Source organism: Cricetulus griseus, chromosome 6 (genome assembly GCF_003668045.3).
Source record: "Cricetulus griseus strain 17A/GY chromosome 6, alternate assembly CriGri-PICRH-1.0, whole genome shotgun sequence".
Classification (NCBI taxonomy): Eukaryota; Metazoa; Chordata; class Mammalia; order Rodentia; family Cricetidae; genus Cricetulus; species Cricetulus griseus.
This window is the reverse complement of record NC_048599.1, coordinates 41,879,010-41,951,098: the sequence shown is the minus strand read 5'-3', so window position 1 is coordinate 41,951,098 and position 72,089 is coordinate 41,879,010. Positions and strand designations below refer to the sequence as shown.

At 40.8% G+C, this 72,089-nt stretch overlaps 1 protein-coding gene across 3 annotated transcripts; it reads left to right on the top strand.

Annotated features, from left to right (window-relative positions):
- The first annotated feature begins 43,568 nt into the window (after positions 1-43,568).
- Snap25 (synaptosome associated protein 25) lies at positions 43,569-71,504 on the top strand. 3 transcript variants are annotated; one of them, XM_035446970.1, is made up of 7 exons: positions 43,569-43,640; positions 45,622-45,663; positions 51,773-51,821; positions 58,778-58,895; positions 62,465-62,578; positions 65,993-66,137; positions 71,436-71,504. In XM_035446970.1, exons 1-7 carry the CDS (start codon positions 43,569-43,571, stop codon positions 71,502-71,504), a joined length of 609 nt encoding a protein of 202 aa, XP_035302861.1. The 3 variants fall into 3 exon arrangements, with proteins under 3 accessions (XP_035302861.1, XP_035302859.1, XP_035302860.1); XM_035446968.1 differs by having other exon boundaries at positions 62,453-62,578; XM_035446969.1 differs by lacking the exon at positions 58,778-58,895 and adding an exon at positions 58,481-58,598 and having other exon boundaries at positions 62,453-62,578.
- The last annotated feature ends 585 nt before the right edge of the window (positions 71,505-72,089 follow it).

Below are 72,089 nucleotides of genomic sequence, written 5' to 3'. Positions count from 1 at the left end.
TTTGTGAGGCCCTGGGTTCTAGCCCCATCACACGGAAACTTACTTATCTCAGAAAAGACTGCTCTTTGTCTTTATAATCGACTGCAGATTTCAGTGTTGTTCCATCCAGGTGAAGTGTTACAGACAAGAAGAGATCAAAGGGATTGTTGTTTGTTTGTTTATTGTTGACTCACAAACATTAGCCATATCAGCAATTAAACTGTTGTTGTCAACAAATCTGTATCCCCAAAAGAGGGAGGGGAAGCTATTTAAATATTAGTGTCTCCTTTTCAGTCTAGAGAAAGTGAATTTCGATGCCTGCTTCAAGTTGATGCTAAATGACTGCTCGGCTAAATTTACAGATTGTTGTTTGATCAGCAAGAAAGATGTGTCTGATCTTTCTGCTGTTGTTGTTTTGGCTTGATAATCCCAAGATGGATGGATCTGTACTATCTGCTGACTCACTTCTTGTCTTCCAAGGTGATGGGTCCATTTTTATACTTCAAGGGTAAAGCAAGTTTCTTCCAAAGTGACAAGTTCTACAAACTGACCAGCCAGTCTCAGCTTCCATTTCACTTCTTTTATTCATACACCAGTTCCAGATTTTTGAACTTGGAAGGCAAGGTCTCATGCCTGCAGGCTTGAGTCAGTGGTTTCTGCCCTGTGCTGGGGAGCATGGGAGGAAATGAAAGCCTCTCTGATGCCCCCCTGAGGCCAGAGTTCAGCCCTGCACTCCTGCCTCATTTTTGTTTTAGAGAATTCTCTCAGAGGAGACCAGAGCCCAGCAAGCTGGACTGTATTCCCTTTCTATGGAGAGTGTGGGCTAAGCTGTTGGTCTTCTTTATTTATATTTCTCTCTTGTGCAGCATCAGAGAATACTGACTGGAAGATGCAAAGGAGTGAATTTCTCAAATTCCCCTGCAGTTAGAGGTTGGTCTGGCCATAGATAAGTCACACTGTGACTTCTTTATTGAGAAATGGAAAGTAGAGGGAGGGAAACGCCAGAAAGTCTGCTGGGAACATCACTAGTAAACTGCTTCCATATCAGGTAGCCCTATCTAATATTTTTTATTTTAAAAGAAAGTCCATTATAACTTCTTCATGAAAAGATTTTTACTAGAAATCAAAATCATATTCCTGGTTTATGTTTAAGAAATTGCTGAACATTTAGTCATTTCTAACTTGACTGTCTATTAATTCCTCAAACATCATCAGTGGTTGCTATGAGACTTTCATTCACTCATTCAGCAAATATTTTCTGAACAAGTTGTCATTAACCAAGAAAATTCTGTACTGGTTCCGTAGATACAGCAGTAAATAAGTATGTTTCTGCTGTCAATACGACATGGTGAGCATACCCTATCCAGACAGTGGTATTTTAGGAGGCATGTTTCTAACGAGATCTTTTAAAACACAACTTAGAAAAGAACATGGGAGACTATAAAGATGGCTCAGTTAATAAATTGCTTGCCTTGCAAGCACAAAGTCCTAAATTCAATCACCAGAACCCACTTGAAGAACATGGAATGGTGACGCATGCTTGCAATCTCGGTGCTCTGCTCAGGAGACAGAGACAGGAGGACTGAGACTCATTGGCCAGCTGGTCTATCCTAGTTGGTGAGCTCCAGGCCAGTGAGGGACCCTGTCTCAAAGGAGGCAGATGACATTCCTGAATTCCTGGCAGTACTGAGGTTATCCTCTGGCCTCCACACATATGAGCACCTAAATCCACAAACACCCATGCATGCCCAGACACAGGCACACACATGTGTATGCACACACACACACACACACACACACACACACACACACACACACACCACATTTAAAAAAAATTTAGCAGGTGCAATTGATCTGAATGAAGGTTTCTTGCACTGGTTAGTACCCACAGCAAGATTACTATATCATGAATGAATATATTAAGAAACATACTTCATCACCTAGACTAAACAAATAAGTAAGATATGAGTCTTATAAATTTGTCTTCATTTACATGGCAATCACTAGATGATATATATCCCTTAATATAGTTTTGTATTTCAGCATCCATCTTCATAGGGATGTCTAAACCACTTCTTAACAGGAAGAAAGAATAAAGCATCAAAAAACATGACATCTCCTAGGCTAGAAAACTTACTCTTCAATCTGAAATTCATGGAACAATGCAAAAACAAGGTGGCCAGGAAAGAAAATGCCATATTTTTGTACCTTGGTCCCCCGGAAGCTCCCCCATTATGGGCCATCACTCAGAGATTCAGAATAAAGTACAATATAGGTTGGCTTCCCAGCCCCCACATTTAGAATTTGACTTCTGTTTATTATTTAACAGTGTTCCCACCTTCCTTGAAGGTTTATGGCATGGCTTTATAATTACCTACCTATGCATTTCTCTTCTTTAGTAGAAAATGGAATCCTAGAGATCAGAGACAAAAGCTCTTGATTTCTTAGTGCCCTACATGCACCAGGAATGCAGGACTGAGTGGCTGAGGATATTCCCACTTCTTTATAGAGAAGCAAATCCCACTCATTTAAGTAGTTATGTCTTTTACAGACCAAACATTTCAATCAAGAAAAGTGCAGTAATTGTTCTGTAGCCTTGCAAGTAGATTCACCCTACATATTGGAATAAAATTGTATATGAAAGTGGTGCTTTGGCTCACCCCCAACTATCTACCAAACTATAGCAAATAATTTAATATCCTACTATGCTGTTTTATCTTCTATGATATGGAGGTTAAAATGCTAATGAGGAATAGAGAATTCTCAAGAAAAGTATTGCTAAAGGCAGAATTATATTCAGAGATTAAAAGCCATTACCTAAGAGTGATTTAAGTCATTTTCCTATAATGAAACTGAGCTGTTTAGCATACAAAATGCATACATTTAAAGCTTTCTATCTTTCATTATCATCAAATGATTTTTTAATCATTGCCCATATGTACGCCAAGTCATTGATTTGTGCCTTTGCCCAGCCCTTGTCTTCAGAACCACACACTGCTTTTTTAGGATGGGCATGGCATATACGTCCTGTCCATGTTGATTTTGGCTTTCTGTAAAATGACCTCTAACTTGCAGCAGCTAGCATCTTCTTTCTTCAAAGAGGAAATGTAGATTTTAGCATGGTGTGGCATATCAGCCTCATTTATTTATCCTAGGGAACCCGAAGTATACCACCAACTGAACATGAATTACATACAACTTTTCCTCCACACTTCCTCATGAAATACTAGTTTAGAAAACCAGCAGACAGTAACTCTACACTCTGTTTTCTGCAGAATGTATAGACAATGTCACTGAATGACCACAAAGATAATAACAAATAATTGGCTAAATGCATGCCAGATAGTACTCTCAACCCTTGGCTTAGATTATTTCATATAATCTCTCTGAACACATTTAAACTGCTTGGAGCTCTTGTCTCTCTGAATGTAAAGTCCACGTTTTATGTCCTTCCTCTCTACCCATGAGTTTTCCACATTTATAGATAATCCATTGAGACTCTCTAACATAGTGGTTCTCAAACTTCCTAACTCTGTGACTCTTTAATACAGCTCTTCATGCTATGGTGACCCCCATCCATAAAATTATTTTCATTACTAATGACTAATTTTGCTACTGTTATGAATCATATTGTAAATATCTGGTATAGAAGATATCTGATATGTGATCTCCATAAAAGTGTTGTTTGACTCCCCAAAGGGGTCACAACCCATAGCTTTAGAACCATGGCTCTAACAGAAAGCATGTTTCCCTTGAATCAGAAAAACTCAAACAGGACTGATGAGCAAAGGGGTCCATACCAGGCTGGTGAAACCCACAGAAACAGCTGACCTGAACAAGGGAAAATTCTTGGTCCCCAGACTGATAACTGGGAAACCAGCATGGGACTGATCCAGACCCCCTGAATGTGGGTGTCAGTGAGGAGACCTTGAAAAGTCTATGGGGTCTCTTATAGTGGATCAGTACTTCTCACTACCATAGGAATGGACTTTAGGAGCCCATCCCACATGGAGGGATATTCCCTGAGCCTAGACACAAGGGGGTTGGCCTAGGCCCTATCCCAAAGAATATGACAGACTTTGAAGACCCCCTATCTATAGGCCTCATCCTTCCTAGGGAGAAGAAAGGGTATGGGATGGGTAGGGTGTTAGTTGGGTGCGGGGAGGGAAAGGGACCTTAGATTGACATGTAAAATAATTTTCTTTCTAATTAAAAAAGAAAGGAAGAAAGAAAGAAAGAAAGAAAGAAAGAAAGAAAGAAAGAAAGAAAGAAAGAAAGACTCAAACAGTACAGTTTTCTGGATTAAGTCAGGTGCATATGATGGTGTGAGTAACCAGAAGAAAAGAGAAAGTTTCAGTGAGTTCACTGAGCACTGGACAAATCGTCAGAGGCTGCAGATCAGCCCAACCAATAGCTGTACAACCTTGGACAACTCACCTGAACTGAACTGAGCCTTGGTGTCCACACATGTTAAAAGAAAGTGAGGCCTTCTATGAATGCCAAGTCGCCCCAAGGAACTCCTGCTGTGAGTACAGTTATCTCTAGCACTCTGAAGGGGGAAAGGAGAACCCTGTGTTCCATTAGCCAATGTTTGCCACAGTGTCTTTCTAGTGTTCGTAATTGCAGGTCATATGAAGAGGATATGCCTCTTTTCTTCTTTATTGTGTTGTTTTTGTAGAGAACCAACAGGTCATCATATCACATTACTTTTAGCTTTAACAGCAAGCCTGATAAGTTGGAAAGATGTAGCAGGAGTGTTTGATTTTTCTATTTAGGGGCAGATTTTAAGATGCCTTTGATAGCATCTCTGCCTTGGGAATGGCCTCATGATTCTTAGAATGATGTTTAGATACCCAAAAGGCTGTTTTCACTTAACCAAACACTAATCCCCCTCTTGCCTTATGTATTGGATTTTTAAGGACTCTTGAGGAGGGAAAAAGAGAATACAAGAAAAAGTTTTCCTGTGTAAAAGAAATGTACTGCAAGCTCTTCAGTGAGCAGTTATCAAAGGCACATCTGTTGGTACTGTTTTGTACTCAGCTCTCTGCTGAAGGGTGTGGGGTGGGGTTAGGATTCTTATCAAATATCATGTGTGTATGTGTGTGTGCGTGCACATGCGCATATGATATACAAGCAAAGACTTGTAAATAAAGGGTATTTCTTAGCCAAACTTGATACCTGATTTTTGCATATATTCAAAACATTAGTTTCATTGATAAACCAATGAACATAAAATGCGCATAGGCAAATCTTATTAAGAGCAAAATATCCCAAGGTTGCCTGCATAGCAAGATTTCCTGTCAAACATCGAGAAGGTATCCCAAGATACCATATGTGACAGTGACCTCCAGTCTGCTATGGGGAGAAGCTCAGCAAATTGAAGCCTATCAGGCAGATGATTCTGTAAAGTCTTGAAGCCCTTATTATGTTCACATTTCATATCTGCTGTGTGGTAGTTATAGTCCTAACTATTGTAGCTAGTTTTAGATTTAATCTCTCTAGCGGCATACTGAGTGCTAGATTGTATTTTCCACTCTTACATAGGATAGTATTTGGTCATGAAATTTAAGGATCTTAAAGTGCTAATTGTACACTCTACTTTGCATAAAGTAGCTTATACCTAGATAAGGGGTAGTGACTAAAACACCTGGCATTTTGTCCAAGCTAGATTTTGGAGGCAGATAGTAGTTACAGCCAGAGTTGAGTTACCAGATTTCATCCTCTTTTCCAGTATTGAAACCCATGAGAACCGAGGTCTGCAGAAGTATGTGCAGTCAGAGCAGCTAGGAAATCGTAGGTCGTACCCTTCTGAGTAACCTGCCTCAGGGAGCTTGAAGTGACACAGAAAATTCAACTTGACTGTGGACGTGCAGATCTTAGAGAAAAAGTCAAGTGCTCGATGCCTGTTCCCTATCTCAAAGAGCACTATAATAATGGTCAAAGGGGCAATTAAGGGGTGGAGGGAGTATTGAAAGCCATCTCCTACTTTGTGAAACAAGATGAGAATTGATGAACCCTTATTAAGGAGAAAACTATATCCTCCAACTTCTACTTTGGAGTTAGCCCTAAAGATGCTGTTGTTGGGCAGAATGAATTTAAAGGATAAGGAAGGTATCTGTCTACAGGATGAGGACAAGGGTCAGGGGTGTGGGGGAGGGGAGGGGTACTAGACTCCCTTTCATGTTTTGTTTCTTGTAATAGTGGCTCAATTTAGGAGTTCAGAATCTGCTCCTTAAAGCTGGTCAAAATTTAGAATCTCAGGAATCCTGTTCCTTCACCTATAGTCTTGCTTGCAGCCTCTATAAGATACAAGAAAGCAAGATGTTCCAGGTATGAAAGCTAAACTGCCCCTCTTACCTCCACAATAAGTGGCCTGCTCCCATTTAGGATCTGTTAATTTTGTTTTCCACCATGGGCTAGAACATCAGTGGCCCTTGGGAAAAGGATCCTCATATCTCCTCTTCCTCCTCCTCCTTCTCCTCCTCCTCCTCCTTCTCTTCCTCCTCCTCCTCCTCCTCCTCCTCCTCCTCCTCCTCCTCCTCCTCCTTCTTTTGCCTCCTTCTTCTTTTGCCTTTTCTTCGTTAGACTCATAGACTTGAGCATCTGGCTTAGACCTATAAAATTGTGTTTTTAGACAGGAAGAAATCCCATAGCCCAGACATGTCTCTTCACCATGATGGCTAGTGAGTCCTGAAGCCAGTGATGCTACTGGCTCACACCTCAGTGCTTCTTGACTCCTGGTCACTTTGCCTCATCTTGTCCAGATTTTTCTTGGGCATGGTCTTTCTTCTGAAGGACATCTCCCCACCTGTTCTTACTCTCAGAGGTCTTTGGTCGCAGATAGTAAACAACCTCAAAACCTGATAGAAAATCTACTATGGTTTTAACTGTCAAGCAAAGCTTCATGAATAGTTTTTTTTTTTTTTTTTGTTAATAGCTACTTGAGTTTTAAAAACAAACGTAAATTGTCTGATAAAAGAAAGATTTATTGGTTTAAATTTTTTTAAAAAATTGTTGATCAAACCGCATGAAGAAGTAAAGAGAAGACAAGTCAAACACCCAAATGAATATTCAAACACTCCCCCAAATAAATGAACTCTCCTCCCCACTCCTTCCACCTCCTCCCTGCTTTTTCTCTAATTCTCCCCTACATGTCTCTACTACTTTTTGTACATTGAATTCACTTTCTTTTGTTGAAACCATTTCCTGCCTCCACATAGTGCAAGCATGGCATGATTAAGTACTCCCTGTGGACCTATTATGGACAGGGAATTGCCTTTGTTGCTTCAACTCTATATTCCAGATTCTCTTAGAATTCCTATGATTGGCCCAACTTGGACCAGGTGTCCAATCAAATTAAGGTATAAAGTGTCATGGAAATGTATTACAAGCTAGAGCTACACAGTTTAATTGAGGGATGGAGCCAGTTTCAAGTCAGACTCTATGGAGCTGGTAGGTGTGGTTGCTCAAACCTATAACCCCAGTACACACAGAATATTCCTGACTTTCAGTGATAAATAATAGAATCCTGTATTTTTTAAAGCACAGACACATAAATGCCACCCACCCCCAAAATAAAATTAGGGTTGGATATAACATTTTCTGCTTTAGAGGAAAGAAGTTGTGTTAGGAAACTTATCAAAATCAGAGACAAACACCTTTTACATCTTCTTGAATTCATGCTTTCAAGGCTCTACAGGATATTCCTTCCTTCCTTGTAACATTCATTGAAACTTGTTGCTCCTCCACTACATTTCAGACACTGGTTCAATAAACAGAGAACACAGCATCATGATAAAACCTACTTTCTAGTGGAGAATAATTGACAATACTGTGAACAAAATAGTACAGGACAGGGGACAGTCCCATAGCACTACAGGGTAGAATGATGGTTTATAAAGGGTAAAGACAGGATTCTCTGAGAAGTGACACTTGACACTTAAGCAAACACCAAATCATCTTGGGGCTCAGTGATGAAGCAGTCTCTTCAGCATCTGATTCTATCACTAATCACCAACAAAACCAAACTAGACTGTGATCTGAACAATATGGGTTCATTTTCCCATTGTCATCTCTTTTTCCTCCCCAATTCCAATACCAATGATACCTATTACTACAGGTACAGAAAAAAATTATAAAATCTCTATGGCCCACAGAAGCAGGAGAAAAAGATAATCTGGCCCCTGGTTGCAGTTTTTCTTCCTCAGGCTCATTTTGTTTCTTACTGTGAGCAGATTTTAGGCTCAGATATACTTACAGATGTGTTGGGACAAGTATGGCCTCTATAAGCTGAAGGACTCTAACTAATACCAAACTTAATAGTTTTGCATTGGAGATTAAACTAAGTGGCAAATTTTCTGTTAAGCCTAACTTCACACTTATAGTTCTTATAGCTATTAATATATAGACATCAGGAAGGCATACTTAACCCAAATACTAGTATGTGCCCCAACCAGCCATAATATTTAGTTATATCAAAATGTCCTTATACACAAAAGGGCAGAGATAAAGAAGTAACTTCCTACCTCTGCATCCACTAATTAGGACTCCTATCTCAGTCACCAAAGGGGACCAAGGTAAAGTTGAGTCATCTCTAGCCCAGTGGAAAGGTAAACATTAAGAATTAGCATCTAATTGGATGATGGAATGCAGGAACGTACACAGTCCATAAATGAGAAAAAAAACTGGGTCTAAATGTGCTCTTAGACTACCACATGGTACCACTGTACCCACAAGCTGAGCTTCAATCTCATGTCCTCATTTCACTTCCTCTAGTCTCCTTTTGCTCTGATGTTCTAGGAGTCTAATCTGTACTTCCTTCCTTCCTTCTTTCTTTCAATCCTTCCTTTCTTCTCTTTTTTAACTTAACATTAGCCTCATTCTTTTTTAAAATTAACATTAGTCTCAATGTTTGTTTCCTTAATGAATTTTTTATATATTATTAAAATGGAAGTTAGCTGTTCAGCTCAAGGCTTGAGATTCAACTGAGTAGACCTTTTGCAAGCTATATCCTCCAAATCTACTAAAATCTCCGACCCAGTAAATCAGAAATGGCCTCTTGGTGAACTGGATAAGCCTCCACCCCTTTTTTAAATCACTGCTGACACTTCTTTTGGATTTGATGGACTGGTGACTTGCAATTTATCAGTTCACTTACCAAACAATTGTACCAGTTCAACATGCACCCATTTAATGGCAATTGCCTCTTTTAACTAGCATGTTTCCTCACTGCAATCTATTTTTTTAACTTTGTGTAAGCTCTGTAAAGATAATAGAGACTCATAGCTACCTTACAAGTATACATGGTACATAAGAAATTTGATTTCACTGAAAAAGATCACCTATGTAATCAACACCAGAGCCTATTTGTGGATGCAGGTTGACCAGATGTCCAATATGTCTATCTTATTCCTATTCTGTAAATAAAAAGAATTGTTTTATCAGCTTGATAAATATACACACTTATTTTATTTGGCCAATAATAGGTTTGCAAACTCTTTAATCTGAGTATCTGAAAGTAGTGTATTTCCTTTCTAATTAATACTATTCATATTCTATTTTTGTCTAGTATACATAGTCTTAATATCTTCTCAGTCCTGTAGATGTGAATTTGCTTCCATTGCTTACCAAAATTATGAAATTCTGTGTGCTTGCATAAAGTTCCCAAATCAGGAATGGCTAGGATTTTTGGGTTTCACTTTTCTTGTGAATGTTTTCATAAGTTATGGTACTATTTTGAAGAACAAGGTTGAGCAAGTAACCTACACTAAATAGACCACCATGGTTTTATCTGAAAAGAATGAAAGGATTTAGCTTTTTGTTCTTTTCCAATGGCAGTGCGGTGAGGTCTATGGGTCCCTTTTCAGAGTTATATGTTTTAATATATAAGGAAAAACACAGAAGGTTTCTGTCTTGGGGTTTTTATTTCTTTGAAGAGACACCATGATCACAGCAACTCATAAATGAAAATGTTTAATTGGGATGACTCAGTTTCCATTATCATCATAGTGGAGACCATGGCAGCATACAGGCAGGCAGAGTACTAAAAAAGTAGCTTAGAGTCCTACATCTTGCAGTCAACAGGAAGTCTAATAAGACACTGGGAAGTATCTTGATCATAGGACACCTCAACACGCCCCCCCCCCCAGTGACACACTTCCTCCAACAAGGTCATGCTCACTCCGACAAAGCCACACTTCCTAATAGTGCCTCTCCCTATTAGATTATGGGGACCAATTACATTAAAAGTATCACAGATACCTACAAAATCAATTATGTTGAATATAATTACCAAAATACTCTTCAAGACAAATTTGTGATAGTGATATGTTATTTCTTTAAAATTATAGCACCAAAAAGTGATAAGTCTAATAATTACACTAAGTTTAAAGTATTGATAAGAGTGTAATACAGCTAAAATTTATACACCAACTATGAAATGATATAAAGCCATCTGAGGTGACTGGTGACAGATCTTACTAAGCCCTCTGTGTGGCAGGGTAGGAAAAAGTCATCTGTGCAGAAGAAGACCCACATATTATTCAGGCATTAATGATAACATGGAGACCATGAACAAATGTTTTATTTCGGGACAAGCCATCCTAACACATAAAACCTTGAAACCTCACACTTGAAAACTCAACCATCTCTTATTGAGTATGTTCATTAAGTATATGGTTTTCAGGAAGCTGCTTGAGTGGCTGAAGCATGTGTTCACATCCATGTGGTTGTTGCTGGCGTTAGGGTATCATTGGTGCCAGAACCTTTTGTCTCTCATGCAAAAGGCTTGCCCTACTGTTTCATATGGACATAGTGGCTGTTGTAGAGTTCTTCAAAACAATGAGAGAAGGTTGGCAGGAGTAGGGAAGCATGACCAATATTAAAAAAAATCACTGTCTATTTAGGCTACATGAGTCAATCTATTGAGCCAAAGAAGTCCCATAACTAAGCACAGAGCACATGTGGAAGGAGGAATTATAGATACTGGAAAGAGAACGATCATAGTCAATTTTCACAGCACACACACACATATATATATACATATACATATACATACATACATACATACATACATGTGCACCAGTCTTGAAAGCATGAGTCAGAGAAAGTTTTGTATTGGCCACAGGCTAGACATGGAGCTTTGCCTGTCCATCCTAAGACTACACATTTTCTACTCAGTTACATAAATCAGGAAATTTAGCCAAGGATCATTCTTAAGTTACCACCACAGACTTTCTGATGTCTTTCCAGTCAAAATTGGAACCCTCAGTGAAAGAATTGGATTGACTCAAAAGGCATCTGGAACATGAAAACCTTGTCTTTCCAAGGAAGCTGGGCCATCACAGACCCAAATACCATGTAAATTCAGGAGGCAAAAATGAAAAAAAGGAAGATCTTTTGTTCTCAGAACATTGAACATTAAGGATGATTATGCCTCTCTGGTTCTGAGCTAGAAATATAAATGCAAACATTTTACTGTTTTGTGATGTTTCTCTATCTGGTGAAATTTTATTCAGACCTGTCTTGGTAAAGGCAATTGTAGTTGCATCTTTTTCTCTGTCTCTCCAGACATGTCTCATATTCAAGCAAGAAAACCCTGGCTTCTCCTCTAGTCGTAAGAACCACTTTACTGCTAGAAACAACTCTCAGCCAGTCCTCTTCCCAGGGAGCACCAACAAAGGAAACCCAAGGGAGGAGGCACAGGAAAATAACCCTGAAGGCTTTGCAACTGTGACACTGCATCATGGAAAACAAGCCAGGCAACGGATTGAAAGCCCTCAGAGCCCTCACCTTTACCAGTCCATTGAGTAGCACAGAGCAGCTGACTCACAGGGCTACCTGGCCAGGCATATTCCAAGAGTGCTCTGATTTAGGGCTGCATGCTTTTTAGACTCAGTTCTGACATCAGATGGTAGACCCCTGAAGATCAACCTCCATGTAGTTGACCTGATTACTTTTTCAGGTCCTGTACCAGTCCAAAGTCAAAACATACAGTCTTCTCAATGATTTAGTTAGAATGCTGTGTTACTCTGGGTCCATCCAGAGGCAGAGCCTGCTTGAGGACTGTGAATACCTGCAATTAAATCTGGGGCATCAGTTTTAGGGAGTGCTGGCAGGTGAGAAAAGAATTTAGATGAGACTTTGAAGGAAGTAATGAGGGGCTCATTAGTGAGCAGGGTGATAATTGCTGAGGTCCATGCTAGCTGGAACCCCATCTGGGAGAGAGTGCATAAGATGTGCAAATACCTTACCTGAAGGGCAGCAAAGTTAGAGTTCTGTGTGGCAGCCGTGGCTAAGGGATGTTCCCTGGGGTGTGCCCTGCACTCTGCCTTGTGATAACGCAGGCTTCTCCTAAAACTAAGAAAACCCTAAAGCTTGTGCCTTTTGCAAGAGGCAAATAGCAGCAGAGGCTCTCCAAATGTACCAGAATGGTGGTGAGGGATGAGAGACATAGGTGACTATCAACAAACTGCTACAAATTTACAAATGGTCATGGCCAGATACCCCAAGTGTCCCCGAAGCTAACTATCTTCAGCTTTGGGCTATCGGCACCTCAGCTCTTCACTTATTTACCATGCAGTCATTTGGACTCCTAGTGTGTGTCACTTACCAAGCATCTATGCACCGAAATGCAGTGAGGTTAAGTAAGTTACCATATGTCCCTCACCTTTAAAATGGCAGAGTTGAGATTCCTTATAGGAGCTGATGTCAAGCCCCAGGTCCAGTCACTGTAAGCCCTGTCACAGTTAGGTGGGGATTCAACCTTGCTGACCCCTGGCGACACCACCATGTCTCCTGGCTCTTTCCCCTTTCCCTTCTTTATCTCTCCCATTACTTTTTCTCTTGTTGAGTTGGCACCGAGGAATTAACTCCTGTCTCTTGAGTATGTCAAGCTCTCTCCAGCACTGGCTGGTCCTTCTTCTTCTCCAGACTCTCTTACCCTGGGCATTTGTCCACTATCTCCAGGCTGAGAACATCATTGAATTTCTGAGTTCTTAAACACTCTCAAACACCTCTCTTCTCCCCTCCCCTCATCTGTGTTTCTCTCCTCCACTGGCTGTCATGTTTCAGACGCTGAGGCAGGAACTGCTGCATCTGACATGTGAATAACGAGGAGTCAGAAAAACATTTTTTCACAGCAACTTTCAGTTAGAAGTCTGATTTTAATCTGTGACTCCAAAGCAAATCAAGTCAAATGGTGATGATGGAAATTTCTGTCCAGCCAGGTCCCACCATCACCTTTCAGTCCCAAATCAACACACTGAGACTTACATTAATTATAAATTGTTTAGCCGACAGCCTAGGCTTCTTATTGGCTAGCTCTCTATTAATTATTAAGCTATATCTATTAATCTATGTATCTTCACATGGTCTTGGTTTACCGGAGAAAGCCTAGACATCTTCCTGGTAGCTACATGGAATCTCCTCTGGCGACTCTCTGCCTTTTCTCTTCCCAGAATTTGCCTAGTCTGGTAGCCCTGCCTATACTTCCTGCCTGGATACTGGCCAATCAGCATTTATTCATCAACCAGTAAGAGAAACATATATTTTCAGCATACAGAAGGACATCCCTCATCAAAAAAATAAAAATTAAGTATCAGGCCAATGTGTAAGTCCAAGATTACTGTTGTTTATATTGTAAGATGGTTTTGGGCACAGGGATGGAATAATTAATTCTAGCCTGCCAACAAAAGAGAAAGAAAGAGAGGCACTGCCCTCTGGGTCTTGAAGAGGACACTGAAGCTACCAGCCAAGATGGCTCTCCCTAGTTGCCAAAACCCATAAAGGGGATGGGCAGGCATGCAGGATGCTGGAAGACTCTGTTGCACATCCCATGTAGCCAGCGCCAGCCAGCCTCAGGAAGTGGCTGAGGTACTCTACCCTTCACAGGTCCCAAACAGAAAATAAAGTTAGTACTCAAACAACTGGGATATGGCTCAGTGGTAGAGCACTTTTATAGCATACAGAGACCCGGGTTTGATTCCCTGGCACAACAAAATTAAGAAAAGAAAACCTAAGCAAGTGGGACAGAAGTCATTGACGTCTATACACTGGTATAGGTCAAGGAGTGGCAAATATGTACTGTGAAAACTGGTAAACCATTTAAATGACCCCCCAAAAAAATTCAGAGTATTTAGTATTCTGAAGGAAACCCAAACAAGAACAGAATGAATTAGTTTTGGAGATCAAGTCTTGCTGTATTGCCCAGGCAGTTCTCAAACTAGTGGGCTCAGGCAGTCCACCTGAGCCTCCGTGCTGCCTGGAAGTACAAGCAGATGCCCCCATGCCTAGCATTGTCCACTCTTTGAATTTACAAACTGGACTAAATTAGGTGGCTGTAGAAGCTGGTACATGCATTAGAGAATTACTTTAAAAGAATTACTTTAAAAGAATTACTTTAAAAGGAAATGGCAATTTTCAAGTGTTACCAGAACCTAAGCCAAGTTCGTTAAGTATACAGTCATTTCCCCCACTCACCAGGCTCAAGTCCATTGGAATCTTGAGTTTTCATTTAGTGACAAGAAAACTGAGATTTCGAGGAGCGATGAGGAATTTCTCAGAGATCTGATTTCTATCCCTCAGTGGTCCTTTAGAGAGGCTTTCCTAGACAGTGCATGCTGCTACCTTAGAGCAGCCTCGGTGCACATGGCACAGTGAGAGGGCTCCCAAAGACTTTTCAGCAGCCAGCCTCCTCAAATGTGTGATTTGGATGTTCGCAGGCCAGCTCCACCTGACCGCCAGAGTTGGGGCCTGCGACTATTTTTCTGACTTTGATTGTTCAATCTGCAATCATGATCCAAGGGCCAGTGAGGCCTACTGAGCCCTAGAAGAGCAGGCAGGGGGGCTCTGGAGCGGTCCTCTTTCTGTGTTTGCTATTAGCAACCTGGGGAGTGATGCAAGTGGCTTCAGAGCTCAGTGGAGCCAGCAATCTCAGCGGGGTGGTGTGGTGGCCCTGAGCTAGAGAAACATGTCACTGAAACTGTGGATAGAAAAGTGGGAATGCCCAGCCACCATGCTGAGCCTTCAGAGGGCTAAGATTGGGGCCTAGGGATGAGGCCCTGCTCAAGAGAGACACAACACCAACTAGCTGGTTTCTCAGAGTGGCCTTTCTGGCCAAGGCTGCTGCTGCTCTTTTCTAAGGCAGCCCAGCTTTGGGATAGGATTGGGACAGACCTCAGTGGGGTAGGCTAGCAAGGTAAGTGCAATAGGGAAGCTTCAACAGCATCTTAATTTTGTGATCCATGGGTAGTTTGGCAGTGTCCTCTGGGCATCGTTGGGTTTAACACTAGATGTCCTTGCTCACAGTGAGCTTTAAAACCCACAGCTCTGGAATCCCCTACCGCCTCTCATTGACCACACGTTTATCCAGCCGCCATTGCTTGCCAAGTGCTTCACCAGCCAATGAGCAAACAGATGAACATAACCGGCAAAGACTTCTCATGCAGTAACATTTTAAAGACAAGAGATAGACTTCAAACAGACAGAGAAAAAAATTACCAGATAGAGACAGGGACTGTGTTGGAAATTAAAGTAAGATGAGGAGATAGCACTGTAGTTGGAGAAGATCTTTCTGCAGAGAAGTTTAAGCTGATGCTTGAAGGGATTGGACACATGATAAGACTGGGAAAGCATTTCTGTTGATGTATAGCCACAGGCTGGGCCAAGCCTGGTGTATTGGAAGAATGTCAGTTGGCATCATTTTGTTGGAGGGAAGTGGAAAGAACTGTTAGGAAAGAAGCAGATAAGCCAGAGTGTGTGAGCCTGGTGAGGAGTCTGGCTTTGGATGAAGACACCAAAAGGTCTAATAATTTTAGGAATTCTTAGATTCTGGTGAATCTTTTTACAAGATCACTTTGGAGTGTAGTGGATCAGGAATGAAAAGAATCCTAGGAGGATGCAACTGCAATTCCAGTTGTGCCTATGGGCAAGGAAACATAGGCACAGAGAGGAGGGAAGCAAGACTTACTGAGAGCCTCCAGCAGGGCAAGTATCATAAGTCCAGGCCACTAGAGAACCCTACCTATCCTCCCTTGGTCACACACAGTGAAGAATGGAGGCTGAGTCTGCCTTCTAAAAATGACAGCATTTGTGTTCAAGCAAAACTCACAAAAATGTGAGGGGTCACAGGGTGGAACTGGGAAAAGTCAAGCATGGATATGGTGGCAGCTAAAGAGCACTGTTCATCTGATCCCCAGGAAGTTCTGGACTAAGAATTGCACCTAGTCCTGCTTTGAAACAGGTGTGGTGGCTTTTGTTGATTCATATTAGTCAGTCTTTGAAGACTGTATAAACTCCTAGGCATCTTCAGGGGAGGGTGTACCTGTCAGCCACAGGCACAGAGTCACAGGTGTGAACTCCCAGCTACAGCAAGTGCAGCATCTGGGAAACAGATGCACCTGCCTGTAAAGATTAGCAGAAACATGGTTACCACACCTGCCCCATAATGATTATAACTTTATGGAGAGAGGCCGGAGGGGCTGTGTGGGCTAAGAAAATACAAGGAAGCAGAAGGCCCAAATTTCTAAATAAGTTAGCACAGACGGCCTGTGACAGGACAAACCTCTGACTGCCCACATATTTTCTTCAAACTGCCCTTAAATAGTCGACCTTCACTATGTGCTCAGGTGATAGGTGTCCCATTCATCCAACTCTTGTCCCCAAAGGCTTTACTGAATTTCCATTTATCCAATGTAAAAAATGATGAGGATTTGTATATATTCCTGCAAGCAGATAAATATGAGAATAAATGTAGCTCACTAGCAAGGAGTAATAGGCTGGGGACATAGCTCAGTATTAGAGAGAACCTGCCTGGCCCTCACAGGGTCTGATGAGGTTGGCTCCTTCCAGTGTAGATCCACGGCTTTTGAAATAATAACAGCAGCAATAAGGCCTTTCCTAATCTTGCCTTGTCTATTTGCTACCTAGCCCTACAAAATGTAAAGTGTAACTTATATTTGGTGGGGGAGAGATAATGTAATATCTGTGTCTTCCAATAGCCTTAGGTGACCCCTGTTAAAGGATCATGCAACCCTCAAAAGGCTTGTGACCCAGGTTGAGAACTACTACCCAAAACCAATCAATTTCTGGAAGGAATTCGAGCTATTTTGTTTTAGAATAATTTTAGATTTACCCCAGAGTCATAAAGATGGTATGATCTGGTCCAGGACAGCAGAACCTAACCAAAGAAAACATGTCAATCTTCTGTAACTATATACAGGGCAAGGGAATGAGGCTATTGCAGGAGGAGAGGGCAGGAACACCAGGAAAGATTGAAAAAAAAAATAAACTCGATGTCTCCTGGAAGTCAAATGATACTGATCTTTCACAGGGAAGTCTCTTGCAATCTCAATTCATAACAACACCCAAGATCTCAGTAGGTTTCTGATTTTAGGAAGACCATGGGGGGGGCGATAAAACTTCCTACTCAAGAACAGAAGTGGGTAGTCTGATCTACATTGTGTGAATTCCAGAACAACCAGGTCTATGCAGAGAGACCCTATCTTAACAAAACAAAGCAAAACAAAGATGGAAGTGGTCACCTGCAAGAAAAAGTCTACCCGTTCAAAACATATTCTCAGCAGGTAAAGGTGCTTGCTGACAAGCCTGATGACCTTAGTTCTATGGAACCCACATAGTAGAAGAAGAAAACCAGTTCCCACAAGTTGTTCTCTGACCTCCACGTGTGCTCCTTATCACAAACATGTAAAGGACCCTGGGTTCAAGCTCTATCACCACAAAAAATATTAATAATAATAAGTAATTAAATAAGCACCCCATCTGCATGTCTATGCTTTGTCTTTCACCTTAAGCAAGACCAATCTATCTTTGGTCATTTTTAGTTCAGGACACTGGCAATGCAGAAAAGGTTTCTGATTCCGAGAACTTAGATGAGCTGCGGATTGTGTCTTGGTAAATAAATGTTCACTTGAGTCTCAGCGTTTCCAAAGGTACTGTTTCCAGGTTTCTCAGTGGTGTGTTTCTGTCCTCACCCTGGATACATCTCCAGATCCAGAGTATTGCATTGAATTCATCAGGTGTTGTGGTGTCAAAACCATTGGTCAGCATTCATACAATCTGGCATTCTCACAGAACTACTTGCTGCTCAAAGCATGTTAAAAATGAATTAGTAACTAAATAGACTTATTACTATGTGTTATAGCTTTGTTATTTACCACTGTATCCATATTTGGTACCCAGAGATGGCACATAAATCATGTTTTGTTTTCTCATTCTTATTCCTTGTTCCCATACAACCTTATCTTTCTGCTAGGCATGTTGCACATGCCTAGAATCTCATCCTCAAGAGCTAAAACAGAAAGATCAGCCATCTGAGGCCATTTTAGGCTTCATAAGACCGGTTTCAAAGAAAGAAATCATCTCCTTGCTAATAGTATTGGAATGGAATAAAAATACGTTAATTTGCTTTCTAATTAAATTATAAGGATACCTTTACCAAACCTGACACTTCAAAGCTCTGTGTCCTTCAGCCCAGGTATCCAACTGTCTGATAGCACTGGCAATACCCAGAGAAGCTCATTGGAGTTCATTCTCTGCCTAATAAGAGAATGCCTAACTCCACTCAGTCGAGAGGCTGGTGGGTAAGCTTGGAATTCTAATGATTCCACCATGGACAGATAACTCTAAACTATTTCTGAGCTGCCACATTTCAAAGGCAGCATCTCACATTGGGTTTTTCATGGTTTACAGCAATACAGAATAGTGAGTATGTATGTTCTGTGCACATCTGTGGTGGTTTGAATAACAATGACTCCCACAGGCTCATATGTTGGAGAATACTTGGTCCCCAGTTGGTGGAACTGGAAGGACAAGGGGTCATGGCCTTGTTGGAGAAGGTATGTCACTGTGGCAGGCCTTGAGGTTCCAAAAGAATTATGCCATTCCCAGCATTCCACTCTGCCCTCTGCTTATGAATGAAGATGTCATCTCTCAGCTATTCCTGTTGTTTTTATTCTACCATCATGGACTCCAATCTTTGCACCATATGCCCAATGAAATGCCTTCTTTGAGAGTTGCCTTGGTCATGGTATTTTGTCACAGCTTTAGAAAAAGTAACTGAGACAACGTCTGTCCATGTATGTGGGGGAGAAGAGTATAAGACAAGAAGCAAGGGATAAAAGAAATGGAAAGAAAGCTGCACTTTTAAGTGTCACCTTGCCCTTGAGTATAGGCTGAGTACCTGAGCCCGGGAAATTTTGACAGAGAAGAGATGTGAGTATTTTGACAGTGGCAGGTGAGGGAGGCCTTTGCGATATTCCATGCATGGGGTCTTCGTCTGTGCCCCTGCCTTCATGTATGATGCTCTCACAACTGAGCAACTCAGGATGCTTGCCTTCTCAGGATCTCACCTTCTAGATGAGTCTCCTGCACTTCCTACCAATTTGCCACTTTTTCATTTTGTGGACCCTGGAAATCCAAAATGACTACATGGGCTTTTCATGGGCTTCTAAATGGTGAGAAGGGGATACAAGCGAGAATAAATCAAGGCCTCGCCACTACTATTGATTCTATAGGCAGAGTCAGCAGCCCCTGGGGACCACACTCCAGATGGGGCTTATGATATACAGTCATTTCCTGACTGTCCCCAGACCTATCCTGGCATCCGGTCCCATGATAACATAAGGGTTGAGGGCATGCATTCTGGGTCATGACCTAAGAAGAAGGCACTCAACCTCCTGCCTGTCATCTTATTTGCATATGTAAATAAGGGTGATAATAAGGACCTTCTTGGTTGCTTGGCCTGAAGCAAATGCTGAGTTAGCTCAGCTGCTTCTGGGCTCAGAAGATGGAATCATGCCTCTAATTAAGACCCAGATGACCCCAACTTCAGAAACAAATAGGCAATTGCTCATGAAGAGGCAAGAATCCTATGCCCCCCCCTCAGGTGTTGGGGAAGCTGCAGGGATGCCATTTCTGCCCAGCACCCCAGATCTTTCACTAACTGATGGCCATTGGCCGAATGGTAAAGAGAAGCCACCAACAATCCCCAGTTCCCGTTGGTGGTGACATCTGGTCTAGCTCAACAATATTTGTATGTCTGGGGGCGGGCAGGGAAGACAGTGGCAGTGATCTGTAATGAAATGTGATGAAAAAAATCAATTTCACTAACTCCCTTCTTCCTACCCTAGCCCCCAACTTCAGTTTTCCCTCACAGACCATGATAGGCATTAACTGGAAATAAATGTCACCTTCAGTAGAAGGACAGGATAAGAATAGAATCACTGGTTGTTTCTCAGATGCTATATGAAAAATTTAGATTAAGCCAAGCTTCCTTTGTTCCCCTTGTCCTATTTTCTTTTATTAAAGATCCAAAGGCAGCACCATCCATTTCTGATGTGCCTTCCAAGCGTGCTTTGTTTCTGCTCCACTTACTGCCTGCAGCTTACTCATAGTGATAGTCACACTATCTGTAAAAATTCCTAAAGTAACAGCATGAAAAGAAATTAGGCCACTGAGTCTGAAGGGCAGGATAAGGAGAGAAGACAATGACACCATAGCACATTGAGCTATTCTCAGTATGTCAGTTAGCTTTGGCTATGTAACAAATGACCCCCAAACTTAATGAGGTCAAAGGAGATCCACATATGTAGCTCACAGTTGTACAAGTCAACAGTTTGTACTGAGTTCATCTCAACTCATTACAAAGTTAGTTAGCAAGGTCATGGGGCAGCTAGTTGGTCTACAGTGCCTTTCACAATGATTGTTCCCTGTTTCATCTACCTCATGATCCACCAGACAAGCTATAGTCATTCTGACTACATGGATACAGAGAGGGATGGAGAACCTCTTATTCCAGTGGAGTCGTTTCCACAGGTTGTTTTTCCTAGCTGTCCTAGTCTACTTTCTATTGCTGTGATAAACATCAGAATCTGATGCCACTTGGGGAGGAAACAGTTCATTTCATTTTGCAGTTTACAGTCCATCATGAGGGAAGCCAGGGTAGAACTCAAGGCAGGAACCTGGAGGCAGGAACTGAAGCAGAGGCCTGGGAGCAGGCTGCTTACTAGCTTGCTCCTCATGGCTTGCTTGGCCTAGGATGGCACTGCCTCCAGTGGGCCGGGTCCTCCAACACCAATCATTTATCCAAAAAAGAAAAAAGAAAACAATTCCTCACAGGATTGCCAATAGGTCAATAGGATGGAAGCAGTTTCCCAATGAGTTTCACTCTTTCCAAGTATCTACCTGCTATCAATTTGGGGAGAAAACAAAAACAAAAACAACAACAAAAGCCTAACTGAGGCATGGCAATATCCCCTGCATGGCTCTTTAATGCCCAGTTTGCTGAATTCCAGCCCCAAGCACTGTGCTTGACTGGGAGGGCTAAGTCCCAAAAATTCGCATTTTCAGCTACTCCCAGGAAATGCTGATCCTGCAGGCAGGCCTCACACCTCACAGTGAGGTGCTGTGCTCACAGCAGCATGCGGGAGCACATTAGTCATTCTGCTTCACAGAGGAGAAGATGAAGCTCCAGTTCAATAACGAGGTCATGGACACACAGCTGGTTGACTCTGTGTTACATCCCCTTTCTAGTGCAATTTAATGGAGAACCATTAACACGGGCAATTTTCACCTCACACCAGACTCCATGTCTGCCTTATGGTGAGGCCACAGTGCTCAGAGACATGGTTCAGCACTTCAGTACAGCCTCCCTAAGAGCTGGGCATGTCTATAGTGCAAATGTGGAGATTGCAGTCTTTCTTTTCATTCTTTTCCTTGATGATGGGCCCCAGCTATGAAGGAAGCCCCATAGAAGAAGGTACTCCACAGACTGATAGTCAAGTTGTGTTTCTCACTAGAGGAGTAACAGTTCTCATCAAGTGAAGTCTGAGCAAAAAGAAAGGCACACATATGTCACATTTTTCAGCTACAGAAAAACACCCTCTCCAAGGGCCTTGGATGCTCTTTTTAAACAACGAAGAGCCTCATGTTGCTCTTGCTGAGTTTCTTCAGAGGAATAAAAGAACTGTCCTCTAATGTCAATGCATTCCTGGCTCTCACGAAGTGGAATATAACTTTCCTGGCTTGGAGCTTTCCTGGTGTCTGCAATTATTCAGAGTGTGGTCTTTCATTGTGAAAAACTTAATGAGAATGCTAATCACAGGCCCCACCACAGACCACCTGGACTGGGCCACTATGGATACAGTGCAGGAATCTCTATGTTAAAAGTGCCAACCTGCAGTGGTGGCTCATGCCTTTAATCCCAGGACTTGGGAGGCAGAGACAGGAGGATCTCTGAGTTAGAGGCCAGCCTGGTCTATGGACCCAGTCCCAGGACAGCCAGGGCTACACAGAGAAACCCCATCTTGAAAAACTGAAAGGGGGGCAGGGACAGCAAAGTATATAGACAAAATTGCAACCAGGTTATCCTACAACCTTCATGGGCTTTTATTTGAGATTCTAGAGCTGGGTAACACCTTGTTCACCAAATAAGATGAGTGTGATAATTAGGAGGTAATGAACTTAGAAGGGGAAATTGACTGTCCAGGCAGCAAAGGGCTCAGAAAATATGGAACAGAGAATGGGAAGCAGGTTTTAGCATTACTCTCCTTAAAACAGAGCTGACCTCCTCATCATACCAGTTAAAGCTGGCTTGTATGAGGACATGAGAATCTCTTCTTTTCACCCTCTGTTTTTCAAAGTCCGATAAACAACTTAGTTTTCATTGGGGATATGGAATTTTAGCAAGAATGATTTGGCTTCAGTTTGTGACCCATGGGCCTAAGGCAAGGCTCAGCTCAAACCAATGGCCTCTCACACGTTTTGTTACAGAAATGTGAGGTCTCATCTCTTCCTCACAGCTATGTTCCATACTTTTCATGTGCCAGGCACCTGGGCTAAGATGCTTTCTCTCAGGATCAGTCACAGTGTGCGAGGGGACCCAGAGAACCCAAAGGAAAATGTAGCAAAAGCACCCACACTGAATCCCTGAGAACCACAGAAGATCCCAGGAAAGACCTGGGCCCAGACCAGCAGCCTCCTCCAGGAGATGCTGTTTGCAGGGCAAGGGAGAGGGTAATGTAACAGCATGTATACAGACATTTGGAGGATTTCAGTAGAGGCAAGCAGGCAGCCATTTATATCGGGTTTATTCCTGAAAGAACAGGGATTAATAAGTATGAGTTCTGATCCCTTGGAAATGTCAAACAAACCTGATGCTTCTTCCAAAACAGCACACAAATCCATGCAAGGAAGATGTGTTGCCCTTGTGATGAAAGCAGCTAACCTTTCGTGTATGGGTTTTGTCTTTCTGTTGTGCTATTCATGAACTCTTTCATTTTTCACTGCATCTCCTGAGGTTCTACCTAGATTCACTGCAGAACCAGAAAAGCCTGTTTGCTCCAAATATGTTCCTCTTCACAAGGGAACTCATGGAAATTTTAGATATTTGTACAGCTCCAAAAAGAGGAAATTTTAAATCTAGGGAACTAAAAAGACCAAGAACCTTGGGAGAATTGAGGTACATATTCTGATACACTGGTGCTTGTTGGATGGAAGCATTAATGAGATTCCTAAGTTTGCTTTATTGTAGGTCCAGCATATTCTTCTACAATCATCTAGAATACCACCATCTTTTAGTAGAGACTGAAAAACATGTTGATTGTTCTCCAGAAGATTTTGAGGATATTTTCTATGTTTAAGCATACCTAGGACGTGTACACAATTTGGTAGTGGCAAAGAATCATTTTCTTGTTTTTAATCGTATAAAAAATTTATACAATTCACAGGTCCTCCCAAACCCTCCTTCCTGCCCCACTGTTCTTTCTCTCCCTTTCAAAAAAATAAAAATAAAAAGGAAAATAAAAAACAAGAAAAAAAACACAAAAAAACCCCACAAAGATGAAAATCAAAACAAACAAAAGACCAGTAAGATACAACATGCCAGGAAAAAAAGCAAATAAAATGAAGAATTCACAAAAACACCACTGAGTTCCTTTTCGGTTGGCAAACTACTCCTGGCCTTCCATGGAGCCTGTCCTGAAATATGGTTGACATAACCAGTGAGACTCCAATGGAGAAAACTCGTTTTCCCTTTGCCAGCAAGTATCAATTGCAAATAGCTTCTTCATTATGGGTGGGATCCCATGTCCACTCCCCCTCTCATTAATGGGAACCCATCTGGTTAGAAATTGTGCATGTCTCGTGTGTGCTGCCACAGTCTCTGCCACCGTGAGTTCTTATGTGCATCACACTTCTTGTGTCTGGAAGACAGTTTCCTTGGCATCATCTCTCATCTCTGGCTCTTACATCTTTTTGCCTCCTTTCCACATAGATTCCTGAGGCTTGTGGGGAGGGGTTTGAGGAAAACACTCCATTTAGTACTGAATACTCCAAAGTCTCTCACTCTCTGCACACTGTTTAGTGATGGGTTCGGGTTAATTCCCATCTACTTCAAGAAGAAGCTTCCTACTGCAAGAAGAAGCTTCTCTGACGCGGGTTAAGTGAGGTACTGATCAATGGGTACAACAACATGGCATTTTACTGCTATGTTACTCTAGCAGAATGGTAGTATTAGGTTTCCTCCTGGGCCCATGATTTATCTAAGCTCAGGTACAAGTACCACCTGGTGAAGTGGACCTTAAATCCAAGCAGAAAGTTGTTGGTTATGCACATATCATTTGTACCATTATTACATCCATCAGTATATCTTGCAGGCAAGCCTTAGGTTATAGGTTGCAGCATTTGTAACTAAGTAATATTGATGACTACATTTTTCTTCTGGTAGTGTACAGAGTACTTTCCAGAACACAGCTAAAAGAGTGAATGTTTAAGTTAGGCACCAGCCTGACTTCTCTGTGTTTAATGACATGAGTATTGTCTTCAGCCGTAGGATACTGCCATACAGAGTGTAGATACAACCAATGCCTTGGCAATACCCCCTGATGTTTGGAGGTTTCTATGGGGCTTCTTTGGTCAATGACTTAGTAAGATGTAACCCATTTTGTAATTGGAGGTTTTACTTGGTGACATAAAATATCTAACTGGGGCTTTGTGACTTCATTTAGATTATCTTCATACCTGAGTATATGCCCAAAAGTTATACAGCTGCATTTTGAGGTAGATCAATTCTCAGCTTCCTGAGAAAACTCTATGCTGATTTTCATAGTGACTGCACCAGTTTGCACTCCCATCAGCAATGATTAAGTGTTCCCCTTTGCCCACATCCTTAGCAGCATGTGTTATCATTTGTTTTATTGATCTTGGCCATTCTTACAGGCACACAATGACATCTCAATGTACTTTTGATTTGAATTTTCCCTAATGGCTAGGGAACTTTGAACATTTCTTGAAGTGTCAGTCTGTTGAGTTTCATTTTTTGAGGACTCTCTGCTTAGTTCTATACCCCATTTTTAATTGGGCTATTTGTTTGCAAAGAATGATTTTTAAAGAATTAGCATATGACTGTTGTCTGAATATGTAGTGAGTGTATGCCAAAGATTTTTTTTACATTCCCAGAGTATCTGAGGAACAACAATTTATAGTCAGTCAGGAGAGGAAAATTGAAATAAGTTTAAGAGGACTATCAAACAGATTAATATGATATGATCTTCAAGAATACATTTTCTACCAGAAAGAAATCCTCTGCATCTATAACAGGTCAAAACCATTTGTTCAATCCTCTATAAAGTAATATCTACTTTTATGATCCAGTCTCTAAGAGCAAGGAAGAGTTAAAACTTTTGGGGAGTGACAGATACATTCATTTTCTTGTGTCAAGGGTTTCATGGCAATTTATAAGATTTTACATTAAGTATGTACATTTATTGTATGCAGTTATACTACAATAAACCTCATAAAAGAAAGAAAATAGTAAATCTAGTTATGAAGAAACAGACCTATAATCCCAGCACCTGAAAAGCTGAGACAGGGAGACCTTGAGTTGCATGGCAGCCTAGTCTGCATGATAAGCCTTGACTCATAATCAAATAGAAAGTCAAAGAAAAGCATAAACCCTTAGAAAATTAGATAATCTTTGCATAAGTTTAAAGGTATAAATGCTTTACTACTATGAAGAAATGTTGTATATTTAAAATTTAGATAATATTTTTTACATTAATCTAAGTAAGCAAATAAGCTCTTTGGAGTCAGATCCCAGCTCTGCCACTTACTACCTCTATGACCCAGAACTGTGTATTTAAACCCTCTTAGTCTTGATTTCCACATATAAAATGAGGATAATGAAGTCAGTAGGCTGATTCTCATTTAAATTCAAAAGACTAAAGATAAATAATGGCCTGACATTCTCCAACATTTTCTGCTTAGGGTCTTTAAGGTTACCTCTCCCCAAAGCATGAGGACAACCCAGACATTAGTTTTAGTCAGGAAAAGAGAAAGACCTGGAAGTTTGCTTGCTGGCATTTGCTGAATCAGATGTTCAAGGGGGCCTTTTGATGAGTGGGATGACCCTGACCCCCACAACCTTCCAGATTTTCAAAAGCCTGGTGGTTTTCACCGACACACAGGAGGAAAGCTCTTCAGTGTCGGATGGCCAAAAGGTCTGTAACCTGCTCACCTTGCCACACCCTCAGTTCATGCCATGCCTCATACATTTATTCTTCACAAGAGCAAAGACCGTGACCAAAACAAAGACTGGATGGGGAAAGTGAGTGTGTCAGAGTAAGGCCTTTCTGGATTTTGGAATCACAGTGTAAGAGCATACTTACATCTTCTCCTAGGCCCTCTGTCTGCTCAGAGCTATAGTATATGACTTCTCTGAGGCCACATGGAGTTGTTGGGAACATTACTATGTGTTATCACATACAAGGATCCAAACAGTGTTTTCTAAGCCCTCGGTGTTCATTCCTCTTCTTAACAGAGCCTTTGAAAGCTGACAGTGCAATGTCTATGTGATGGAGACACCCCTGGGTACCAGCAGCCATTCTAGAAGTGTGTCAGGGGACACTAACGCAAGTGATCTAACAGCCCTATATGCAGTATAATGTCATATAAACAGTCTGCTCTACACATTATGTGTACTCTGGGCCTGGAGGACAGGTCTTGGGATCTGCAGAGACGTTAGTCAGGCAGTTTTCAGGGTTACCTGGCCAGGCCTTCCATCCTGCTGCCTGGCAGGGATCCCTATACAGGATGTGTTGTCATGTTCCCACAGAGCCCACAGATGGCTTCAACCTGTTTTTAAGATGGCATCTCCCTACAGCCTGGGCTGAAAGAGTCCCTGCAGAGTTCCTATTCTAAGCGCTGCATGTTCCTCGTGAGCTACCACTTGGATTCCATCAGTGTCCTTCATACAGTTTCTGTATGTTTTGCTGCTGGAAGTAACCTGAGACTTTCTCCACACAGGGAGCTGCTTCATGCAGAGGCCAGAGCCTGGGTGTTTGTGTGTCCCTCAAAATGGCTTTAGCTAACAACTGACATGGAAATACTGAGGCTCATTCCCCTAGGCTACTGAAGATATGCTCGAAGTTCTCACAGCTCCCTGCAAGTTAGGATAGGTGCAAGGAATCCACCTTGTTTGACCTCTTCCTTTCTCGGAACTTACTTCCTCACTTGTTTTCCTGGTCTGCCATGAGGAAACCCTTTCCACAAGTCTTTTGCCCACAGACTCTTGTCTAAAGGGTGACTGCTGGGAGAGGCCTACCATCTCTCAAACTCCCAGAAAAGAAGTGCCTCTCTGCAGACAGACATATGGTCCTTGGCTTAATCGATTTTCCCATTCCAAGTCATTTGTTCATGAATTCGTTGTTGACTAAGAGACGAAACAGCATTGGGCTCTACAGTTCATTTAAAAAGGCAGTTATTCAGAATTCTCCAAGAAAACAACCATTACCACAAGGCAACATGCTAGAGTCAGACCTACCTCACCTCAGGTCTAAGAAGAGTTTTGTAATGTGCTGGGAAATGCCACGGCTTCGAGAACATTTTTTTTTTTTTTTCTGAAACAGGGTTTCTCTGTGTAGCTTTGGAGCCTATCCTGGCACTTGCTCTGGAGACCAGGCTGGCCTCGAACTTACAAAGATCCACCTGCCTCTGCCTCCCGAGTGCTGGGATTAAAGGCGTGCGCCACCAACGCCAGGCCTCTTAAAATGGTTACAGCCTTTTCTGTGCCTCAGAGACCTCAGGGAAAGCTGTCTGATTCCACTTTCAGTTCAGCAAGCACAAGAGGTCCAGAACTTCAGCTGGCTCCTTCATTTGAAGTAAAAGGACAGATCAGACTGAACTGCCCTCCTACATATAAGCGTCTGCTACCCAATGCCCTTGAAACCTAAGGGATCCCTCCCCGAAGGTACTAAGGCAGCTCAGGGGCTAGCTCTAGGGAACAGGGAGCAACCTAAAAGCTTGCCTGTTGGTGTTTGCTACATCACAGGTGCAAGAGGGCCCTTGGTGAGTTAATGGCCATAATCCACAACTAGTAAGGTTTCCAAAAGCCTCATTGGTCTCACAGACATAGGTAGAAGAAAGCACTTGGAAGTTAGATTGACCTATCAAGTAATTCTTGTTTACCTGGCCAAACCTTTAACTCTCTCATTCTCCATTATGCCTGTATCTTTCCAATGAAAAGAGTTGGGGGAGGGGGGGAGGGGCAGGACTTCCCTGAAACCAACCATTTGTAAGGCTTGATCTCTGGTCACAGGAGAAGCATAGGGAAGGCGTCTCAGACTCAAAGGAAAACTAAGAGTGATAATGCTAAAGAAAAATAAATTATTTTATTATATTATTATTGTTTTTTGGGTTTTTTTTTTTCCCTCTGTATAGCCCTGACTGTCTTGGAACTTGATCTGTAAACCAGGCTGGCCTGGAGCTCTGGGATCCACCTCCCCCGTCTCTTCCTCCCAGGTGCTATGATTAAAGGCATGTGCCACCACACCCAGCTTACTTATTTTAAGCAATGATTTAGTAAATCTACCTATCCTGAATTATATCACATGACTCACGTGGGTTAGAAGGGAAAGGCTTGAGTCCTGCACTCATTGATATTTTTGTTGTTGTTGTTTTCTTGGATGAAATTAAAAAGGCTCACCTCCTTCTCCATGTACCATGAGCTTGACAATTTTGCATTTGTGTGCGTGTGTGTGTGTGTGTGTGTGTGTGTGTGTGTGTGTGTGTGTGTGTTCAAAGCTCAGAATAGGACAGGTGAGGTGGCTTAGTGAGTAAAAATTCTTGTTGCCAAGTCTGTTGACCTGAGTTCAGCCCTGGAACCCACATGATAAAAGAAGAAAACTGACACCTGCAAGTTGTCCTGTGACCTATATACATGTTCCCACACACAGATGCAACACACCAAACACATTAAAAAAATCAAGCACAGAATAATGAAGTTATATGTTTTCTTATTTTATAAAATTTAAGTAGCTATCTAACAGCAATACATCAAAATAGGTAGGTCCAACTAAATCCAGAATTAGTGGTAATTGTTTTGGAGTTTCCTTCCTAGGCAGCAAATGCTGGGAAGCAAATAATGCTACGGAGGCCATATGTAAAGTGGAGCAAATGGATTGAGGCAGGCTGTAAAGCCACAAGCTGCTTGTGGGCAGATTAAAGGCATCTCAGGGAGGATGAGACTTGGGTTGTTTTCAACGCCCAAGCTCTCTCTAAATGAGTCTGAGTTCAAACTGGAAGGAGGCGTTTCTGAGGAATGCCTTGGGAGTAATTGTTAGCATCTGGACAAGAACATAACCTGATATTTTTGGTTTAAGCTTTGCTGAGTGAATCTTGGTCTATTCAAAGTGTGAAAGTCCTGTTCTTTAACTACTGTGCTCTGCTTTAAACTTCTAGCTGATGGCATTCATGAGAAGAAAAGGCCTTATTGACAAGGAACTATTGAGAAAAATAGCAAGTCAGACTTTGGACTTTTTCTATTTATACAGAAAGCTACCTTTATCAGGGTTAGAAAAGTTGAACTAAAAGTACCCTGAAACAGGGAAGTGACAGAAAAATAAGTTTTCAATTACTCCCATGATATGAAATATTTTAAAACTCAAATGTAAAGAAATCACAAGTTTAAGAGAATGCACTGATCAGGCTCCATGAAAACCAATAGTTTCAGATGCGTTTAAGCACTCATTTTCCTTGGCCTGTGAGTCCACTCTAATGAGTAAGGGAATAATAGAAGATGTACTAAAGCTTCTGTGTACATATACATGCGGCAGTCTAGTTTATCACTACAAGAAAGAAAAGGGGAAGGGACACAGACAGGCAGACAGGTGGACACAACACTAAACACCCAGTAATAGAAGGCTAACCAAATAAATCATAAAGTTATATGATGGGTCAGACTTTAAAGTGGCATTTGATCAGTATTTGATGCCAAATTTCATAGTGGGATTGATAGCTTAAAAAAAAAAACTTGGTAATACATGTTTGGTTCTAAGTTTAAAATAAGTTTGTGCCCCACCCCTACCCCGCCCCCCCCAGAACTGTATTGTGGCTTCCTGGTGAATTTTCATATGAACTGTTTCCTGGGATCTGTTCTCAGAGGTTGTTGAATTGGCCTGGAGTGGGTGCAACCTGGCAGTTGACCCTTATGATCGTTCTTCAGGAGATTTTTATTTGGCTTCTCGAGTTTGAGAACCTTAAATATAACATTTAAAAAAATACTCTTCTCACTTAGTACCTTCCGAGACACCAAGGATACCCATTAAGTTTTTCAAAACAAGCAAGTTACTTGGCAGCCAATGTCAGGTTTAGCACATTGTGCACAAGGTGAAACTGGCTTACTTGTATCTTTAAGAAACGTTAGGTAAAACCTTAGCACTAAAGCCAGATAATGTAAGCATATATGTATATCCTTCTATTTGTCATACTGATGCAATATCGAATGGACTCACTTACTGATTACCTAATTCCCCTTCTTTAACTTACTATACAGTTAAAGAATAAATTTTAATCATTTCAAGCATGAAATCCATGTTTGTTGATGTGGAATTATTGTGTGATGAAAGTGTGGTTTCTTTCTGGTAAACCACAGAACTACAGAGCTGTCCCCTCGCTGCCCTACAAGATAGTGACTGAGTCTATGACTGTGTTGGGAATCTTATCCCAGCATTATATATAGGTCATCTTTAAACTGCCTCTGCCATCTTGTTGGTTTTCCTCACTAGAAAGCTAGATTAATCTTTGACATGATCCTTCTGTAGTCTCCCAAGAGTGGTGTGTTAAATCTGAACCTAATGCCTTTGAAGCTACCCAAGGTTAAATGTGGATTTGGAGATAGAAAATAAATAGCTCTTCCTGTCTGGAGACCCTGGCAAAATCATCTTGCACAGAAAGCTTCCCGTCTTTAAAGGAAATACTTTCTGTGTGACTTACAGAAATATTCCAGCCTTTTCCCACAAGGTCTAATCTAAAGTGCTTTTTAAACTCTCTCTATGTTAAGGACAGCGAATGACAAACTCCGTAACTGGAGAAGGGAAATTTGCACACTGATGCAGTCGCAATCACACCAGTGACTTATCTTAAGAGAACGGAGATTGGGGTAAATCTAATTTGATAAATTGGTCTTCTGTCCCCCACTGACTCACACAAATCACTTCAGGGGCACTTTATCATCATTTGGAGCCCTTTTGCCATTAGCAGGGACTCCAGACTCTTAGGCTGGGACTCCTCTTATGTCCCCACTCTTTGTGTCAAACACTTAATGGTCTGAAGAAAAAAAAAAAAAAACAGCTAGGATGTAAGCTAGGAATGCTGCTTTTTGAAGCATCTCTGTGGTGAATTCACTTCCAGAGCCAATAACTTTCCAGTGAGTCTGTTCCCTTAACTGTAAAGGCAGGGTGGTATTCAGGAGCTCTGTATGGAGGTAGGTTGTGGCAAGTTTTAACGTCAAGGAGGGACATTAGTAGAGGCATTGTTGCAAAGCCAAAAAAATGTGGGTGACCTTTTCACCGAAGGTAAAAGTTATACATTTCCACTATTGAGTGAAAGGATTTGTTTGAAAAATATCAATTAGGGTGCCACTTTCATTTCTGTCACCATCCCAGAATTTTGCCAGCCCTGAAAAGAATGAGTAAGTAAATAATTCAGTCCCTCAAGGTCTAATCTCCATGTAGTTTTGTGGAAGAACTTGCTATAAAAGAACCGAAGGGAAGCATTTGTTCCAGCTAACAGGTGGCCACAAAGAGCCCTGCACTTATGAAGGGATGTGGGATTGTGGCATTAACAGCATGTGTGATGCCTTGGCTTTCTTCATAGAGCCAAAATTCTCAGGTTAAAAGGGAAGGTAGATACAGTATTACATACCATCCCATAAATAAATTGTGTCCACTAAAATCGGCCAGTCTTTCCTTGTATATTTCCAGGAAAATGGGACTCACTCACTTCTTCCAAGTTCTCCAACCCATAGTTACAGCTCTCTTAGGGTGTTCTTCATCTGGCCAAATGCTATTGCTTCTTCCCAGTGCTGGTTATTTTCTTCTTGAACTCTATTGCAAATCTTCTTCTGCAAGTTGGGTAATATTCTGCAATTATTATAATAGAAGTAGCTAAAGTAGGCAAAGGTTATGGTCTCCTACTTCATCACTTTGAAACTAGATATGGTTTTATCAAGAAAAGAAACCTCTGTGAACTCTCTTTTTTATTCAAATATTTATTAGATAGTGGATAGATAGCAGATGCAATCCTAGTATAAAACTCAAAGGAATCATGCCATGTTAGTTAGATTTCTGTTACTGTAACAAACACTGGACAATCAACTTATAAAAAGAGAAGGTTGCTTTTGGCTTATTGTTTTGAAAGTAAGATGCCTCAGTCCCTTTGCTTCTGGGCCAGTAGCAGACAGCGCATCATGGCAAGATCAGTGTAGCAGTAGGAAAGGCACCAAACACATCAGCTTCAATATAGTTTTCTGTCATGTTCTGAAGATAATCGTGCGAGCAGACAGGTCCCTTCCTTCTGAGTTTCCTTCTATTTGCTGTCAGCAATGCCTTGAAGTTGATTCCTAGACTGAGCATTGAAAGATTCATGCTTTGGATGGCCTGTAACTTCAACCAAATTATTCCACCTCTTGAGCTTCCTTTCTTCCTATGGGGAATGACCAGCTTATAACCTTTATGTGTTAGCCATTCTGTGATAGTCTGCATGGGGAATCTTCCAGTCCAAGTAATTAAGTCCAGCCCAGATTTACTATATTTCTTAGCTTGGATAGACTGAAAATTATCCTCTTTCCCATTTTTCCTGATTTGATGATTTATTGATATTTTAAGTGCTTGGAATACATAATAAAATACAACTCATAAATAAATGGAAGTTGCCCCTAGATTGAGTTCAACAGAAGCACTCTCCTAGACAAAGATTGATGAGCAAGTGATGTATTTAGGAAGGATTCTGGGAATACAGTGGGAGAAAGGAATAGGTGCCTGACAGAGGCCAAACAAAGGAGTCATTGATGCAGTTGGGGCTCTAGCCTTGGTGCAGGCTTCAGGAATCTCTGGAATCCATGTTGCACCTTGCAGTTTTAAAGCTGGGCTTTTGTTTTTGTGTATCCTTCCCCAGTTGCAGGCCTGGAAGATTAAAAGTCTCAGACACTTGCAGTTCTCAGAGAATGAGATGAAACAGCCCTGGGTAGTCTTTATAAAAAAGGGTCATAGGTGTAGGCAGGGTGGTGAGCAGAGAGGCAGCCACAAAGACCCAGTAGGGGAGCTGAACAGTGCACCAGACAACTTCCAGAGCTGAAGCCAAAAGCTGTTAGTGAGCCTCAAAACATGGAACTTCATGGTAACTGTTGACTCAGTCACATGGCAACAGAAACGACATCGTTTGAAAGACCATGGGGGGTTCTTTCTGTTAATTTTGCATTGAATTGAGTTCATTCATGAATCTTGAATGGAATCCTTTTATTTAAGACTTAGCAAGACTTGTGTTTTCATTTTTAATTAATTAATTAATTAATTTTGTACCAACATTCAAGCCCTTGTCCCAAGAACCAATGTAATATTTAGAAACAGAGCATTTTCATTGGCCCTTCACAGGCAAGGTAGAGGACAGATACTTGGATCAAAATACTTCTTGCTAGAACCCTGAAAGCCATCAGTAAGAATCAGTGATTTGTCTCTAGCTACAAGCTGGATGTGGCTGTCTTCATTTAATACCGAATGAGAAGACAGTAGCTCAGTGAATGAACTGTGATTTGCTTAAACTGTGATCAGGATAAGTGATACGGGGTTCAGTTCTGTCTGCCCCTTTCTCCAGTCAAATTAATCTGCCATGTTTTGGCTCCCAAGTAAACAATTAGGAACCACTACAGAATACAAACTATAGCACTAAATAGTCACTTAGCCACATTTGCAAAATAGACAAAGAAACGTTGGCATTTTTGAAATGGGGACATTTAGTCATAATCAGTACTAGTGGTGGCTGACTGCCCCATTGCAATTAAGGAATTCCAATGCTGGTTGCATTTGAATGTAAGGCCACCCATACCCAATACCCTTACAAAGCCAAACCAAAGCTACCTATTAGCTATGCCCAAGACAGGCCTCATGCAAGAGGCAGACTTCCCTTCTCAGAAGAAAAGAGATCAAAACTGTGCTTAGATCAGGTATTCCTATTCTGATAGAGTCCAAATCAGGAATGGCATGTAATAGGATGATCTGGGAAATAAACAATCCAGACTTGAATAGAAAGTAAGTTTCTGAGGATGCTCAGTGCCTGGGAGATTATAGGGGGTGGAGGCATTTTGTGAGCTGGTTTAAGTATCTGTCACTTGAAGTGGTTCTTCAGCTGGGTTCTTCTGTACTATATATTCATAATGCCAAAGGATGAGCATACATCATCATATTAAAAAACAAAGCTGAAAAATAAGGAGGCCACCACTTCAGGTCACCGTGTAACAACAAGTTGGAGGGCCACATGCTTCCTAGGTAATTTTATCTCAGGGCTCCCAGAATGTCCCATTGGATGCTTGTAGTTACCTTCAGCTACAAGCAGATGCTGCCATTAGCAAGTGATGGTGATGAGGGAGGTGAATAAGAAGAACTAGTTGCTATTGAAGATGCAGATTCTAGCACCACTTCCACAGATAAATTTCACTAGTTGGTGTAATTGAAAAAGGTTTTGAGGCCAGGAACCCTCAAACCATGCTACGAAAGGTCCTATCATGAACAGTTAGGACCTATCCTTTAACCCGAGCATGCGCATACAATAGAAGTATAATGGTTAATAATGCATGAGTCATATATCCATCATATCTGAGATACAGTCCTTTGACTTAACTAAGAAATGGATTGATTCCAGCAGTACCCACTAGGAAAAAGAAAGTAGAGTTTCATTCACAAGAACGTTCAAAAATCTATTCACAGAGACACAAATCTAGCCACACATCAAAAATTTAAAATCTCAGTTACAGCAGATTTAAGAAATGCCTATTTTATTTTATATTTAATTATTTATTTTTATTTTTGAGACAAGTTCTCACTATGTAACCTCAGACGGCCTGCAACTCATTGTGTAGACCAAGCTGGCCTGGAAATCATAAAGATCCACCTGCCTCTGCCTCCTGAGTTTTGAGGTTAAAACTGTTTACCACCAGACCCAAGAGAAATGGCCATTAACCAGGCAATTGGCTTGGTGTTGGGTGAGGATGACCTTACATCTAAATGTAACTAGCATTGACATGTAAACAGAGAGCTGCCATATGCTATTTGTCAAAAGGACTCTTTGCTCTGATTTTTTGCTTTAGAATTAAAGCATAAACCTCATTTAACTATTCTCACATGACTAAAAAGACAATCACCAGACCAGCCCTAGTCTCCAACATTAGAATTTACAGTGCTTTTGCCCTCTATCTTTTGTGGAGATGGACATTGCCAGGTGTGTTTCTTATTAAGCATCTTGCTTTATCTTTCCCAAGAAAAGTTTTTCTTGTGGAAGTTAGCCAGTTTGGTCCCTCTCAGAGGGCAGTATACAACTGGAACCCTAAGAATCCTTTTGCATAGACTTTCAGTCCAGTTGAAGCAAATGATGCTAGAACTCTGGAGGCTATGAAAATCGGGCAGCTCAAAAGAAGGATGACCTAATTTAGTCATTAGACAGTCTCCAATATGCCAGTGAAACTAAAAATAAAATAGTATTCAGGCTTTAATCAAAAGGAAAAATATCCATACAACTTGCTCTGTGAATAAGCATGCCTTGAGAGTATTGGTATTAAAAATGATCCATATTCTTGACCGACATCTCAGCTGAGGGCCAGTCTTTCCTTCTAAGTCACAGTATGCTGGTCATATCTAATGTGGGAAATTACCAATACGGAGTCAGGTAAAAATACAAGGGAATTTAATAGGGAAAAGCCTTACTTACAGAGTGACCTAGCCAGCCAGCGGGGCAGCAGTAAGTAAAGCAAACCGAAGATGAAAGCGAAAGCAGGGTCGCCTCACTCTTAATCTTTCCCTAATCTTTCACCCTGACCACGCCCTCACAGGTGTGGCTACAGCATCCCCCTACACATACCTGCATCATCATAAGGGTTATGTGAGGTTTAAATAGAGTACAAGTGACAGAGTAAGCCTCTGTGAGTGTCATTCAGCATGATTAGAAAATTCTTTTGTTCTTCCTTTTGCTTTCCATTCATAAACTAACCGATTTTAAAAACATACCATCCTTACAAACAAGAGGTCCTTCATTCAAGTGGCTAGCAGTGGGAGACATCAAATACATGTTTCAGCTCTCTGAGATATTGGAATGGTAAGCACTGATTTATATAAATTTGTTGATTTGTTTTATTAATTAAAAGAAGACACATAGAAAGAAACCACTTGCTAGCTCCTTACCCTGTCCAAAACATGCTCTTGCTCCATGTGCAATGTTCATAGCATGATAGCCACACCTCTGTTCACCTTACTAATCAAGTCACAGACTCCAATATATTCACACTCAACTCTTCCCTCTCTGATCCAGCATCTCTGCGAACAAACTAAGAGGTAGAAAGCAGTTTTCTGCTACTGCACTTAACTAAGTCCTTCCCCAGTGGGGAAGCGCTCGACAGTTGTGTTAGCTTACTATCACTTTGATAAAGTTCACAAAACAATCACCATAGAGAGAACATTTGTGTTGATCTCCACTTTTGTAGATGTCTGCTTACAATTAACTGTTCCTGTTGTTTGGGGTTATGGTGAAGCCATGCCCTATGTTGGGAGCACACAGCGGAGGCAGCTAGGAATCAAATCATGAAAGCTAGGAATCAAAAGGCAAGGAAGAAGGGAGGGAGGGATGGAAGGGAGGTAGGGAGGGATGGAAGGGAGGGAGGGAGGGATGGAAGGGAGGGAGGGAGGAGGGAGGGAGGGAGGGAGGGAGGGAGGGAGGGAGAAGCAAACAAGGGTCCCAGTATTCCCTTTAGATGCACATCCCCAGTGACATAACTTCCTTCCTCTAGGCCTTGCCTATTAAATGTCCCACCACATCCCATCTGTGACAAGCTGAAGGACAAACGTCTAGCACACAGGCCTTCGAGGAGCATTCCAGATGGAAACTGTAGCACCCTCCCTCCCTTCTAATGAATTCCAGGCGTGCTTGACTGTGGTAGCAAATGGAGAACTTTGCAAATTATCCCTGACACCAAAGAATAACTACTACAACAGCTTGCTAGCTTTGTCCCATGTCCCAAAACTGGGATAAGCCTTCAGATGAGTCTGTTTCTGATAATAAAGAGCCCAGGACTGCTGCTGAGGCTGGGAACCTTTGTCTGCAGCTGACCGTGGAAATTAGAATCTCTATGAGCTTGTGAGGACACATCACCTCACAATTAATTGAAAGGGTTAAATCTGATTTTCAGTCCTAAAACTCTGTAGGCATAGTCAATCAAAGGCAAATTCATTTTCGTATTTTGTTGTTTTGCTCCACACATCATTCTTATTTTAGAACATGTTCCAAGAAACACCATGGGAAGCTTCATTGAATGGATTTTGCATGCAGAATTGGACAGAAAAAAATATCCTACACAGTGTTCATCTGTAGTAAATGTGCAATGCTCTGGAGATATTAGAGGCTGATGATGTTTAAGGATTCCTGGTTTTGTTTGTTCGTATGCTTATTTGCTTGAATCTACAAATTTATTCTTTTACAGAGCCCGCTAGCAAATATGTTCAGCTTTGTGGGCCCTTATGGCATAGAAGAAGCCACTGACAGTGAATCCAGGAATAGACAAACATATGCTCAACTAAAACTTTATTTACAGACCCCAAAATTTGAGTATCATAATTTTCATTTCACAATTTTTTTCATCTCAAGACCATTCAACCATTTAAAAATGGGGGCGGGACTTAGCTTAAGTCCCATGCAAAACCAAACAGCAAGATGGTTTTGGTCCGAAGGACTGTGAAGGAATGAGAATTCCTGGAAAGAAGCTGTCTACACAGGCTGATTAACTGATTAAATTATAAGGACTATGGAGAGGTTGGAATGTTGCAGGTCCAGAGCCAAATTAAACTTCTCTCAACTCTTTTTAATTCCCCGAAGAGCCGTTTATTGTTCACCTTTCAGTCAGACATAACATCCTGATAAATAGATAAAAATCTTTGGCATGTATTAACTTAAGGAAGCCCTATTCTCCACCAATCAGAGCTAAGGATGTTATCAAATAACATCTGAGGCCTATTAGATTCCTCCACCTGAGTGTAGCCACATCTCTGATGTTCCCACCAACAGATTTTAGAAATGCCTTGATATGCAATTCTCTTTGTTCCCGACCATTAAAAACTTCTTGAAACTACTTCCACATTGGAACTACAGAATCACAGTAACCTAGGCCTATGTCCTGGGTCACAATCACCCAAATTTAGGTCCAGAGTCTCTTACCCTCTTAAAGTCTCTTACTTGTAACACGAATTAATAAACAACCCAGAGACTGATATTGGGATTCGAGCTTCAAGCTGAATATTAGAAAAGCAAAGCAACTGGACACTAGCTCCTTACCTCTACCTCAGGCTGAATGAGCTGCTCCTGTCTCCACAAGCTCTCACTGAGCCTCAGACTGTAACCTTTCCTCAGCGTGGCTGGAGAATGAATCTCTCTACTGGGACCTTGCTTCTTTCTTATATGTTTCCCCTAATGTTGGGATTGAAGGAGTGATCTATAATTCTCTTTTAGACTGATTCACTCTATTGTAGATCTGGGTGGCCTTGGACTCACAGAGATATGTCTATCTCTTAATCCTGGGTCCTACGATTAAAGGTGTGTACCATCACCTCCTAGCTTCTGGCTGCTGGGATTAAAGGTGTCTGCCTGGCCTCTATAGCTTATGGCTAACTTTGCTTTCTGATTCCTCAGGCAAACTTTAATAAACCATAAACAATATGTCACCACACTTACTCTCCTTGAGGTGAGAGCTGTGTTGCTGCAGAACCCTTGACTGGTTTATTCAGGCTAGTGTCCCATTTGTGTAACTACAAAGCCATTTCTTGACCCTATCTAGTGACATTTACTGATGCTCTAGCAGTAAGTAGGCCAGATGTGATCAGCAGAGCAGCAGTGTCCACACCTCCTGGGTGTTGTAGAGACAGAAAATCTAGAACTGTTTCTCAAATCCAGCAAATTGGTACCTCTGCAGTTTTAAGGACTCAACAATTACTAAAGAGCTTTCTGGTGATGCTGACTCCTGCTAGAGTTACAGAATCATTGTCTTAAACTTTAAGCTGAAAATGCTGATTTTGGAACATTAAAGGGAATGCTGTGATAATACATTCATTCACCCCAAAGTCAACTAACAAGAAGTGAACACCCAGTAAGGGCCAGACTCTGCTTTGGTGATTTGAGATCATCAGCAAGGGTCTTTAGTGACTAGGGGATATATTACATCGAACCTCCAGGGAAGCCTTTTGAGAGGCAGATTCCCTGAATCCTCCCTTACTATGTGAGACTTGCTCCTATGGGCCACACCACCCATAGGAATATGCTTAACTCCTGCACATTCATTGCCTAAGCTGGTACAATGAATGTGCAGGAGTAACACTTAGGCCATGCTACCTGGATGATTTCATTTCATTATGAACATCCTCTCAGCTACTGAAATAACTGCTAGTTACCATGATGCCTGTCTCCTAGAATGCAATCATGCATGGGCTTGGGATTGGTAGGGACAATTTATCAAATAGTAGTGACAAACATCCCAGCAAGTGGCCTGTTGTCTGGCTGTTCTCATGGTTCTCATCAGGAGGGCTGTCATTGCTTTCTCTGCTTTAAAATGCTGTGTGTCTGAGATCTGTCACTCACCATCCATCCATCCAAGACACCGATAAGCATGCATTTGAGAGTGAGACAAAAGTATGGGGACTCCTGGTGAGGGGTGGGAGTGGGGAAAGCGTGAAAGCAAGGAATACAAGAACATCTACCACATGGCTTCTCTACCAGCCTGCCACCTGCCCATCAACTAGCCCCTGGCAGGTTGCTGGCAGCCTGGAGCCAGGAGCATACAGCTGTTCTTCTCCTGCTAAGAATAGCAAATTTGAAAGATCACCAAGGAAACACAGAGAGAGAGAGAGAGAGAGAGAGAGAGAGAGAGAGAGAGAGAGAGAGAGAGAGAGAGAGAGAGCTCGTCCACGACTAAGCCCAGAAGAGTGGGAAATGGCAGTTTACTATAGGGTTGAAAGCACATGAACCCTGCTTTCTAATACAGTGACCAACTAAGAGTAAAAGCCGGTAATAGCTCATTGAAGGAGAAGATGACACAAGAAAGAACAAACATCACATTACAAAGACAGCCAAGGTCAGGTGTGTCCTTGCTTGTTCTCTGGTGGCAGTCCTTGGAGAGTTGCTGCTTGGAGACCAGCACCTCCACACTCTGCTGGTTTCCCTGGTTTCCGCTTCCAGCAGTGCTCAGCTAGCTCCTCAGCAGCATGTCTGATGCCAGCCATTACTAAAGGAAGGAGAGGTACCAGAGCCTAGATTTGTTCTATTCTTAACAGAGGATATGAGGCTACTCTTAACAAAGGGTATGAGGATATTTTACACAAACAGACTGTCTGTATATTAAGGCCTGGCATCCTTAGCAAACAAAGAATTTTCTATAATTGACACACCTATGATGTAAAAGCTCAGAAATGAACTTTAAGCAATAAAGCTCGGGGAAGGTGATGATCTTGCCCACAGCCACTCAGGTCCTAGTTCATACTAGCATTCTTCCTGTTTAGGGTCCCTCCATTAGAAGACTTTCTTTATAAGGCTGGCTAATGCAGGGTGCTAATAATATGTACCACTTCTGCATCCCAGAGGAATTCCATCTTAGCAGCTAAGAAAGTGGTATGACTGTGTCATACACATCCAGTCACATCACTCATGTTGTTAACTATGGAATCATGAGTGTCTCTGGCCAGCAGCCAGCTTTCCTCTCTTCGAGGATTCAAATGACCCAAGTTCCTGCTATCCTGTGGCTCAATCATCCTCTGTTGCCCTGATTTTGCTGACAGGAAAACCATGTGAGTTCAATATCAACTTCTGAATGTCCTCTATTTGACTGGAACACACACCATCTCCATTTAGGTGCCATCTCTAGCTATGTAGCCATCTCCTCAAAAATACTAGAAATGTAATTCTAGCTATACAACCATTCTTCAAAGACCATGTTCTTTGAAAACCAAGAAGAAAGATGCTTGACCATCTCAAATGCAAGTCACAAACCCAGGCCTTCATCACGTATGCTGTCCAAAAAATGTTGGCATAGCCTCAAAGACATCTAAGACTCTTCCTCAGGTCCTTTTGGGGACATTACTCCCTTAGAGGGGCTAACTATGTCCTCATAGGCATGATGCCTGACTCCTGTGCTAAGAATTAAGAATTCCTTCATTTTCTTCTTCCTAATTAGATGTAGTTCTGTGAAGGTGGTGAATTCACCTTTCTTGTTCATCATTGTCTCCCTGACACAATGATGTCAGGTGTGCTCAGTGAGTCCTTGAGAATGAAGAAGGATGGGAAGTAAAGAGAGAAGTGTGGCCAGGCGGTGGTGGCGCCTTTAATCCCAGCACTTGGGAGGCAGAGACAGGTGGATCTCTGTGAGTTTGAGACCAGCCTGGTCTACAAGAGCTAGTTCCAGGCAGCCTCCAAAGCCACAGAGAAACCCTGTCTCGAAAAATCAAAAGAGAGAGAGAGAGAGAGAGAGAGAGAGAGAGAGAGAGAGAGAGAGAGAGAGAGAGAGAGAAGTGTGTTCTGGAAGAATCAGGATCCTCCTATGTGTATGTGTTTCAGAGTGGGCTGGTCACATTTCAAGGCCCTGGGCTCATTCCACTTTGGAATAACAGTTGTTTACCTGCACACAATCTTGACAACCTCTAATAACAATGCTGAATGCTTCTAAATACAATGGGATGTTACACACAAACAAATAGGAATGGTCTAGCAATTGTGCTATCATATGGGAAAATTTCAATATAATACCAAGTGGAAAAGCCAAGTGTTTCATTTATACATAATCCTAAGACATACCAACTATAGTGACAAAAGGGAGGTCAACAGCTTCCTCGACATAGGAGGATGTAGAGAATAGCAGGTAGAATAACAAAGAGTATACAGAAATTTGGTGGGGGATTAATGGACTGGCTCATTTTCTTTTTCAGAGCAGTGGGTTACTGAGTGTTTTACAACTGTATGATTTAGATATGTGCGCTGTATTTAAATGTGTATGTTTTTAAATATGTCAACTGTTTCTCAATAAAACTGTTAAATATAACTAAATAAATATAACATTAAAAAATATAAGAACAATGGCCTGCATTGTTCACCACATCATTCCCAAGCTTTGTATGGTTTGCGTCTTTAAAAAAATACTCTAGATGAAGCCATTTATGTTCCTGTGAACCTGCTGTGGTGATATGTTATTTATGATTTATTAAAGCTTGCCTGAGGAGTCAGAAAGCAAAGTCAGCCACAAGCCATAGAAGCCAGGCACACTTCTTTAATCCCAGAAGCCAGAAGCTAGGAAGTGGAGGTACATACCTTTAGTCATAGGACTAAGATTAAGAGGTAAACAGATCTCTGTGAGTCCAAGACGACCCAGATCTACACAAGAAGTATCCAGTCCTAAAGAGAGAAACAGCTCACATAAAGATGATCCCAGCACCTGGGATCACACACCTTTAATCCCAGCATTAGGAAGGTATATAAGACAGGAACTAGGTCTCAGTGTCAGGTATTCATTCTCCAGCCACATTGAGAATAGGAATGCCTCAGCCTTGTTAGAGGTAAGAGCACTTTGGTAGCTTGACTGCTTTGCTTCCCTGATCTTCAGGTTGAACCCCAATATCTGTCTCTGGGTCCATTTATTTTTCATGTTACAACCTGTAATTGAAACACTCAGAAGCTGAAGCAGAAAGATGGTGAGCTCAAGGCCAACCTGGACAACAATGCCAAGCTATCATAAAACATACCAATATGTGACTGTTTTAGTGATGGGGTTGATAAAACACTCATTCCCAGTACTTTTTGGAGAAATGACACAATTCTATTGATTCTTATCTGCGCTTGGCTTCCAGTTCAGAAGTTATCTAAACCCTGGTGACAGTGTGACACTTAGACTTTCCAGTATGCAGTCATTCATATTAGCTCTCATATTCTCCAATATGCTTCTACTCAGGTTCTGTAGCCAAATCCATTGCTGACTTGCTGGTCCAGGTGCCCAGCAACCCCCTACCATTACCATGGCCGAAGACGCAGATATGCGCAATGAGCTGGAAGAGATGCAGAGGAGGGCTGACCAGCTGGCTGATGAGGTAAGGCATAGAGAGGCAGGGGGCAAGCCCAACACTGGAAGGTGGGTGGTTTCAATTCAGATTTTGAGAAAAGAATTCTTCAATGTCTAATTTTTTTTTTAAGGTGAAAAAAGAACTTCCTTTTTCTCTAAGATTCCTGCAGGCTAGACAGGATTGATTATAAGGCGCAAATACAAATTAACATCTCAGCCCTGAGGCAGGACTCCTAGACACTTGGGAGGGCAGGGTCCTCTAGGAAAAACTTTATCTTTAGATACCTAACAGTATGCCATGGTTACCTCAGTAATGAAGGTTACTAAGTGTGGCTATTACTAAAATTGAAGTACATAATTTGAAAATAAATATATATAATTAAAGCAATGGTATTATGAGCTCAAAAGTCATTACTTGTAGCTAGTTTAGCACATTTTTTCTGCTATCTATGCCCTTGAGTCATTTACACTCACTGTATGTAAGAAATGGAAACTGCAGAGTCAGTTTACCACACTGCACTCAGAAACCAAATCAAAAGCAATTATTGAGAACCAGTCATTGGCAAACAATATCAGTTGTGCTTGCTTTATTGTTTGTTGATTACCTATAGTTAAGACAGAAGGGAAAATATTAATAATCTAGATAAAACTTTTTAATTATGTATGTCTGTAGCTATTACATTAAGAAAATAATATACAGAGTTGGGTGGGGAGGGAGGGTTGGATCAGGGAGGAGCTAGGGGTAAGAGTGGAAGAGGTGAATATGATCAAAATTCATTGTAAGGCATTCTCAAACAGTAAAAATGTTTTTGAAATATAAGAAATTTTGAGGAAGTCCTCCATTATTTGGAAACTTATTTTTCAACAAAAACATCACCTTCTTTACTAATGAGACTAATTCTAACATTAAGTCGTCACTGCTTCAGGTTCTTCTTATTCATGAACATGAGTGAAGTTATCCAGTTGCAGTGACCATGTTAGAATTATACTAGTTCATCATATGAGGAGTCATAGATAGACAACACACACACACACACACACACAAAAAAAAAAAAAACTGACAGGAGTTTTGGGTGAGAATCAACCTGCTACACAGAACTGCTAACCAAGGATGCTGTGTTGCATCATGTGTCAACTCTGTGCTCTCTGTGTTTCACAGCCTTACAATAGATGCAAAGATACATAAATGTATTTATATTTTTTCCCAGAGTCAGAGCATTTTGCCAACACATCACTGATAATAGCTATTTTATTACAAAAGGGAGTCCACTTTAAGTCCATTGCAGCAAAAATTCACATCCTTCAGGCTCCTGCAGAAACTTGTCCAACATAAATTTGCTATTTGAAAGCATGGTTTTGAGAAATCACACTGGTTGTTGCAGTGGAGCTATGTTAAAGGAACTGAGAACAAAGTGGTGATGCTGTGCCTGAGGGACCAGCTGCCAAGCTCAAAGCTTTCTTCATGCTTTTTTTCTTATCTAAAAATGAAGGTAATTACAGCTGTCTCCTATGGGATAGTTATTGCAAACTTGCTTGATTTTTTTTCACCCTAAGGCGACAGCTTAATTTGTATTGATAACAACTTCCAGTTGTGTTTCAAGGAGTTTTAAAGGAAACTCGTTAAACTCATCTCTCCTCATGAAAACTTATGTTTGTGTTTAAAATTCAATATCCCTAGTTCAGGGAGGCCAAAGTAGTCCTTGAAGTATATGAGATAGTTTTCCAGGCATCCAGAGCATACAAAATGATTTGTCCAGATTGCTTTGCCTTTGATATCAAGATCAGCCTCATATGGTTTTGGTTTTATAAAGATAAGCTTTCATATGATTGCTCTGGGAAATCTGATCATGTAGAAAGAGATTGAAACTGGGAAGACATTTGGTGTTTCTGTTGCAAAGTGTAAGTCATGTGTGATAGGGACCTTTGTGTTTCTCATGTGAAGAAAGCATTTCTGACTTGCCTAGTGCTCTGTTAGTGCCTTTAACAGTGTTTATGTTTTTCCATCTTAGTCCCTGGAAAGCACCCGTCGCATGCTGCAGCTGGTTGAAGAGGTAAGGAGTGGATTCTATTAACATAAACTAGGTCCCTATGTTGACATGTTCATTCCTAGCTCCTATTGTTTTTCCCTAAACCATGGCTCCCTGGCTTCCAATATGAACATAGCGTATCAGAAAATACTGGAGATTTTGGCATGAGTTGTTAGCTAGTTATCAAGGTGACCTCACCACCCTCCAGCCTAGGCTACCTCTGCAGTGCATAGTACAGAGAAACCTACTATTTCTAAGCTCCTGTTCCCAACAGTCACAAAAGTGGGTCCCAGTAAGCAAAGTGGTGCTTAATCTATGAAGGAATTACCTACATAAAAGTCTTCATTTGTAATGATTTTGTTGCAATATATTACAGCTAATCTAAAATTCTTTTCTGACTCCAACTATATTTATAACTTTGAAAAATATGTATTTATGCAAGCATATCATCTTTTGAAATTGTTGTATTTAGTGTCCAGCACGAAAATCTAAGAAAAAATAGCAAAAATCTTAAACAAAGAGAAAAATCTAGTCCAATTAAGTAAATATAAAAGTTCTTTTATGTGACTGACTCTGAATTGCACATCCATTTCTAAAGCATTTGTAATTCATGGTTTAATGAATCCCAAACCATTTTTAAATGGATAAAATAGGGCAGATAGCAATAATGGAATCAAAAAAGCATTTGCAATAAAACCTACTCATTCCAATTTGGTAGAACAGCAGTCAACCAGGAAGAATAAATGGATTAATTGAACTTGCCCATTGGGAGAGATGGAGTTGAAAAAGAATGGGCTGGACTGTATTTATCTTAACCTAATAAAACAAGCCTAATGGTTTTTATTCAGCAAGATGCTGCTTTAGCCACAGTTTCAATGTGACTGCTTATCAATGTATAAATTCATGTGTGATTATCTTTTCTAGAGATCTTGGGCTTTCTCTGGCAGAATGATTAAATGAGCCTATTCACCCACCCTATGCTACTATAAATTGCTTATGCAATGACATGAAAGGGAAAGAAAAAAAGAGATGAATTTTACAAAGACTTAGAGAAAAGCCAGCTGCCTCTTACAGCATTGGAGCAAATGCTGTTTTCCTTTATTCCTGAAGCTGCAGCTCCTCACCTAGGGGTGAAGTGTGGCTAAAGGTGAATGACCACAGGAAGAGTGGGAAGAAGTAATGATTCCTTCACTGAAAAAAAAAGTCTGTTATTTCAAAAATAACAAACTGAGCTTGCATTGCAGCACAAATGGGCCTCCACAGAGAGGCAGGCCTACAGGGCCTCAGCAGCATAGCCAAGCAGCCTTCTACTCTAAATGAAGGGAAGTGTCTGATTTTCTCTGGTCTAGGGACACTACTCATATGGAAATGCTTAAATACCAAGAAGGAGGCAAATAGCCCAATCCAGGAGTGCTGGCCATTTGGCATTAATGTGTTATTTTCCAATGTGTTGCAAGCAAAACACAAAAAAGAGCAAGAGCTTGGAACATTTTTACATGAGCTGAGATTAACATGAAGGGAGCTCACTATTTAATGGCTATAATTATTTTATTGTATGCTACATTATTATCACAACATAGTTCATGACCTACAACCAGAGAACTCACTTTTCACTTTCTTATGTAAATACATGTATATATGATTGCGTTCCTCTAGCTCTTTCCAACTTGCTCAGTTGTGCGCTGTTGAAACTTTGCTCAGACTATGGAACACAGTGGAATAAATGCATTGGAATGCACCCCTTTAAACTAGCCCTTTGTCCTTCAAAATCTTGCGAACATGAACCCTTCTCTCTTGCATGTCTTCTCAAAATGAAAGTAGTGTCAGCCTGTCTTGCAAAAAATCTGTTTGCTCTAATTTATTCTAAGAATAAAAGCTCCATTGATTGAAGTAGGATTCTCGAATTGTATGTTTTTGTTTCTCCTAAATTGTTTCTCGATCAAGCATGAAGTTGAGTCTCAGATCAAGGAATGAAAGAGATGGGTGAAATCTCTTCCATCTAATAAGTAAGAGGAGGCTGTTAGACATTTCATCCTCAGGAAATTGTGAGCAGGGCATTATTAGAGTAGACTGGATTGCTCTTACTTCCTCCTGGGTCATTGTATATTTATAGTGAAACATTCCTCATGTCTAGGGCATTGGCTATTCAGATTATGTTCTGATTTTCAATCAAAAAGAAAATTTCCTTTAAAGAGAATCAGTATTAAATATTCATCAAGGGCAGAACTTATTTGGAAAATATGAGTTTTGAAATACCAGGATGTTACTCATAACCCCAAAATTCATCAGTGCTACATAATTTGAATTGAACTGAACTTTTATTGAATTCAGTTTCAAAGACAGGAAAGGTTACTAGAATTTGGAAGTCTCCCTAAGGCAAATAGTTCACTTCCCATGAAAGTACAGCTTTACACTATCTCTAATAAACTCCATGGTATAATAGCAGAGGAGCCTGGGGACCTGACTTTTAAAAGAAGTCATCATCAGCATTTCAAGGATGATGTAAAGTTACTCAGAGGTCACTGGGGAAGTTTCAGAAATGCTGAATATCATAGACAAGTACAAAGGTTAGAGACTTGATAGCACTTGGTTCACAGGCTGGAGTTGGGAATGTAATTTGGTGTATATATTTCAGCAGATATTTATGCAGTACCTAATGTTGGAGATAGGAGAGAAGACACAAATGGATTTACTGCAGGGAAACCAACATGTAAATAGCTGCTGAAATTCAAGTCATACCTGCCTTGGTAGCATAAAAGAGAAAAGAATTAAATCTAAAAGGAGAATCATTAAGATGTTCTCCAGGAGAAAATATTTGAGAAGAAAAATGTTAACTCTGCTGATGCTAAATGTAGAAATGAAGTTTGCATACCAATGTCTTGGGCTATGAGGATTGAACCAGAATAGGCCATACTGGTTTAGGGAAGCAGATTTGGAAGCATCGCAGAACCTGCTTGAAATAGTTCCTGAAACACTAGTATTTCATGAATGTCTTAGCATCATATCTCTTCCTATACCAGCTTATCTTTCAAAATGCTTTGGCAATAAAAAGGAAAGAATCATGCAAAAACCACAGATGGAGATGTGAGACTTTCAGTTAAAAATTTTATCAAGTCAAGTTGGCAGTTGTGATGCCCTTCAGAGTTCAAGAGTATGCCTGGGTGTTCAGGCTTTAGGGAAGATGCCTTGGAGTTGGGGAAAGTACCCCAAAAGGACAGCAACAAAACATACTGGCTTAGTCCACTGAGTAAATAAATTCATCAATATGTTTTAAAAATAAAATTAGGAAAATATATTTCACAAAAGCAAGAAATGAAAAGGAGCATTTCCAACTCCTTTTAGATGGCTATGTCCTCATCTATAAGTCAAACACAAATGAAGAATTGAGCGCGGATAGAACTAGAGCCACTTCCTCTCACTCTCAATCTAGGCATTAAAGCACACGACTCTTCCAGGAATTGGAGAGAGTAATATTCTGTTTCCTTTCCAGTATTTTGCCTATCTCTGACCCTCCATCTTCTAGATCTCATAAGAACACCCAGTTATTTTGATAAAGCCATCAGCAAAATAATGGAACCAAATTTAAGTTCAAACCTTTATCCAGAACCTACCATGTGCCAGCTATTGAGCTTAGAGCCATCATTATCACTATTATAATCAACTATACGTTAGCTAATTTAACACTTATAGCCACATTTTACTACTGCCTTGATTTCCCTCTGTGGTTAAGTGACCTGCTTGAGACACACAGCAGGAAATGGTAGACATAATATTCATGAGCCCTCTTTCAGAGTATGGATTCCTGCATACAGCATTTCAGTTTCATCCTGCCATAACTTTATTTTCCTTTGAGAATTCCACATCAAGCAAATTGATCTGAGGAGAGTAGCCCATTCTAAACATGTTGAGATTCCCTTCAAATCAAATCCAACTTCAGAATGTTTTCTTTTTTGAATCCCGCTCAGTCACCCATGAACTGAACTAGCTTTGAGATGGCTATACTATGTAGAGGTCATTTCATCTGAATTATTACCGTGGGAAGTGTGAGAGCTCTTGCTGCCCTCATATGACCACAGGGTGAGCTGAGGCATAGAACAGTTGAGATTGAAGCAGTAAGACTTCAAAGAGAGACCGAGAATTTAGAATCATTTACTGAATCCAATCCCATTGACCGAGTTGTTTCTCTTTTTTACTCCGATGAATTTTTTTTATTTGAATTAGAAACAAGATTGTTTTACATGTCAATCCCAGTTCCCTCTCCCTCCCATCCTCCCTTACCTCCCCCCCCAACTCAAACCCTACCTATCACATATCCTTTCTGCGCCTGAGGGAGGGTGAGGCCTTCCATAGGGGGTCATCAGAGTCTATCATATCTTTTGGGATAGGGCCCAGGCCCACCCTCGTGTGTCTTGGCTCAGGGAGTATTCCTCTATTTGGAATGGGATCCCGATGTTCACAGCTATGTTAGGGATAAGTACTGAACTACTACATGAGGTCTAGTTGTTTCTAAAGCAGAGAAATACCATTGAGATACAAGCTATCCATTTTTCTATCCCTTATTCTTAATGTCTGGGACAGAGTAGCTATCCAGTACATATTTATTGAATAAGTGAATAAAGAAACATCTAAGCAAGATAATAGGAAATGGAAGGAAAGGGGATAAAAAGAGATGAATCCACCAACCACATCCCCTTACTTTGTTTCTCTGGCTCTACCTTCAATGTGGGAAATGGTGAGACTCTGGAAGAGTCACACAACCTTCTAGCACAACCCAGCTTTTCTGGCTCCCAGGCCAACTCTTTCTGCTTATGTTCTCCCCAATTGGGACAGTGTCAAACACTCTTGCTCCTCCCATCTAATTCAGTTCTAGTTATGCAACATGCAGCACTTAATTAGAAAAATGTAAAATTATACTTGTAGGTCATCATACAAATAAGTGATATTCATTATATGTCATAGAATCCTATGACAATAGATGAGAGTTGGAGTGATAAAAGTCACCCACTTTTCTCCATCTTCTGTCCCCAGCAGAATGGAACAGGATCTTTGAGCAGAAGATGTTCTCTGACATGCTTCTGCACTGTCAGATCCACATGCGTGAATAAGCTACCTGCTTTTCATTATACTGTCTCATAAGCAATGGCTAGCAAGTGTAGAAAAGGGATCATTAAAATGTGGATTTAGGGTAGATGGACGTGCACTCACAATATACTTTAAGAAAGACTTCAACATGCCTTTTGTGGTCAATAATCTCTCTGGTCAGTGTGAGTCCCTCTGTAGCATGCAATAGAGCAGGTTAGATTCCTAGACATGGAAACTCCCAAATCAGATAAGACAGTATCTTCACCTCTTCTTCCCCCACCCATTCCCATTCCCCTCCTCCCAATAACCTAGGTAGCTGTGGTCTGTGTGGATAAAAAGCAATGAGAGGAGGTGTGTTTCTAGAGATTGCTGCAAAAAGGAACTGCAGTGACTACAGAGAGGAGTGATTTTCTCATACTGAATCATTGTACATAAGTGTGGATTTCAGAGCAAAATACTTTCTGATCTCACTCTGTCTCCCAGATCTTGAAGAATTCTTCACAGCTCAAAATCAGAAAGTCAGTTTCCTGTTGAGCTGTGCTTCTCAGCCTCTGGAAAGTCACACTCTTCTGTGATAAACCAAAGCACCAGGACTCCAAGATCCTTATGTATTTCCCAAGGGGCATGTATCTCCCTTATGTATCTTCCCTGGCCCTTAATGGGCACTTTTTGGTTAAACTTGACAGAGAAGAAAAATCAACCAAGAAGACTGTTAAAATGTTGCTTTAACTCTACAGGTATAAAATGATTTATGGTATTAAGTACATCACATTCCAATTCACACTGTATTGAAGGACAAAGGCCCACCTTATGGAGGGGGCACTGCATGTCCCTCCTCATTGCTCTGAGAGTCACTGATAAAGTTCACCCTTTACCCAATTCCTTTGGTCCCTACCTAGCCCCTTATTGCTCTTGTCATGCATCTTCCCTTTGTTTCCCTTTGGTCCGTCTTCATTTTCCATATTTAGGGATAATTGTCTCCTTACTGATTTCTCTTTCTCTTTTCTCTTTCTAACTCCTTTTCAACTTTGCTACCATTATTGGAATGTAGAGTAAAGATGCTGGTATCAGGACTTTGGTTATGTTGGATGAACAAGGAGGTAAGTTCAGATTTCTTCAGTAAGAACAATTCTTCAACTGAATAAAGTTGTAGTGTTTAATTTTTTTGTGCACCCTCAGGTGGCCATTCTGCATGTGTTACATGTGTATGTAAGTGTAAGGGTTCTAGAAAGTTCATCTTGCTAGTTTTCTTTCTCTGTTGAATATATCGAATGTGGGATGTCAAGGCCTTCTTCATGACTTAATTAATGTCTCTGCTATGTACATTGATATAACAGATTTTAAAAGCAAAATCTATGTGTGTTTCTTAAAAGACAATATATTAGGCAGTGTTGACAATTTTCCTATTCTTATACTATCAAACTTTCCCAATAAATTTAGTTTCCTTACAATAATGTCCAAGTTATGGGATGCAGTATATGAGATATGCATTTCTTCTGACCATCCAAATTTAGTGTATGGGAGTTTTGGTTTTCAAGTCACTACAGAGATTCCCTGAAATAACTAAACTTTATTTTTTTCATGGGGTGTCTGGAAAGTAGAAATTTTAACCAATCTTAATATTTGAGCTATTTTAAAAGCATTTTTGGAAAGGCTAGGAGCAACAAAACTCAGAGTCAAGATGTTAGTACATCATCTCTACACACTAAAGTAGAAACTATAAGGGCAATTCCATGTTTTCCTTTGACTCAAAATATTCAGCAATATAGTAATAATGTACATAATTCTAGCCACACATTCTCTACCTGTTTTCATTATAAATAATGAGATGCTTGAACATTTTCATAATTTGTAAAGGTATTAGAAAAAATTATGATTGTGATTTTTTTCCTAGTGGCAAATATAAGAACATAAAACCCATTCCAGCAAGGCTGTGGTAAACTCCAAGCAAAAATTTCAAACTGAGAGGAAAATTGCCATGTTGATAGCCCAGCATAAAGCACTTTTCCCAAAATATAGACAGCCTCTGCATATCATCAAAAGGAAACAATTTTTAAAAAATGGGAATAAGATATAAAGCTTCAGTTTTCAAGTAGACATGAAAAATATTCTCTCAACCATCAGTGATAATAGAATGCCAGTTTTTAGCAAGTTGATACAAAATTTAAAAATTCATAACAAACAATGGATTAGTGTGTTGGGAAAATGGAAACTCCTAATTTACACATGGCTGCTGTGGGCTGATACACATGTTATAAGAAACAATTTGATAATAGTATCTTCAGTTTTGAAGTGTAACTGTGTTTGACCAAAACATCACATTCCTAGGACTTTGTACTGCAATTAATCATTTACAATTATGTGAAGCAAAATGAATATGCCCTACTAGTAGTTGTATAAGACTAGGAATAATTTAAATGTTTGTCAGTGGAGAGATCGACCAAGTCAGCTATGATATGGCCATGAAGAGATGTTCTGCTGTCAACACAGTACTTAAGTGTTTGATGACTTCTGGAGAGTTAAAGTTACAGTAAGAAGAAAAGAGAGAAAGTATTTGAAGTATTTTGAGAAGCAATTAGAAGCATTTGAGATTTATTGGGGAATGCCTATGGAGGATAGATGTAGATAGTAAAAGCCCATGACAGCTCTGTGTGATAGTAAGAGCCTTCAGATGTGATATGAGTCTAACACCTGGAAAGGGAACTAGAAAGAAAAGGAGAACAGAGTGAGAGGAGCCCCGGAACAAAGAGCTGTTCTGAGAAGGTCTCAGCTAGGATAATGGGGTGCCTCAGAGCTATGATTGCCACTCCCAAGTAGAGAAGAGAAGACCATGTTGATCAGGAAGGCCACAAACCTGGCAGTCCCACTATACCTAGATATTAACTTGTAGCATCTTGAGAAAGCATGACCTTAATATGAACACCATGCAACTCATAGATGCAAAGCTACACCCCACTTCTCTGACAGGTTCCTCCCAATGCAAGGGGCTTTTGTTTCTATAATATTTATTCATGTTAAACTTTTTAAAGAATATATATCAAATAATTATAAAATAGGGGAAAAAGGATCATACACCAACCTCATCACTTTTCTTCCACTGATCAAATTAGTTTTTTGAAATCTCTAAAATTTAGAGTCTAGTTGAGTTCTGTTCTAAAGGGTCAGTCTTAAGATTTGCTGTAACTTCTTCCTGGTCTGATCTGTGTAGCAATGTCCCAACTCTGAAATCTGAGGTGCAGCAAGTCATTGCTTGAAAAGTTGTGAAACAGAAGGTACCCATGTAGAAGAGTGACAAACCAGCTTTTTCAGTTAATAGGCAGCAGTGTGGGGAAAGGAGCTTTATCGCAGGGAGATTTGGGATAATGTCTTCTTCCTTCTCCATCAAGACATAAAGACATGACATGGAAAGCAGTAGACAGAGACATGGAGCCTGAGAGGGATAGGCTGGGGATATAGCTCAATTGTAGAGCTACAATGAGGTCCTTGCTTCAGGCCCCAGCAATACAGATGGAAAGAGAGGGAGAGAGGTAGAAAATGAACAGCCTGCTCACCTGAATTGCAAACTTTCCTTGTACTTTGATGAAGAAAATCTAGAGGTGCAATGTGCCAAAATCCCCATACATATGCAAAACTTCATAATTCTTAAGCATTATAATTCCCACAAGCATCTAGATATTATTATCTAAAAACAAAGAACAGATTTTCCCCCCACAGGATAATGAATGTTTTCAGCTGGAACATTTTGGAGTCCTCTGGTAAGCATATTTCCCATGAGAGCTTGTGATACATCAGATGTATAATAAACAGCTCATACTGACAATAAATAAATAAATAAATAAAAATATTACAATTGTAAATCTCCAAAGTGGGTGGCCTGGGGCTTGTCTTAAAGGGTACACATTTCATTTTTACTAGAAACTTAGGAGCTTAGCAAGTGACATATAAGTGTGCCCACTACCATCTTCCTTGCCTCTTAATAAGCATGTTTAATTCTGCTTTTGCAATGTTTACTTGTTGAGATCAGTAACTGCTTTTGATTTCTCTTCAGTTTATGCTGTACTAATTTTGCCTGTGCCTGACATCTAGAGTATTAACTATTTCTGCCTCACAGCTGCTCAAAGAACCACAAGCAACAACCATCCTCCTAGGGAAACATTGCACCTACTGTGGAGGCAGGCCAGACCTCTGTAGGTTGTCCAACTGAACAGTTGCAATGGGACATTCATTATAGGATTCTTGTTTTAGACCCAGGTATCGTGGGACACCAAGGAGCACCAGGCATGACAGACAACTCTGGACACATACAGAGCCCTGAGACTTTTGTTCCCCTTAAAATGATGTCTCCCAGGAAAATCCCCTAATGGCTCTGTATTAACAGGGATAATCTAACTTTTCACTTACTGCCATGTCTTTTATTTCTTTTGTTAGTCTTTTCTGGATTGTTTGTTTTGATGCCTCCATCCAGGCTCTCTGAAAATGTATCTGTGGTGAGCTCTAAATTAAATAGTAAAATCTCTGGCCAGAAAAAAAAAGACAAAATCAAGGCCAACCCAGAGGACCATCCAACCACTTTAAAATTAATGGCACTACAAAGCATCATTTGACAAAATACTGCAACCCCTTGCTAATTCACTCACCAACCTTAATTCAGAATGGTTCAGGCTTTCCAATGTGGTAGCCACTGTGGATATGTGGTTATCTCAATGTTTAAATTAATTTCATAGTGTTCAATAATGTTAAGGAAAGTGGAAATCATATAGTCAGTGTCTTCTAACTGGGTATTAGTATGAAGGCTTGCATAGTAGGTAAAACACTGTGTTTTACTTTAGGACCAGGCCCAAAATTCTAAGGGTCTTATATTCCTCTACTTAGGATAATAGCAGAAAAGATGTCTAAACAAATCCCTAAGAGTCTATCTTCTACTGGTGAACCCATCAGAGACAAATGATCACTCAAATATCATGGCAAACAGAAAAATGCTTCAGTCTGTGCTAACAACATTCAGTGTTGTCTACTAGAAGACTGGAAGATGTTGAAAAATGTTCTCTTCTCAACCTCCAAGAACAAACACAAAAGCTTAGGGATCGGAGCCATAGTCAACCTTGTGCAGTATGTGTGAGACCTTCATAGATGCAGCTCTGCCAGGGAATGAAATGAAGAGATGGAGGTCCTCACAAACTTCCTGTTTGTGTTTCACAGAAATTATTCCAAGGCTACCAAGTCTTAATGTGTCAAACAGGCCCACAAACACAACTCAGCACAGTAAAGTTAATATTGTAGCCCGACCACCTGGAAAGAATAGTTCTAGGTGGGTTTTTTTGTTTGGTTGGTTGGTTTTTTGTTTTTTGTTTTTTTTTTTTTTATCAGATTCAGCCATTAGATTTTTTTCCCTTGCAGTCAAACCTTTGCCAGCAAAGCTGGAAATCCACAGCAGGATGCACCTTTCATGGGTGTGTTCACTTTAATCTTTCAATTACCTAACTCATATGTCCAACACTTCAAGGTCAGTTCACAGACATGCATTACCTCCTAATTCCCAGAGCCACCAGGGATAAGGCTTCCGAAATCTTGTCAGAGTCATGATTTTTGCAAAAACAAAGTATATATTCCTTGCTTTCTAACTGAAGAGAAATGCATCAGGAATGTGCATTGCTGCCAGTGTTTGTGCCCTGTGGTGAATTTGCCCTTTGAGCCCAGGTACCTCCTTAAATTCATCCTAACACAGCACTCTTTATGCTATCAGCAATTCTTTGATTTGAACCAACATCCTTCTTTCTATCTGTATGCATGATGGTTCTTCATTTAATGACACGTTGATAAAAGCATGAACCGTGTCAACCAAGACATATAGGACATATAGGAGGCCAAGAAAAAATTTAAAGGTTTCAATAAAACACTGTGTCCTTTCCATTCCACCCTAGTCCTCTCACTCAGGTATTACATTTGATTCACCAACTGGTTTATTACGTTCTTAAAAGGAAACTGGAGTTAGGTCATTAGTTTAAAAAAAAATCAAGCTTGGCATGGTTGTTCTTACAATCGTGGACTTAGGATGCTGGGATCCATAGGAAAATCCTGTGTCAAAAAGTCAAACAAGCCAGGAAGAGAAGAAGGCAGCAGAATGGAAAGTTCCCTCAAATATGAGGAAGACGGGAGGAAAGTCTTCTTGCATGTAAAGATTTCCAGGACATTCCTGTCTCTGTGCACTCAACAGAAGAATGGCACCACTGTCTCTCCATGCTGAATAAACACTGCAGTGTTTCTATCAGTTTCTGAAAAACATAGCAGAAGCAGCAGAGACCTAATCAGTGACCATTTCTTCTTTAGTCCTGCCAAAGAGAGCAAACATAATCTTTTATTATCCAGATTTGTGCTTTCCCTACTTGAGTCACTGGTGAGCCTCGTTTAGATCTTACAGTGACAGTTTTCACATCATACACTTATGTGAAATGGTTTTCAGGTGATTGTGTAGGCCTTTAGGCTAGAAATGTGCTCATGAGTTTTACCCTAGGCATGTATGCCTTTACTTCTAGAGGCACAATCATCAATGCATGCATGAAAATACAGACAAAAGGAGGAGCAGGATGTAACTGGGCATTATAATTAGACAGCCAAGACATCATATTACACTTCTCCTTTAATGGTCTTAAAAGCTACTTGACAAATCCCCTTCATTAAACTTGCAGTTACCCTAACTTGATGACACATTTGAGAAATTAGTCAATTTGGTTTATGTAACCCTGGCAACCAAGAACTGATTCATTTTTATGAGTATCGAGCTGTGTTTCAGATGCACTAAACTCATCTTTCCTTGTAGCAATGGCTCAGTGCCATTCTGTGTGCCAATTCACTGCCCCTCCTCCAAAGAGACACACGTTCTCCTTGTTCAATGACCAGGTTAGTAGTTGGCAGGTCCACACCATAGACACTAGGCAGCCAGAGCAGAAGAATAAAATGTCTTTCCCAGCTTTTGCAGCAAGTCACTCACAGGGTAAGAAATGAATTGAAATGTTTTGGTACTTACAGTATTGTTGTTCTGATGTTGCCTTCTTTTCCAGCCTCTATGAATTAAATAAGGAAAACCAAGAACACACCTTTGGCTACTTCTAGCTGTACAGCCACTGCCGAGGGAAGAGCAGAAACTCATAACCATGTCTATTCCTGCTTACGGTTCTGTTGTTTGCCACCAAGAAGAAAACACACTCTATTTTCTCCTTTTATCTGGTTGGGGGCACATAACAGTCAAAAGATACAGATATTTTGAAATTGGAGCAGATAATCTTTCTCAAAGTGTTGAATGGGAGCACCTTAGCTATAAATTAACACCCTGTTTTTCTTTCTCTTGGGTTTCACTGGTGTCTTAGTCAATACACTGCAACTTCCCTGGATATACAAAATCAAACAGACTTTCTGATCTCATCCCATCATGTCTGAACTGCAAACTATTTTGAGCATTGTTCTTGTTCATTTCCTTCCACCCATGTCTATTTAGGACAGCAGCAGCCGTCTACAGCAATGCATCCTCTTGGGCAATGCATTGTAATCTCAATCTCTCTCTCTCTCTCTCTCTCTCTCTCTCTCTCTCTCTCTCTCTCTCTCTGTCTCTCTCTCTGTCTCTCTCTCTGTCTCTCTCTCTCCTTCTCCCCCTCTCTCCCTCTCTCTCTTTCTCTCTAATTCTGTTTCACATAGTCATTTCTCATGTTCTGTTGGAAACCCCAAAAAAATTCATTCCACACTATCATCCCTTTGTCCTAACCAGAACAACTCGATCGTGTCGAAGAAGGCATGAACCATATCAACCAAGACATGAAGGAGGCTGAGAAAAATTTAAAAGATTTAGGGAAATGCTGTGGCCTTTTCATATGTCCTTGTAACAAGTAGGTACTGGGTACCAGCTCTAATCTGTGGCGTCCAGTTTTCTTTCTTTCTTTCTTTTTCTTTTCTTTTTTGTTTTTCTTTTTAATGTCAAAGTGAATGTCTGAAGTTTTGTCTTTTTTTTCTTTGTCCTTTTCCATCTGCTTCATTCTGTGGGGATAAAATACTTGTGTTTAATCAGAACAACTGGAACGCATTGAGGAAGGGATGGACCAAATCAATAAGGACATGAAAGAAGCAGAAAAGAATTTGACGGACCTAGGAAAATTCTGCGGGCTTTGTGTGTGTCCCTGTAACAAGTAGGTGCTGCCTGCCTGCCTGAAGCTTTGGTTTTCCCAAGGCTCATCTCCAAGCCTTGACTAGCTCATTCCTGCAGGCTCATAGGCAGGATGAGCATGTGGCATGCAGAACAGATCAATACCGTCTCCAATGCATTCATCTCATAGCATAGATAATACTAGTGGGAATTACTGTTGATGCATTAAAAATCAGGCATACTACAGTGGAAGCCTCACTGTCGGCAATTTTTATTGATGAACGTTTCAACATTTTCCAGAAAGTGTACTTTGAGACAGAGGCACTTGGGGCACATTGTTTTCCTCAATCCCACAATGAAAATTGTAGATTTAGACAAGTCTTTTGGTAAGTGTGGAGGATTAGAAATGCATGTATCAAGGTTTCATTTTTTTTCCTTTCTCGGAAGTAAAAGAGACAGGCTAATTTGGCCCAGGTAAGCCTCTGCAAGTCAGAGCATGTGGCAGATTCCCTCTTGACTGCTCACCAGCTTCAGCACTTGGTCACGAGGTGCTATAGCCTCACCCAGTGCAAAGGCATCCTCATCTGTAAGAAGCAGCAGTCCCATCCTAAATTGGACCCATCTCCTCTAACTCTTCCTCTTGGAAGATCTGCCCGTACACTGGCTGAAATGTTGAAATGTGTAGATTTTGCATGCACGACATCTCCAAACATTTAACTGTTCTCAAGGTTCTGCAACGCTTTTTTGGAATGTAGCAGAAATGTGACATGTGGTTACAAAGATTTGCAACAGAAAGAACCCAAAAACTCAAGGGTTCTAGAAGATAGTCTCATTTGGCTGGCTAGCAGTGGGGGGAAAATGCATGAGTGGATTGCCCAACATGCATTTGGAAAATTAAACTCATTACCTGATCTCCCTCACCCTTCCCCCTTTCCCTTTTAAAAGAAGCCTTTTACCCAAAAGCTCTCCTGATCCTAGCTTTTAGAATAGAAATTGATGTCATTTTGAGTAGATTATGTGACCATTCACATCCTTTAAACTTTGAGGCTGATTTGAAATATCCCACTTCCTGTTTAGGAGGGGGAGGGGCTCATGGTACTAATAAATAAAAACCAAGTTAAAAAAAATCAAAAAGAGTGCTCTACGGTAAAGCCTGGCTAACTGGAATCCAGCTAACTGGAACCCTCAGCTGCAAAACACTTTTGCCCCCTTTCTGTTTTTAGCCAAAGAAAAGTGGGACGGGGAAGGGAGGGCAGTCAGAGCAGGTTTGAAATGTCTTGTTTTCCAGGACATCTAGCTCATTTGCAGTGTCTCAAGCAGTCTCTATTCTACTATCTCTACCTATGGAGAAATAAATAAGTGGTAAATTAGAGCTGGTTTGAAAAGGCCATCAGATATATCAATATAAGGCATAACTGTAGGAGGACTGGATTGTGCCCATACCCAAAGACTCTGAACAGAAAATTTGCTTAAGAATTTGAGAAAGATATTTACTAGTTACCCTTGAAACATAATTTTCCTCCAGAGTCTACTGTTCACTGGTAAAACCATAAAATTCTCCAAACTCTCACTCATGGGCAAGTATTCCAGTTAGTCAAGATTTGACTGTAAGCCCTTTTCAGAGCCAACTTACCCCACATTTGGAGCAAATGGCAACAGATGCACCTCCCACCCCCTCCATCAATTGTGTGTGAAGAAAGGGTGAAGGCAGGGCTCCTTGAGGTGGATCCTCAGGTTCTGAAGAAGTATGACCCCTACTAAATCCATGTATAAGTGGTCCCCAATTCCTTAATTCTAAAGAGACCCTAATTGAGCTTCAAAGCTTGAGTGAAGTGTTCCCTGATGTGTGTAAATAATGCTTTAAAAACCATGTGTCACAACGCAGTGGCTGGTGGTGCCCTGGACTCTCCGGGGGCTTTGCCCTGTCTCGGCATGTTTCGAAGGACTATGGTAGATGTACGGCCGTGATGTGAGTGTGTGCAGCGTTGTGGGTGCAGTGGTTTGCCTTCTCTTTGGAAACGCATATTTCCCTTTCCTTTGACTTTGCCAAAGATGGTATACCAGACATTTTACATAGCAGAAAACATCACAAAGTCCAAACAGCTTCTTATAACCAAAAAGAGAGAGAATGGGGAGGTGGGGTGGAGAGACCAACTCTCTTAACTATGAAAATTTGTGTTCTGGCCTTGTACCATTCATGGAGTGGGCCCATGCCCTGTGATGCAGTAAGTTGTGACAGTAAATTGTGGGAGCTGTTGAAATTCATTGGTGCATTTCCCAGTTTGTCACCATGGTTTCCTTGTCTCAGTCTACAAGGATTAAAGCCAGTTTAAAAGATGGCTTTGGCCCTCTAGTGAGAGAAAGAAGCGGGGGAAGGGATTAAATCTTGGTGTCTTAGAATAAAAACTGTGAAATGGAACCAAAGGATGTATGTTGTTCTTGGACTCAATAGCATGTGGTTTCTACTATGCAAAGAACCTAGAAACATCTTTGATTGCCTTAAATTACAACACACCCACCAAAATATGCTCTATATGTTTCTATTGGGCACAACAGGTATGCCTGGATTTTAAGTTTTGTTCCAAGGCAGGTCAGTGAAATGTAGCCCATGGAGACCACACTAGTTCCAAACCACTCTCCTCTGTCATAACCCAGGATAGTTTAAAGTAGGAATCTGTATGCACACCACCCTGCCCTTTGGCCCAACCAAGAAGCTAATGAACTGCGTTTCAAATCGTCACGAAGGCTATTACTGTCCTGCTAGTGCCTATTTCGAGAATGGTCAACTTCTGGAGTAGTTTGGCTTAAATGAGAATGCTTCACTTTCTACTCATGCCTGTAGCTGGTGCATGAAGAAGACACAGGGTGGTGGGGGTTCTCTTTGATGCTAGATGGCTTGTTCTCTCTTCTATTTTCCTGCATTCATTTCACTATGCTTCTTTTACTTTTTGTCTCTGTGGACAAAGGTTTGTACATCAACCCTGGATGTATGGTGACTGTTTGGAAGTACCGATATATTATCAATTTCAAACCACCGTAGAGGCAACCCAAAGACCATCACCCTTGGCCAACCACCGATCCTCTGTGTCTTACATGAAGCATTGGGGATGCAGATCACATAGTCATTGGGGGAAATATATTAAGCGGAGATCGTTGCATGACAATGTGTTAAAAACTTGGTCAAGTATGTTTTTCATAATGATTCTGTGTTACTGTGGTGTGATGTACACCCTCTACTTGGCAGTCTTGTTTTGTGTCTGTCTGCCAGTATGTTTTTCTGTGTTTTGTGTCTCAAAATATAACCATGTCACTGAAATAGAACTGAATGTTCTCCAGCTTATCTTAAGTCCAATTAAACCACAAAACAAACCAGAGATTAGTCTTGACCATTGCAATTGGCTCAATTGAAAATAAAATGCTGAATAGCTGAGGCGTGGTGGTGGCCAACTGTTTGGGTCCAGATTATGATATATCGGTATTCTCTATTGCCTCAATTTAAAACTCATTTGCTTGGTTCGGTTCTTCGCTTAAAGAATTGGTAATTTCTGTGAGCTTGCTGCTCCACCCTGTGCTTTGTCACTCACCCAATTTTTTGCATAGGCTTAAATCCAGTGATGCTTACAAAAAAGCCTGGGGCAATAATCAGGATGGAGTAGTGGCCAGCCAGCCTGCTCGTGTGGTGGATGAACGAGAGCAGATGGCCATCAGTGGTGGCTTCATCCGCAGGTGAGTTTCTTGGAGTTCTGTTGGTGGATAACCAGCACTAAATTATTTTATCTTCTTCTGCAAAGAATTTTTGGACTCCCACATGAAGCTAGGAGTGGATTCGTGACAGCCTCACTGACTTACCTGGTTTTTGGCTGGTCTACCACTACAGGCAACTTCCATCCACCTCCATGAGGTCTTCCAACAAAGAGTTTAGACTTCTTCATGGTGATGATAGTGTGTCAAAGAGACAAGACCAAGGCACAATGTCCTTCCAAACTGTGGTTTGGGGGCTATTTGACAGAGTGTCTCTAGACAAACCAAATCCCTCGACCACACCCAGAATCAGAGTGGTTGTGGAAAGGCGTTGCACGATATGTTTTATTTTAGCTAAGCTTATTAAACACTGTTACTGGGGCGTGTTAAGCAGCATGAGTGATTTATAGTCTAGTAGTAGCAGGAAGCTGTTACCTCTCAGTCCTCAGGAGATAGGAGCAAGAACTGTTACCAGAACCCAAAAATTATGACTAAAAAAGGGTATTATGGTAGTGAAATTCAGTCATAGCCACAGTTGGCTAGAATGAGAAAGAGTAGGAAATGCCCCAAGTCCTGCTTCTCTTGTCCTCTAATCTCCCTCAGGCCATTATCCAAAGCCCACTGGGAGTCAGAGCAAATGAAAAGCCAGTTGTATAATAATGAAGATGAGCTTCTTAGGGCACAGAACAGGGAAGGTCAAAGAACTGATCTGTGTGGAAAAAAAAGAAAAAGAAAAAATTGAGATGTGCACTAACCACTTCTTTTGAGATCTAGAAGTGAAGACCGATTTAAATATCTGTTTTTAAAGCCTTAAGTTATATAAGTCAGCCAATACCTTGCCTCCGAGGAAACCACCAGGCAGAAAAACAGCCAAATATTTCCAATGAAAAGGGAAAGATTATAGTCCTTATATTTTTGGACTCCCATCCAACCTATCATCCCTTTGTCTTAACCCCAACAACTTAGTTTTGTCAAAGAAAGCATAAGCAATATCAATTAAGACATATTTAGACTAGTAGAGCAGTGGTTCTCAACTTGTGGGTAGCAACTCCTTTGGCAAACCTCTGTCTCCAAGAATATTTACATTATGATTCCTAACAGTAGCAAAATTACAGTTATGAAATAACAATGAAAAATGATGTTATGGTTGTGGGGTCACCACAGCATGAAGAAATGCATTAAAGGGTTGCAGCATTAGGAAGGTTGAGAACCACTGATGTAGACTGTTATACGGGGACTCAGCGTAGGTAAGAATATATGTCTTCATGACTATCTACCCCCAAATCATTGTAGTTGTGGGCCAACCAATACTGCTGTGATTCATATAGTGTAGGGTCTAGATCTGCACCTGTGGCTTTACAGATAACCATCTATTTCTGCCTCTAAATGATTTTCAAGCCAGTGCCTGTATTAGTATCAATGAGGAGGATACAGAGGAAAGAAAGGGAGAAAGCAGGGAGAAAGGGATGGAGAAAAGATGGAGGGACTATTGTCTATACTCAGTATACAGCAAATGAATCCAAACCTCTTGACAATGACACAAGCATCTATGATTTGTAAAGCTTGGGTGATTCCACCTTGTGTTAGGACTGGAAAGAATTGCACTACAGGAATGTGTTCATTGTTGATGATCCTTCAAATGAAATGTAAATGATAGGAAGTTCTCTCTTAATTTTTAAATTTTCTCTGGCTCGGGTCAATATATATTTTAGTGGAGCCAGGCATAGTGGCATAGAAATCCTAGCATTCAGGAGGCCCGAGTGCTCAAGGTCAGCTTGGGCTGTGCATGGAGACAAGGTTTCAAGCAAAACAAAATGAACAAAAGAACAAAGTCATAATAGGCCAGTGTGCTTTGGAAGTTGCCATGGGAAAGGGAATTTAACCCTCCCTTAGTTCATCACTGTAAATAGTAGGAGGATTCTGTAATTAGTGCCTTCTTAACCTTCATGTTGACCCCGGGAAATGTGGTGAAGTGCTTTGTGAGCCAGCTCCTGCCTTCCTATTCCTACCCATTCAACAGAAACCACCAGATACACATTTCTGTGCTCTAAAAGCACCAGTTCCAATTCCCCTACCAAACCTATGATGTCAACATATGCATATATTAAGAATCACCCCCAAAAGCGGTTCCCTTCGAATCTCTTCATAGTTCTCAGGATTCAGAGGCAAACAGGTTGCCACTGATGTTCACACTGAAGCACACCCCAAGGAGACAAAGTGATGAGCACTAAGATTCTCTATGTCACTCTCTTCTTTCACCTTGGAGATTTATGTGTCAGAAAAAAGAAAATAGCCTTTATATAATTCTGCCTCTATCTCCTGACCTGAAGTGCCTCAGAATAAATGATTTTATCTTCATAAAAATAAAATTAAGGTATTGGGTGGCTCAGATGTTGCTCTGTGGATTAAATGCTTGCCGCTCCAGCTCCAGTGAGTTCAGATGCCCAGAAGCCATGTGAAAACCAGGTGTGGCGGTACAAATCTAACATTCTAGTGTACCTGTGGTGACATGGGAAGTGGGCAGAAGTCCCAAAAGCTCATCCATGACATGCATGGTGATGAGCAAGATGCTCTAGTAGACATGTTAGAAAGTGAGGCTTACACCTCAGGCTGTCCTCTGATGTTTACATGGGTACCATGGCACATACCAGGACTCACATATGAACACACACATACAGATCACACACATACACACACCAAACACACATTAAAAATAAGTAAAAGAGTCTGGGTGACGGTGGCTCATGCCTTTTATCCCAGTACTCAAGGCAGAGTAAGGCAGATCTCTGAGTTTGAGGCCAGCCTGGTCTACAGAGCAAGTTCTAGAACATCCAAGGATACACAGAGAAACTCTGTCTCAAAAAAAAAAAAAAAACAAAAACAAAAAGCAAATAAATAAATAAAACAATAACTAAAATAAACATGGACGAATGAGGAAAGGATGTAGTTTTAGAAATCATAAAAATAAATAAATTGATGTGTTTCATTTAGTAAATATGCTTTCTTTAGAACTGTAAAAATCAAAGCAGCTGTAGAGGTGCATACCTGCAAGACTCATACTGGGCAGGATGAGGAGGGTGAATCAAGATTTCTACCAGCCTTGGCTTCATAGCCAAACCTTATCAGAGACAGATACAGAGAAAGAATCCAAGGCTCCAAAATACAGTTTTTGCATAAGCATGCAAGTACTCTACTATTAAGCCACACCTTGAGCTCAAAACTCCGATTTTAAAATTACATTCGAAACAGACAGATGTTAAGGTGTGTTGGTATATTGAATAAGAATAAGGTAGATCAGATCCCTAGATGTCTGTGGACTTTCCACAAGTATTAAGGAGCTCTACTCCTTAATACTAACTTTTTTCTCACTCTGACTTCCAAAATTGCTTTGGCTCCCAGGGTAACAAATGATGCCCGGGAAAATGAAATGGATGAGAACCTGGAGCAGGTGAGCGGCATCATTGGCAACCTCCGTCATATGGCCCTAGACATGGGCAATGAAATCGATACCCAGAATCGCCAGATCGACAGGATCATGGAGAAGGTGAGCCCACAACTATAAGTTTGGGTGGTGACTAGTGGTTGCCACTAGGAAGGGAACACTACATCCAGGCACACTAGTTGCTGGATATTTTGCACTTAATATTTGCATGGGATTCAGCAACTGAACTGGCATGAAAATTAGAATCTAATTGAGATTTTCATTTGTTGCAGTGCTGGGGATTGAGCACAGGCCTTGGGTATGATAGAAAACTGTTCCACCAATGAGCTATACCTTTTGCCCCAGAGCATACAATTAAATGTAGTCAGTATTTTTCTAAATCTCTCCCATTCCAAGCATGTGCCAGGCACTTAGAACACATGAAAATGATATACTCCCCACTGCCAAGAAAGTCGTATCAGGACACTAAAACCAAGAAACCGCTCACCATACAAATCAGACATCAATTCTCTTTCCTTGCAATTTTCTTATCCCCAATAGTACTATGTTGAATATTAATTATAATCTTTTAAACTGTACAAATACCAATAGGGGGAGATGGGTGCATTAAGTGTTTAATAATGATTTTATGTAATTTCTGTCTAGCAACTCTTATGCTGTGTTCATTCTCTGTGAAACACTGAAGTTCTTAATCAGAGATCTTGAATCTTTATATCTTTTTCATTGCCAGGAACAAAGTGGGTTAATTTTTAGATCTTTTAAGTCACAAAGCTACATAGTAGTTTCTTTGTCCCCAAAGCATCCTTCAGTGCCTTGAAGGGATGACTAGAAAATATTAAACAATACATAGTAATAAATAATATCTGACCACATAATATTTTGCCTGACCAGTATTGAGCTACATAAATGTCAGAGCTGGCTGGCAAAATGCTTGTGCTTTGCTTTTATCTCCAAGTTACAACGTACTTGTCAAGGCTAAGCAGCTTTTGCTATGATAAAGCTTTTAATGCTGTGGGAGCCAATGGGTTTTAGAATCATATTGAAAGGTTCAAAAAGGAGCCAATGCCACCAGACATAAGCCATTATAGCCCCCAAAGAAAAATGAACAAAGAAATAATTGCTGAGCTGTTTTGCAGAAGGAAAACAATCTGAGGAAACAGGAAGTGCTTATTTTCAATCAGTCGGCCAAATGGACTCAAAAGCAAGCAGATAACAAAGACAGGCTGGGTTCAACATAACAGGGTCAACCTTTGAAATACTGGAACTTGAAAAAACAAGAAATATTTATTGCTCCTAAAAAGTCAGCAAAATTCATGATTCTGTTACCTCTACAGGTGTAGTTCTCTAGTATGGCAAGTACCTTTGGTATTAACCTGTGCTTTACAGATAAAGGCATGCATAGGGATAAATGTTTAGGGAAAAGCCAGGCAACTTAATGGGAAATAGCTGCTCTGGTTTCCATCAACCCTAGACTGCTGAGTCACTGAGGTAGAGGGAAGGGGTATAACTGCCTTTTAATAATTACTTTAGCCTGGTCCACATTTGAAATAGAAATTCCACCTTTTTTCCCCTAAAATCATAATGTGGACACAATTTAAACAGAGCTGCAATATTATTAGCAGATTCTCCCCCTTCTCAAGGAAGCGTTGGTCTCTGATAATTGTATTCAAAAGTCTCTGCATGTATAGGATTGAGTTAACACCACACAGTAGATAAAGCAAAGAGAAGTCTCTTCTCTCTTGACCCCATCCCTGATCTTCACCCCACTTCCACTGTCATGATCTCTTCTCATCAACATTTGGATTGATACTGAAGTCTAGGGAATTCAAAACATTAACAGTTTTCATATATTCTTGTAGGTTTTTAAGAAATTGCTTTGCGTTTTTGCTTATGGATATATATATATATATATATATATATATATATATAGTCTTCCAAAGTTACAAGCACCCCATTCTTCCAGAAAACTGGAAATTAGAAGTAAGTTTCCATCACAAGCTTTATGCAAACTGGTGCTAAGGAAACAACAGAGATGTTCAAACTTCAAGGGAACGCCTGTGGAAGTAGATGTGTGAGATGCAGGCTGGGCAGTCCTTGAGGTCTTCTGTCAATGGGAAACACAGAGCCCGAGAACTAAGGTGATTACTTCTAAAAGGGATTTGCTGTTCAGCAGCTCTGTAACCTGAAAGATTGGAGAATATTTTAACCCGGGAATCTAGAGAGGCTGATGTATGACGTAGTAAGCACAAAGTTCTAGATGTCTGATCTGGGCCAGTACACCACCTGCCATGAAGTTAAGGGCTCAGAAACATGGGCTCAGTAGCTCCTAACAATGTCTGGGCTCCCTGGTGGATACTATGAACTTTTCACAAAGGGAAATCATGTAGCACATATTGGATACATTAATGAGCTTAGTATCCTCTAAAATCAAACATGAAACCTGGGGTGGGTAGCCTCCATTAAATATATATATATATATATATAATATATATATATATATATTATATATAATATATATATCCCCAAGCACATAAATAGGATGAATGCAGACACATGTTCTAAGGGACATACCTGCAAGGGAGGAGATTCTGTTGGTTTTGTTGTTGTTGTTGTTTTCATTGTTGTTGTTTGTTAGTTTTGGTTTTGGTGTCTAAAAGTGGATTTCTTTTATATAACATAAAAAGCATGTGGTGCCTTTGTGACATATATTATGGGTCTGGAATTCGAATGTGCTTCAGAGAGAACTTGAAAAGAAGTGAACGAAGGTGTTTCAGGTCCACCCTGTCTTTTCACACTATTCCCAAGAATAGACTCTGCTCGACTAAAATATCCCTGGAGCTGCCTTGGGAAAGCCAGACTGTGCATTCATAAACAAGATGGTCTCCATTTTCCTTCAGAAATGACATTTATTTTAAAGTGGATTATTTTTTCACTTCAGCTTTTCTATGCTCAGTATGAAAACAGCACAATTCAATCCATAGGAACATTTCAAATTGGTCTGATCTAGTAATTTTCCTTTGCACAAAAGTGTGCTTATTCCTGATACAGTTTGTAGGTACAGAAGGATTTGGGAACTAAATAAAATTGGGGGATATCCATTTTCCAAATGAGGATCCTGGGAATCGTGTGTGTGTGTGTGTGTGTGTGTGTGTGTGTGTGTGTGTGTGTGTGTGTGTGTGTGTGTGTGTCTATAGCTCAGAAAAATCAGGACAAATCAGTGTTGTCTCTTATGATGTAAATACTCATTTTGAAGCCAACTCCTGATTAGCCAAACAGATGGCCAGATAATTCAGTTGTGAATAATCTAGAAATATGCTCAACTTTCCAAATCTGTTTGAATATGGATGACTCCAGTGGCCTAGGAATTCATACATTCAAATTGAATAGAGAAGACCCTACCCAGTGGAGATTGGAAACTGGAGAAGTGGGTGCAAAGCCTGTGATCAGTGAGTGTTAATGGCTCATCAGAAAACTAATTCCCTGGAACACCTGGTGGCTTAAGGGTCTAACCTTGTGACATTCCTGGGTTCCATGCTGTATATACAGCAAGATGTAGCCCAAAGAGTGAATAGATTAATTCTGAGGCTGAAGGAAGCAAGGTACAAAATTATGACAAATGTGCTTTTGTTAAAGATTTGCTGGTTACCAACTCATGGAAGTAAACCTTCAAAAATGGCACTTATATGTTGCTGCTGTCTTTAATAACAGCACCCTCCTATATGGGGCTGCCACAACAAGAACAGCAAAGGAATATTGAATCCATTTGCTTGAGTTATTAAAAAAGAAAAGAAAAATATGGCTTAAAGGCCAGTAAATAACCTGAAGCATGCCAAACTTCAACTCAGTAACAATAACTATAAGTTAAGACACAATAAGTGCTTAATTTTAGGACAGACATTTTTAAGTTCCATTATATATGTATGCTTGATTAATATGCCACAGCAAATCTCTATAGAGGAATAATAGTGAGGTTTCTGAATCCAGGTTGCTTGCTTTCGACTTTCCCTCAGTTACTAACACTCTAGACAGTTGCCTGTATTTCTTTTTTTTCCATTTTTTATTTGAATTGGAAACAAGATTGTTTTATATGACAATCCCCCTTCCCTCTCCCTCCCCTCCTCCCCTGCACCCCCCCAACTAAAACCCTATCTATCACATACCCTTTCTGCTCCCCAGGGAGGGTGAGGCCTTCCATAGGGGGTCTTCAGAGTCTGTCATATCCTTTAGGATAGGACCTAGGCTCACCCCCTTGTGTCTAGGCTCAGGGAGTATCCCTCTATGTGGAATGGGCTCCCAAAGTCCATTCCTATATAAGACTGATCTACTACAAGATGCCCCATAGATTTCTGAGGCCTCATCACTGACGTCCACATTTATGGGGTCTGGATCAGTCTCATGGAGGTTTACCAGCTATCAGTCTGGGGACCATGAGCTCCCCCTTGTTAAAGTCAACTGTTTCTGTGGGTTTTACCAGCATGGTCTAGGCCCCTTTGTTCATCACTCCCTCTCTGCAACTGGATTCTAGTTGAATTCAGTGTTTAGCTGTGGGTGTCTGCTTCTACTTCTACCGACTGCTGGATGAAGGCTATAGGATGGCATATAAGTCAGTCATCAATCTCATTATCAGGGAGGGCATTTAAGGTAGCCTCTCCTCTGTTGCATAGACGGTTAGTTGGTGTCATCTTTGCAGATCTCTGGACATTTCCCTAGGTGAGGAGGACATGAGGAAGCAGGAAGGTTAAGTTAGGGGAAAAAATAGAGGAGCGCAAGATAAGAGATACCATAATAGAGGGAGACATTATAGGTTTAAAGAGAAATCAGGCACTAGGGAAATGTTCAGTTGCCTGTATTTCTATCTGCTTTGTTTCTTTACTTGGAAAAAGTAGCAAATAATCATATGCACCCAATGGTTAATGTCATCCAGGTTGAATGAGTAGAACACTGTCAATGTCATTAGTACTATTCTTATCAGGCCATTCTTATAAACAAGAAAGTTGAGATCTAAGATGTAATTGGTACAGATACTGCTATAAGTGAGCTAAGAAGGATCTAATAAGTGGTGACAGTTTAGTTCAGTCAAACAGATAGGACTGTTTCCACAGAAGTCATTGAGTATTGAGTACCTCTCCAGCATAGAAACATAAATAATATTACACTGTCCTCAAAAACCAGATGCTATCCAGTGAGAGAAGCAGTCAAAAATCCAAGTCAAGTTTCTGTGAATTTGTCCACTTAAGGCCATGGCAATGATCCTGGGGTGGGGGTAGAGGGCAGAAAAAGTGATAGTTCTGAATGGGGAAGTTTCAAGAGTGTTTCACAAAAGAAGAATTTGAGTGGACCCATAAGGTGGATGGAACTTTAAGGAGTAAGTTAAGAACTCTCTTCTCTGCTCTTTTCTAGGCCGATTCCAACAAAACCAGAATCGATGAAGCCAACCAACGCGCAACAAAGATGCTCGGAAGTGGTTAAATTTGCGCTCCTGCTGTTCTCTCCTCCAAATATTGTTGGACAAGAGAGCCCCTTCATGCTTTTCTCATGGTATTACCTAGTAGGTCACACACACACACACACACACACACACACACACACACACACACACACACACACACACTCACCCCCATTGTAAGTGTCCTGTGTGGTCTGTCAGCTTCTTGATGATACATTGTGTCTTTTGTTCTCTCTGGCTCTCTTTCTTTCCAAAGGTTGTACATAGTAGTCATCTGGTGGCTCTAATTCCCTACCTAAGATGTCTTGGTCTCATTTTTTTTCTTTTCTCAGTGGCGTTTGCTGAATGACAATTTAGGAATGCTCAATGTGCTGTTAATTCTCTCAATCCACAGTATTGTTCTCGTAAAACTGTGACATTCCACAGAGCTACTGCCACGGTCCTTTCTTTGGGTGTCAGGCTCTGAATCTCTTCAAATGTGCTGTCTTTGGTTCCTCATGGCTATTATCTGTCTTTATGATTTCATGATTAGACAATGTGAAAATTACATAACAGGCATTGCACTAAAAGTGATGTGATTTATGCATTTATGCATGAGAACTAAATAG

Excerpts from the sequence above, each read along its gene's own strand:
- Snap25 (XM_035446968.1), top strand. The coding sequence starts at position 43,569 with ATGGCCGAAGACGCAGATATGCGCAATGAGCTGGAAGAGATGCAGAGG. Across the intron at positions 62,579-65,992 it reads AGTGGTGGCTTCATCCGCAG|GGTAACAAATGATGCCCGGG; the intron begins GTGAGTTTCTTG and ends TTTGGCTCCCAG. Across the intron at positions 66,138-71,435 it reads TCGACAGGATCATGGAGAAG|GCCGATTCCAACAAAACCAG; the intron begins GTGAGCCCACAA and ends GCTCTTTTCTAG.